General features: G+C 34.2%; 1 protein-coding gene across 1 annotated transcript; it reads left to right on the forward strand.

Annotated features, from left to right (window-relative positions):
- The first annotated feature begins 21,465 nt into the window (after positions 1-21,465).
- SLC5A7 (solute carrier family 5 member 7) lies at positions 21,466-54,660 on the forward strand. Its single transcript, XM_044667062.1, has 8 exons — positions 21,466-21,643; positions 26,327-26,440; positions 27,795-27,950; positions 36,025-36,173; positions 44,456-44,599; positions 49,091-49,244; positions 51,714-51,931; positions 54,031-54,660. The coding sequence occupies exons 1-8, from the start codon at positions 21,466-21,468 to the stop codon at positions 54,658-54,660; spliced, it is 1,743 nt and encodes a 580-aa protein (XP_044522997.1).
- The last annotated feature ends 17,429 nt before the right edge of the window (positions 54,661-72,089 follow it).

The raw sequence follows: 72,089 nt of genomic DNA on the forward strand, positions 1-72,089 counted from the left end.
CATATTTATATAGGTTAAAGAACACTAGTCCTTTTGTTGTTGGTTTTGAAAGAAACACAGAACAAAGGAACTAAAGTGGAGGGCTCAGCAACTCAAGCAGGCTTTTTCTGTTTATTTGTTGTTGTTTTTTTTTTCCAATTTAATTTGTATATCAAATAAAACTGGGTTGAAATATAGCCCTCAGCCACATAGCTTTTAGGATTACAATGATCCCTCACCTGTTGTGGAAGTTACTTTCCAGAGACCCCCACACTAGGTGAAAATCTGTGAAGTAGCAGCACTATATTTATTTTATTACACACACACACACACACACACACACACATATATATATATATATATATATATATATATATATATATATATATATATAAAGTCTTTATAAACCCTTCTCACTCTCCAATAAACCTTTCCCAAACTCTTATAAACACTGAGTCAATTAGTGCCCTGAATAAAAAACACAGAGCTGTGACTGGTCGCTTTTCATTCTGTCAGCCAATACAGAATATTCACTTTGCACTCAGCCACATACATTCTCACGTTGGCAAACTTGCACAAGCAGTAGTGGCATACTGCATTTCCATTGTGTACTGTACAATATTCATCCCCCAAATCCCACAATATAGCAAAAATGACATGATACAGAATTAGATTTTTTTTTCTTTTTAAACCCCCAATACAGTGAAGCCAAACTGTGATACAGAAGGACAACTATACTTTGAAGGAACACATACTAACAAATAGGGGCTGAACAGAATTTTCTAAACCAGAATCATAAAAGAGACTGAGATAACTGATCCTAAGAGCAACAAAAGAAAAAGCCTTTAAAATGACAAATTTAATCTTACCCTGACTGCTTCTGTTGACTTTTGCTTTGTTGTTCAGTCATTATGTTCATGAATGACTCTTTAGAACTTTCTTGACAATGATATTAGAGGGGTTAGCCATTTTCTTCTCCAGTTCATTTTACATATGAGGAAACTGATGTATGCAGGATTAAGTGACTTGCCTAAGATCACACAGCTAGTAAGTGCTTGTGGCTGGATGTAAGTCCTCCTGACCTCAGCCTCAGCATTATTGTACCACCAAGCAGCAGTAGAATTTTTGCTAGGTACAACACAATACTGAGATATGATTGAAAGGTATACTCAAAGGATCTGAAGAGATGTCATAACTGAAGACAAATATCATCAAACATCTGATCAAAGATATCCAGTACCATGGATAATTGATTAATGAGCAAAGACGTCAATCCACAGAGATGTTTAACAGGGATCATCATGGCAGAGATAATTGTACAACAAAGGACTGAATGAATCCCAACAAAAACTTAAATAAATCCCTCAATAAAGTATAGCAAAATAGCCTAATTGCATGATTACAATGAATGATTTAGAATTTATAATATCATAGGTCTAGAATTAGAAGAGAAATGAAGGTCCAGGAAAGATGATGACTCCACCAAGGTCCCACAAATTAAGTGTTAGAGACAGAATTACAAATCCAAATCCTCTGACCCCAAAGCAAAAGCTCTTTCCACTGTACCATACTAATAGTTTCCTTTTTGCAGCTTAACAATTGTTAGCAGACAAGAAAAATGTGTGTTTTGATAACATTATACCTACAATGTCATTGTTTTGTTTTTATTGTATTGTCACTGAATAGATTACATGTATACATCTATATATATGTATATATATATATATTCATGCCTATATACTTTGTTATTTTGTTCTTTCATGGTTGTGTATTCTTCATACAAGTCCTGTTTGTCTGAATTCTTCATTCATCTTTCAGTGTAGTCATACCTCATTAAACAGTTTGTTCATGCATTTCCCCCAATTTCTAGATGCATATAATTCCACCTTTTTTTAAACCCACAAATAATGTTGAAATAAATCATCATCATTTTGTGGCAACAAAGATCTAAATAAGTTTTAAACCTATTTTAATAGGTTTTGAACAAAAAATAAAATAGGTTTTCCCTTTATGAAGACTAAACAAATCAAAGTAATTATTTCATATACAAATCACATAAACACTAATACAAATCAATACAAATCAATAAAAAGAAATATTTGCTATATTATAAAAATAATATATACAAAGAATTTAGAGAAGCATGGGAAGACCTATATGAGCTGATACAGCATGAAACAGAACCTGGAAAATAATGCACATAATAAAGACAACAATATAAATGGAAGAAATGATAGCAACAACAACAAAAGTGAAGCAATATTATGTAATATTGTATACTGACTGATCATGATCTTGGAGGAGAGTTGAGAAAATGCATTTGTTTATTGCAGATGTGGAAGGTCTACATGCAGGATACTGCATGTACAGTCAAATATGCTAGAGGTCTTGGTTAGTTCTGTTGCAATCTTTTTAGTTGTTTTTTTCTCTCATTTCAACATATACAGCAATGGAAGTGTTATAAAAATAAAAGTCATTAATAAAAACATGCTAAAATAAAATGAAAATGTGTAAAAGTGCCTTTGTGAATGTTTTTGTAAGTATGACTCTTGTTGTATCAATTCATTGGGATAAAGCATATTAAAATTTTTTTATCTTCTCTGATGTCTTCTTTCTCCAACTGGGCAAGATTTCTTCCTCTGTGTATAGTTGCAAAAGGCATTTAATTTGTTTATGATGTGAGACTTTAAAACTATGTCATTATGCATTTTAGCTTATAAAATCCACATGTAAGACAATTATTCTAACAGTAATTTCTGCCAGACAGCTTTCCCAGTTTCCCTAGAAGTTTCTCTTTAAAAATTAGTCTTTCTAGTGGTATGCTAATGTCTACTTGAAGCAGCACACGAGAACCAATCATCAAATTTTTAGAGTGGGTATTTTCACCTTGAAAATCAGCAAAATTTATATATCTGGGCTTTGTTTATTGTCTTATTAATTGTCTAGGCTTAAGAAAGTGATGGAGAAAATGTTAAACTGCAGCTGAAATTTAAAAGTATTTTTTGCAAACTTTCTTTTCAGAGTCAGGAGTTAAGCATTTCCCATCAGAACCAGGGTCTTTACCCCAATTACTGAAGTCTTTCAATTTATCAAACATTATGCTATTACTCTCTTTCCTTTCTTTTATTAGATCTTCAAAAAAAGGAAAGATCAGCATTATATACCTATTACTATTTTTGTTTAAAACAAAGCGATATCCATCTGCTTTTGCCCTAAAAGACTCATTTTCCCTTCATCTCTCAACCTCCTACTGACTCAGTAGGTCTTGACAATATCATTGTTATTATTACAGTCTCATTCTTTTATTTTTGATAAAATAGAAAAACAGCTATGTAACAACTCACTATCCCGTTATTATTCTGTTATAAGAACTGTTTTTTCCACAGGTTGATAAAGTTACTATTTTTAATAGTTGAACAAAAGTAATAGGATATAAGCTTTCCTTCTATAAAGCTGATTGAAAACATGGAAGTTTAAAACAACTCTCATATCAGACATGGGGGCAGGGATAGTGTATTATATTTGCATATGGTTTTAATTTCTTCTGGAGTATCTTTCTTGAAAATTTTCCATTCTATTCAGCTTAGCTAGTATGAGTATTTGGCACAGTAGTATCTATTTAAAATACGCTTAAAATTTTTATGTATTATTAATAACAGTAGCTAGCATTATATAACACCTACTATGTGCCAAGCCCTATGCTAGGTATTATATATATATATATATATATATAATTTTATTTTAACCATAATATTTAATAATTTTATTTTAACCAATAATTTTATTTAACTATCACATTCCTTGGAGGGAGGTGCTATTATTATCTCTATTTTACAGTTAAAGAAACTGAGGCAAAGATTAAATGATTAAATCACCTGTCCAGGTTCCCCAAATAATAAGGGTCAGAAGCTGAATTTGAACTCAGGTTTAATTGACTCCAGAACCAGTGCAACAATTTGGGTGACAATCATATCTGTGATAATAATCTGGTTCCAATACAATTTAATTGTTGCCTTTTCAAGGACAGTTTGGGGTCTTTTTCTGAAGCATGGTGATTTCTTATTTGTTATTTTTTAGTAAATGTGTCTCTGAGTATTTGGTAGGACCTACATTTTGCAGTGATATGTTGCACAATTCATTATGATATATTTCTAGTGCATAATAAACATATCTATATTTTCTGTCCATTTCATAAACACTCATGGTTTGTCCTTTTTAATGGTCAACTTCATTTAAGTCAAAATATTTTCAATAGATGAGCAGGAGAGGACCACAGAAGACCCTTAGTTGAGTGGAAAAAAAATAGCTTAACCAATGGTAATATCATTAAACTTCAAATATTCTGTAGCACCAAAGGTGTGAGTTTCTCCAGCCATGAGGCATGTGATCTGGCCATTTATTTTTCTACATGTGTACCCTGTCACATGCATTCCCTGTGTGTCTTCTACCTACTGTTTATATTCCATATGAAATTATATATCTAGCTTTATGGGAGGAAGGTTTCTTGTCATTTATCTGTCTATTATGTTTATTTGATTGAATTTTTTTGTTCTGAATTCATGTCAAACCACTCAAGTTACCAATAATTAATTAAGCAATTATTCTGTACCAGACATCATGCCAAGTTCTGGTTGTGTGAAGTAAACATCTTGGGGGAGAGGAGTCATAGAATCACATGCCTGGCAATGACAGAATCTGGGTACCCAGAAGCCAGATGGCAAGCCCAATGGCCACTGGAAAGATTGGGTGAAGGAGGTTAGGTTTGAAAAGCCAGCTAGGGTATCAGAGTCATCATTCTCTTTGCTCTTGTTCTTCTCCCTCATCTGACAACCTCTTGGCTTCCATTACCCAACCCTGGGCTGATTCTTTCTCTGAGCTTGTATTTTATCTTGCCATATCTAACAAGAAGTTGTGTGAAGACAATTTGGGACTGGATTTTTACCTTAAGTTAGAAAGGCTGGAAATCTTATTTCTTACTTGCTTTCTCTTTACTAATAAATGCTTATAAATTTAGTACATTATTCATTTTTATTCATGACATGGTCATCTAAAAAAGGAGAATATTTTTTAAAAACCAATCACTGTTCTCAATGAGCTCAAGCCTAATGGAAGAAACATCATTTAAATACCAATATACCAATAGGATAAATAAATAAGATACATTGGAGATTATCAATAGAGGGAAGATAAAATGGAGGTAAGTAAGAAATTATTGACAGAGGAAGGGTAAAATTAGCATCAAGGGAGAATGGTAATGGCTTCTTGTAGTAGGTAGAATTTTAACTGAGACTTAACTGAGACCAAGGGAGCCAGGGGTGTTTTTGGGGTGGCTAACCCTACTGATGAGAACGCATGAGTTATTGTATGAAATGGATGATGATCCCCACCCATACTGGATCTGAAGCACAGATAGTATTCAGGATGGCTCCCAAAAGTCCAGATCATCAAGGCAGTATATAAAGGGACCATCAGTTCTTATATATTTGGAAGCTATGCTATGCCTCGTTATTAATGCAATATAAAACTGGATTAGATTTATTGGTTACTATATCATACTGCTGATTGACACTGAACTTGCAATCCACTAAAACTAAAGATCTTTTTTCAAATAAACTGCATCCTTCACCATGTCTAAACTGGAACGTAGAATGGCAAAATGGTGAGGGGAAATAGTACTGCATTCCAGATCAGAAGAACTGGGTTTGTCTCCTGCTTGTAATGTTTTCAACCTGTATAGTGAAATGCAGATTACTTGATATCTCTAGGCAATGAGAAAGTTGAAACATGAAATAAAAGTAGTCTGGTAAGACCTATTCTTGATGAAGTCAGGACCTTAGAAAAATCTTTAAGTATGATTTTTGTATTTTCGAAGCTGTTTTTTTTTATCTTAAGTATTTGACAATATTTATCACTAATCTTCTCTCTTACCAAGATCTTTTAAAGCTCAGTAACTGTCATTCAGGGTAGTGGCTATCCCTCCAAGGATCACGTAATCTGAGAATCCAATAAACATGTCATGCATGTCCTTTTCCAAGTCCTTGACATAACATGGAACCAAACATAGATCTCTAAAGGCCTTCACTGGAGACCTCTTTCTAGGTTCATATCAAGTCACTAGTAATTACTCTAAATCTATCCATTGAACTATTTCTGAATTTTTTCATTGTATTGTAGTCTAACACATCACTCTGGTTTTTCAATAAAGAATATAATGAGTGATTTACCAAATGCTGCCTACAATGGAAATGGTGTCAGGACCATATAGACAAAGATACAGTTTTTTCAGTAACAATATTAGTATGGGAGTCATAGAACTGACGCTTTTGAATTGTGGTGCTGAAAAAGACTTTTGAGAGTCCATTGAAAACTAAAGCAATCAAATCAATCAATAGTCAAAATAAATTAATTCAGACTATTCACTTAAAGGTCAAATACTGAAGCTTAATTACTTTGGTCACATAATAAAACAACAGGATTCCATAGGAAAAGACTGATATTGGGAAAGATTGAAGGCAAAAGGAAATGGGGAAGGTAGAGGATGAGGATAGATAGTATCATGGAAATAATAAAAATGAATTTGGACAAACTTTGGGAGGTAGTGGAGGATAGAAAGGCATGGTTTTCTACAGGCCACACAGTTATATGTGACAACAGCCAAACAACAAGCCTACAGTTTGATGATAGAGATTGCACAGTGGATAGAGCACTAGGCTTGGAGTCAGGAAGATGAATTCAAATGTAGTTTCATTTGTCTTACTAGCTGTGGGACCCTGGGAAAGCCACTTAATCTTGTTTGCCTCAGTTTCCTCATATGTAAATAAAATAAGCTAGAGAAAGAAATGGCAAACCATTCCAGTATCTCTGCCAAGGAAACCCTAAAAAGGTTCACAAAGAGTTAGCCACAACTGAAAACAACTAAGAACAATAACAAATAGCATGATGCCTGGAACATAATAGGCACTTAATAAATGTTTATTTCCTTCAACAATCTGTAAATTTTACCTGCAATAGCGTCATGATGTGTCAGTTTAATTATTCTTTCGAAAATGGAAATGAGATCAATCCAGCACGACCTTTTCTCTCTGAAACCAGGCTAGCTCCTTTTGGCCATGCATTCTTTTTCTAAATGTTTGCTAGCCTTGTCTTTCATCTCATGTTCTAAAATCTTGCCAGTAATTAAAGTTAAGTGTATTAGTCAATACCATGTAGAATCCATTCACTTTGCTTTTTTAAAAAAATACAATTATATTTCCCCATCCCCAAACCTGTAATACCTCTCTTTCTACACAGTATTATAATGAAAATTAATAGCAATCACATCCATCAATTCTTTCAAAATCCAGTGATGTCATTTATGTGGGTTCAATGATTATGTGACTTTGAACAAGTCACTTAAATTCATTAAGTCTCAGTTTTCTCATCTGGAAAATGAAATGATGGACAAAATGCTCTTTAAATATCCTTTCTCAACTCCCTATCACTCTTGTATATCTCAATCATGTAAAGACTTCCCCTAGTAGAATGGGCAAATGAGAATAATTTGTTCCAAGGACCACAGAAGCAGCTGAAGCAAATGCTATGGAGTATTTAGAGCTTGGTCGGATATCAAAGATACCAAGGTCATTTACTGCATCTCAGGTCATTGTCAATTATCCTGACTTCTGTCTTGACACAAGACTTTGATTATTCTGGAAAATAGAATGAGGCTAATGACTTTATAAAACTCTGCCTCACTTAAATCCAATTCATGTATAAGTTAATACTTCACCCTGTGATGCCATTGGTCCCCTTAGAAAATGAAGAACTAACAACAATAACTATTATCACCTTATGGCCTATTGGTAGCCTTTTAAACCAGGAGTATTAGGATGTTAAAATGAGACAATGGATCTAAAACATTTTTCAAATCTTAAAGCACTATATAAATGCCAGTTATTATCAACAAAACAATAAATTAGACAAATATGTGTAGTGATTTTCTGATATCTGAAAAACAAATGCTCATCCTGAACATTTAACAATTAACTATCACAAGTAAGTTAGATATGGTCCAGAACACCCTACATCAAATTCTATAATTCTATAGAAATTCCTTCTTCCCTACTGTTTTCCTTCCTTTCCTCCCATTACCCCCTCTTTTTTCCTTCTTTTCTTCCTTCTTACCTTCCTCCTTGTAGAAAAATATAGAAGAGATATGAATGTAGTAGCTTGGGGAAAGTAAAAATGAAAAGAAATAGCAATGTCTACAATATAACATAGTTCCTGACACATAGTAGAGCTTAATAAATGTTTCCTTTCTTCCTTCGTTCCTTCTCTACAATTCATTGAGGAATGTCTTTTATGTTTATATTCTTGAAGAAGATCACATAAGACAAGCACAGTGCAATAACAGAAAGCTTAGTTATGAAGCAATAGAAGTTTTCTATTCATTTAGAATGAAAAATAATAAATACCTGTCATTGAAGCAAATACAGCAAGTAATTCTGTATTGTTTTTAATAATCAGATCTAGTAGAAAGAACCTGTTATTAGATAGAAATAGATAATAGTATTCAAATTACTATTTGGAGAACAGTTGCCCAACATTACTCTGTCAATAAGTATCTCATTTAGACACAAGGAATTTGGGTCACATAATGTTCTTAAAAGAAGTTCTAGAATTTACTTCATGTTGTAGGTTTTACATTAAGTTACAACATAAGAACAGAATCGTCTGTCATAGGAATGGGAAAACAGATGGGAGTTACAATAAGTGCAGCTAAATCAAATAATTGTATCTTAGAATTTCAAAGACTTCTAGGTTGAGATAAAGATATTGCAACTTCTAAGATTTTAACAATAGAAAAGTTTTGAGAATAAGCAAATATTAGCTTATTGTGTGTATAAAATGTTAATATCTTAACATCTTATAATGCATGCTAGAATTCACATATAAGGTATTTTGTTTTAATTACTAATTTATTGCTGTTTTTGCTCAGTTGTTTTAGTCATATCCAATTCTTCTTGATCTCATTTGGGGTTTTCTTGGCACAGAAAAGAATGAGGAAACTAAGGCAAACAGGGCTAAATGACTTGCAAAGGATCACATAGCTAATAAAGTCTAAGGCTGTATTTGAACTCATGAATATGGTTTTACTGATTCTAAGTCCAGTGTTCTACCTACTGCACCATTTAGTTGTCCTAATTACCATCAAGTAGCTTAAAGTGAAACATATGTATATATATATATATATATTTAAGGTCTCAAATTTATTAATAAAATGAAATTAAATGATATATGTCTTAGGTAAAGTTACTAGACCTCTGCAATTTTAAACTACTAGTTGGTAATCATAATTGCCAACAATTGCAATTAATTATAATTTGATACTCTAATATTTTTTCATTCATATTGAATGACACTGAACTTTGATTTGCCCTTGGTTAATCCACTCTCAAAAATGAGTGCTTAAGATCATATGTCAAGTTTAATTTTGGAATCTCTCCCAAATATTTTAAGAGCAGATCTTTAGATACTATGAACCCAATTTATATTTTACCAGGTTAGTCTCATCCTTGATTTCTGCCTATAATTCTAATTTGGTACTGTCTCAATTTTGTAATTCTAGATTAGAGATCAGTGAACCTTGATGTGAATATTGGAAGGTGGCATGCCAAGCCTCATGCCCTGGCCTCACCTCTAGCATCAGTACAATGAGAGCCAGCCTTTGACTAATAACTACGTCTTTTAGTCTAATGTCTTGTCTTCCAAGGCCAAAAAAATATAAGCAATAACTTACTGAGCAATAGCTATGGATCATCTGACCTGATGATCATCTTTGACAACGTCACCCAGTGACATTTCTGGGAGGTTAAAAAATATCCCAATAGGAAATCACCTATATATGTGATCCAGGAGCATAAAGGTCAAGAACACCCTCTTGCACTTCAAAGTCCTAATTACTCTTCAATAATTTCTAATCAATGTCATAAATATACCTTTTGTGAATTTGTCTAAATCCTTCTGAAAAAGAAAAATTCATTTCCCACTTATATGACCTTTTGAGGGTATCTCCTTGAGAATTTACTGTCTTTTGTAGAAAGAAATACCTTATTTCTCCTCAAATCACCTTCTCTCTGTTTCAAGGCAGACAAATGAGACAGCCTGGGATAGTGAGTAGAAAGCTGGTCTCACAATCTGAAAGACTTGGATTAGAATCTTACTTATGAAATATAGATGTTAGATGACAGAGGCAAAACTTGAAGCTATGTCTTCTCTAAAGTCAGTTTCATATCAGGTCATATAAACCTTTGGATCTTTCTCCAAATTCTTCATCTTCATTATTTCTCATAGTCCGTAACATTCATATATTTTGTATTTTATTATATTAAATAAAGAGTTCTACTGCAAGATTAGGGATATTAAGATGTGAATCTTCATTTCATGGAGAAGTCTGGGGTCACTGAAAGTATTTCACAATTTTTCCAAAGCAATATAGACTGCTCCCTTGTCTATAGTCATCTGTGGACCCCACTCATTGTCTGTTTGCTATGTCTCCCTCTTTTTTTTAAACCCTTACCTTCTGTCTTGGAGTCAACACTGTGTATTGACTCCAAGGCAGAAGAGCAGTAAGGGCTAGACAATGGGGGTCAAGTGACTTGTTCAGGGTCACACAGCTGGGAAGTGTCTCAGGCCAGATTTGAACCTAGGACCTCCCATCTCTAGGCCTGGTTCTCAATCTACTGAGCTACCTAGCTGCTCCCTGCTATGTCTCTCTTATATCTATAGGGTGTCCATACAATAGCCCCTCATACTTTGGAGAATATGGATTTTCCCCATTTACTTGTTTGTTTGTTTTCCTGTGTGGGTAGTTATATTAAACTATTTTCCATGACTAGGAATCTCATTTTGGAAGGCTGTCATTACACAAGGGCTGGAGACATCAGCACCATCCACTTGAGACATCCACCATTCATCCACAAGGAGCATTTAAGAGAAGGGGAAGAAGATCATCATCAATCTTCTGTTTGGATTCTATGCTAGGTAATCTCCAAACACTTTTGATAAGTATACATCTTGTAGTTTTTTGTTCATTTAATATGAATATGCTCATCTGATGGTAACAAATAGAGAATTATCCATCAAAATTATCTTTGTTGTATGTCTTTCAAGGAATATTAGGTGTTTTTGATATGTAGAGGTGGCATATACTTTGATGGAAAAGAGGTTTTAATGTAGCATCTTCCATTACTGAATCAAATATTTTTGATAGTGAACAAACAGTAAGCCAAGTGGGATCTTTTATCCGCTGTGCCTAGTGAATTGTGTGAATGTAAAGATATGTTCTGCTAGCTGATATTTGTGAAAGCTTGTCTGTTCTCTTATATCTGCTTTGAGGATGCTCTCCATATGCATAGGTTATTTTAATAAAAATTTTATAGAGGTGAAAAGGTAGTTATTGATAATCTCTAAATCATTTTTTCTAGCAACAATGACTAAAATTTTTCTATGCAATTGCTGTTTACTTCTCTTCCAAATATCTTTAGAACTGATTCCTCAATGTCCTCAAAAATATGTCATATCAAGAATAGACAGATCTCTTCTGAGGATATGTTGTCAAATTTAGCTGATCTGCCCATATTTTTTCCCCTTCAGAATAATTTCTACCTCTTTACACAGTACATGAGAACTCTCATGTGATTATCTAGTGTTGGAAATGCAGTTTAGAAAAGAGTTTGTAATAGATTTTTTTTTACTTTTCTTTTGTGACAAGTAAAAATTCTGATTTTTTAGCCATCTTTCATCCTAATGGAGGAAATCGAGGATACAGTCATGCCATCCTTGGACATGTACGGCCAAAACCAATTATGTTTACAGGAAAGGATGGAACTTACATTCTAAATCTTAATTATCCCAATGATCCCAATTTAAAAGATGTTCTGGGACAAGGAATATAAAGTCATTCCTTGGATTATCAGGACAAAGGATTGAGGAAAAGGCTTGAACATGAATGCAGTGTTACAGAGAAATATCAGAAATCAAATGATAGAGTAATTAAGAATAAATCTTCTCTCTATGTTTTAGCTATTTGTTGCTCACCTTTTGGTTTCATCTTTAAATGCTCTCAGGATGATTTGGATGGCCAAATTTATTTCCATCTACTCCTGCTTCTCATTGTTTTATGCAGTAATTATGTTTATATTCTTTCACTATCTTCCTCCATGTGAGAAATATACAAATGAATATATATTCTAATCCATTGTTGTTTTAGCTATTATTTTTCTCATTACTTTGCCAGCTAATGAGGGATTTTTTTAACTCTCTTGGTCTTCTTCTTGAGATAATTATTTCAAATCAATTAATCTTCATTAGAATTTAGTGAGCGTTTGTGCACATATTTGTTGATTTATCCATTTCTCCTTTTCTTTTTTTTTTACATAAAACTTGTTCTGCAATGTCAGGTTGGAACTGTTTTGTCTATTCATTTTGTCTTCTCATTTTGATTCTTTAAAATTTTATATTGATTTTGGTGATTGCTTTAATAAGTTAATGCTTCAGCAGACGAATTAGAACTCCCGCATTAATAATCATTCATTTTGTTCATTAAAGATATAACCGGCTTCATTTTTGTGATTTTATTTGATGCCTACTATTTCTAGTGCTTCTTGACATTTCTAGAAGTATTCAGAATATGTAGTCCAAGATTCCCACAATTATGTACCAACAAAAGTTACTCTATATTTAATAAATGAATGAGAAGAAATTGATTAAGCATTTTTATGTGCAAAGCACTATGCTAAGGAATGTTTTGGATCAGCATCTACTTAAAACAACAGCTGATCAGCCCCCATTGATGTTCCTTTTATCTAACAACCAGAGGAAGAGTCCAAAGCAAAAGGCATTTACTTGAAATAAAAGTCAAGGTCAACTACAAAGTGTTAAATTAAGCAGAAGCATTCCAGCCTTCTATTCTCAAAGCAGCTGTTCCATCCTATACTGGGAGCCTTGTGAATTTGTGTGTGTGTGTATGTGTGTGTGTGTGTGTGTGTGTGTGTGTGTGTGTGTGTGTATCTGGGGTGCAGGCTGGGGCAGAAGAGAGAGGAACAGTCTTCTAAGCCACATCTTCCATCTTGAAGCAAGAGAAGCATGCACCAAGTTACCTAAACAAGGTGTTAGGAAAGTGTTCATAGCAGTAGCATTTGGGTGCCTGGGGCATCAGTTCCAGATTAGTCATTCTGTATAATTCCTGCTTCTTCTACACACATACATCAGGTCAGAAGCAGAGGCAATTAACTTGTGACCAAATGCTATAGCTTAGAAACTTTGCTGTTCTTGTCTAGCCTCTGATCTGTGTTTGTCCAGCCTCCTTTTTGCCCTTGGCCCTCAGGGGCTTTACCTGAGGAGACAAAGAGCATTGATCTATTGGGGCTATGTACCCCCAAATTCACTGTTTTCTCTTCTAACAAAACTCCTTCACCATTCCTAATTTAGAGTATATCCTTTTTAGAATTAAATTCTGCTCTTCCCCTTATACTGTGTTAACCTAGTACAGGATTTCTCTGAACATTATTTCATGGTAGAGGACAATGGATATCTCTTCCTGTCTCTGGACTATCACACTAGTCCATTATATTTTAATTATCATGTTTCTCATTCCTCTATCTTCCCCACTGAGACTCTACTGAGAGCAAGAAGAAGCATTATTATACTGCAAATTACCACTCAGAAAACTGAAAAAAATAATTTCTAAATAGGATACCTTAACAATATTGTTATTATATGAATTGTTCTGGTTCTGCTCACTTTGCTTTATACAGCTCTTATATAAGTCTTCCCATTATTCTCTGAAACCATCTCCTAATTCATAGTCCATTACATTCATATATAGCAATTTGTTCAGCCATTCCCCAAATGATGGATACTTTATATATTTTCTAGTTCTTTACCACTACAAAAAAAGAAATAGTATAAATATTTACATAAATCAAAACCACAAATATTTGGTGTAAATATAGGTCCTTTCCCTCTTACTTTTATCACTTTGGAGTATAGACTTTATAGTATTACTACCAGATCAAAGGGCATGCACAGTTTATTCAGTTTCAAATTACTTTTGCATGCCACCCATCTCCTAGTAGAGAGGTCATAGATTCAAATGAGAATGACATATACACTAATTTTTGGACATGGACAATATGGGAATTTGTTTTGTTTAACTATACATATGTTATGGATTTGTTGGTTTTCCAATGGGGTGGAAAAGAGAAGAAATAAATGGTTGTTCATTTTTAAAAAATCAACAACTAGATCAATAAATGAACAAAAAAATTGATAGATCAACATAGCTAGATAAATAGCAAAGATGATAAAACATGTCTATCACCCTTACGTTATGATAAGATTTCTTTTATTCTCCAAACCCTTGGCTTCTCTCTTTTCCCGATAGTGATCCATATATATCAACATTATTCACAGTTTTCCATTATTATCGGTTCCCAAATACCAAAGTATATATTGATCAAATTTAATGGGCTTTCTTTACAGATGATTTATAACTTCTCTATGCATTTATTCCAATTAACTTTCATTGTAATCTTTTTAGAAATGCCAAAGAAGGGATATTGGTAGTGGTAAAAAGTATTGTTGTTCAAGTCAAAAATACCAGAGTTAAAATTTTGACTCAGCTATGTTGTTTTTTTTTCCCCAGTTTCCTCAAAACTCATTGCTAGAACTCCACTGATTATATCAATGAAAGATCAGTGACTAGTTTGAGATCCTGAATGGAAGAGGAAAATGTCATTCTTCTTAGAAACATTCTTTCACTAACTCTTCAGCTATTTTGGATTTAAAGACCCACTTAATCATTTCTGCTTTTTCCTTCTCATATTAAAAATTATTCTTCTTGACAGATAAGTGTGAAACAAATTTGTAACTGAGAATTTCTTGGCCTAAATATTGTGTTTTAAGCCCCTTTTACTATCCTTAACATATTTTGGATGAATCTTTTATCAATCTGATATTCTATGACCTGGTAAAGATGCAGGGGCCTGTTCAGATTTCTCCCCTGATGCTTTTCTCCCTCTTATTGAGATCATTTGTAATTGGATAAATAGAATTTTATTTTTGGAAGCCTCTCATTCCTCTTTATTTTTCTTTCTTTTTAGAATCTTAGGCCCATGGGATCATAACAATATAAGGTTTTTCTTTTCTACTTCCTAAAACACACACACACATATACGTATGCATGTATTTATCACTTGTTTAATAAGAATAGTTATTTATCTCAAGCACTTACAAAAATCTTGGCTATTTTCTTGGTAATTACACTTAAATGGAAATGATCTGTATTCATGGTATGAAAAATGCTATTAATCTAGAATTATTGGTAATATCAAAATCTGATACTTATACAAAAGTGATAGGGTCAAACTAACGGAATCTTTACTAAAAATGTAAGGAGAGCCAGGTCTAGACATAGGAGGTCCTGGGTTCAAATGTGACTTCAGACACCTCTTGGCTGTGTGACACTTGGCAAGTCACTTAACCTCAGTTGTGTAACTTTTACTGCTTTTCTGCCTTGGAACTGATAATTCAATTAAGGCAGAAAGTAAGGTTTTGTTTTTTTTTTTAAAGATAATATATCTAAAGCACTTCATAAGCCAGAAAGCACTGTAAAATACTAGTTTAACTGGTCTCAGTTTTGCTATATGAGAAATGAAGAGATTGAACGAGATCTCTTATGGCTCTAGACTCTATAAAATTCAATTTATGTCTCCTAACCCACTCACCATTGTTCTGGCCAACAACTATACAGGCTGGATTTAATCTGAAATTTCAAAATGAGTAAATTATAAAACAATATCAACCAATTGAGGAAAGGTAGGTAGGGTTCCAGTGGATAGAGCACCAAACTTGATATCAGGAATATCTGAGTTCAATTCTAACCCCAGACACTTATTAATTGTGTGACTCTGAGCAAGTTACTTAAGCCCCATTTGCCTCAGTTTCCTGATCTGTAAAATGAATTGGGGAAGAAAATTGGAAACCACTCCAGTATTTTTGCCAAGAAAACCTCAAATAGGGTTATGAAGAATTGGACATGACTGAACCATAATAGCACCTGAGAAAATGGAAGTATTGGCCCAAGTAGATGCTTAGTCAGCCTTTTCTAGTTCACAGAAAGAAAAATCTGGAAATTGACTACCACAGGGTTTCTAGTTCAATCACTTGTTTTTTAGGAGAATAACTTAAACCTTTCATCTAAATTACTATTTTTTAAAAAAGCAAATAAATAAAATGTTTAAATAGAGCCAAAAGAAATTAAGTTTCTGGGTAATTGAAAAATAAAACAGAGAATCCATCCTGATGCCATCCCTGTATCAGAGAGAGATATTTAGGGGAATTTTTAAATAAAGAAATGTCTCTCTAGATTCCGGCTCAATGTATCTGGAATTGTCCACCCCAGCTAATATTCTCCCCACCTCTAAGCATGGGACAACATTGTATTTTCTCTCACTTTAATAACCAGGCTTCCCTTTAAAATTCAAGGTCATCATTTTCCAACAAGTTTTGTACTTCCCAAGGAAACTGGCAAGCCAACCATCTAAAAGTGTATTAGATGTACTCCTGGAGAACACTGAGTGCCAACCTGGTTCTTCTCCTTTCTGCTTGTAACAGAGGCTTTATATTGAAAACAAAAGTGTTAGCAAAGCTGACATTCATCTATTTGTTTTCCTGTTTGGATTTTGTTCAAGCTTTCTAATCTCTGTGTTGTGCATTATTTCAGACTCCAACATTGTTGCATCATGAAACTTTCTGTTATCATTGTCTTAGGGATAGGGAGCAGATCTACTCAGTTAATTTCATTGATATAATGATCTCCCAAATAAATAAGCTCCCTCTGCCTCTCTAAGTCAGCTACTTCTCTAGAATATATAGTATTAGGAATTGACCCCATGTACTGAAAGGTTTAAATGGGGTCATACAGCCACTCTGTTAAATGTAGGATTTGAATCTAGATCTTCTCGGCTCCAAGGGAATCTTTCTATCGATTATGCCAGTGTCATTAAAGTCAAATAGGAAGAGGAGCCACTATACTATACATAAGGTTCTCTAAAGCCATATAGTGACTTAGAAAACCACATGTTAACATTATCTTTGTTTTACTGTATTTTTACTTGTTTTGTTAAATATTTCCAATTATATTTTAATTTGATGCAGGGGAGCATTTTCTGATATCTGACCCAAGTGGACATGTAACTAAATATCTGATACCTCTGCACTACACCACCATGTTTCTCTGACCTTGACTTAGAGATATTTTTATAACAGATTTAAACTGATCCAGATCCAAATTTTACTATCTGAAGTAGCATTATCAAAGAAAAAGAATGGATAAAAGAATGTTTGATTTAAAACATCCAAGTTAATGATTATGCCAAAATCCTTATCTATTTTCTTTCTCTCCTCAGCTCACTTTGTTCCTTACTAATACAGGGTACAGTTAGCAACTATTTTTAAAATTTTATTTATTTGTTTGTTACATTAAAAAACCCAGTAAACTCCCTCCTTCCTCTCCCCCATTAGAAAAGGCATAATTATACAAGAAGATATATCTATATATCTATATATAAGTGATATATATAAAAACTATTTTATTTATTTCTATTCATGTTTCTCAGAATAAGAAAAGGATTTTTGGACATAGCCAATGTGAGAATTTGTTTCTCTTGAATAAGTATATTTATCATAATTTATTACATATAACAAATCATTTGTACTCTATTATTATGTAACATATTATATTATGTACTATAAAAATAAATGGTAACAAAAATTAAAAAGCTATTAGGGTAAATCAGATAAGCAAGATCATCTGCTCTGCTGGATCTGGGTCTTTGTCTTTTTTTCATTTTGAACATCATAGGGTTTCTCACTTAAAGGTCTTTACCTCATGGTGGTTATTTTTTTTATAAAGAACAAAGAAAATATGAAGCAAGATGTGTGTGAAGGTTAGCTTCTAAACCTGGGTTATGGTAATGTGGGAGGTAAGGCCGGTTAAGTGACTAAGAAATCCACTTGCATAATTTTATTGTATCTAAGGGCTGGTATTATTTTGTTTTTCAGAAGAGTACTAATATATGACAATCAGCATGGGTCTTGGATAGAGAATAGGGCTGAAATCTAGGAAGACCTAGAAACATGCTGGCTGAATGATCCTGGGCAAGTCACATCCTCTCCATCCTCTTGGCAGATGCAGACCTCCATTGAAAAAAAGGAACTCCTTATACCAGTGAAGTTACAGTTCAACTCTCTTCCTACCACTACCTAATAACATTTTAGAGAAATTATGGGGATATTTAATGCTATCCAGAAGGATATGTACCCAAATAGTCTGTTTCCCATTATAATTTTTACTAATGTTTTAAGCAAACAAGTGTTTTCCCTGTTATAACCCCCCCACTGAAAAAATAGATCAAAAAGCTTCGTAACATCTATATTATTTTAATTTGTCTTTCCAAGGAGAATAGTTTTATTTTTGTGATCATTAAAAAAGATGGCAGGACTAATTCTCTCCTCTCCTCTCCTCTCCTCTCCTCTCCTCTCCTCTCCTCTCCTCTCCTCTCCTCTCCTCTCCTCTCCTCTCCTCTTCTCTCTCTCTCTCTCTCTCTCTCTCTCTCTCTCTCTCTCTCTCTCTCTCTCTCTCTCCCCTCCTATCTCTCCCCCCCTCAAATTGTTTTGTTTTATTTTCAATCTGATGTGGGAGAATTTTTATTCAATGGGTGAGCTGGAGCAAGTCCTTTGCCCTTTCTGGTCTCATTTCCTCCTTTTAAATATAAGGGAGTTAGAGTAGAAGATCTCTAAATTCCCTTCCAACTCTAATATTTCCAGGGTCTGAGAAAGTAAAAAGTTTCTTTCCAAAACTTCAAAATATTTATTAGTCTTTCAGGATGCTGCCTTCTCTGGGGGCCTGATGAGATCATGGATCCTAGAATTAGATCTGAAAGGCATTTTGGGGACTGGTGCAATATCTTTCTGGTCCAACCCATTCATTTAAAAGTGAGGAAACTGAGACCCTCAGAATTACATAATTTATCCAAGTTTATCTCAGGCAAATATTTAACAAAACTGAGATTGGAACCTGAAGCTTCTGCCTTCACAGCTGCTAAGAAAGGGTAAAGTCAAGGAAATACACTGATCTATGTTGTAGGTTAGGGGGTTTTAGGAGGCTGCATCTATTCTCTATGTTGCCCCCTTGGAAATCAGAGATTTCTCTGAACAGTCCCTTCCCTGAGGGGAACTTGTCCATCTCTCCAAATACTCTTCTTCCTTTTCCTCATCTATTATTTCTCTCCTCACAATCCCCCTCCTCTTTCTCCACCAGTGGTTTTACAACCTCCATCATCCAATGACTCCTCCTCCTCTCCCTCCCCTGGCACTCCGCCCTTCCCATCCACTCCTTCCCTCATCTCGCCTTTGCTTTCAACCTTTTATCCATCCGAGTGCCCCAGACCAGCGCTGACCCCAAGTACTCTCATTCACTTTTCTCTGACGTCCAGCTTCCGAGCTCTGACGAATGCCCCTTTCCCTCCTCCCCTTATAAAGAAACGGTGTTTCTTTTAACCTGACAATCACGTCTAACACCCACTGAATACCCCAGCCCAGCACCTCTCCTACCCCCACTCCCAGCTACACCCCAGCCCTCCTGATCTCGTCTTTCCCAAGAATACTACATAACCCTGTGCCCCACCCCAAAAGTAGACTGAAACTCGGGGTACTAAGATACTTGTAGACTAGAAGGATACTTCTACAAGAAACCTGCTGCTGCTCCTGCTGCCTCCTGGGTGGCAATCCTCCAATCGCATCCTTGGTCTCCCCGGGAGCCACGGGGAGGCCACATCTTTTGGACTCAGGAGGAGCCAGAGAGTGTGCCACCAGAAGAGATCTGAGTTTCGAGAATCTCCTGCGGAAGACTGACAAGGGAGGGAAAGGCAAGGTAGGACCAAGGGCTCTGGGTTCCGCGTCCAAACTGGACTTGAGAAGCCTTTTTTGGAGTTTGTGCCAAATGCGGGGTACACTCCCTCATCCCACTGTGACGAAGCTGGAACATCTTTAACAGGTGCAGCTGGAATCAGTGAAAGGGTCTCTGAGGGAGATCTTGTTCTCTGTCATCCTCCGCCCGGATAGATCGATCTAAATTAGAGTGGAGATCTAGCAGGTTGGTGCGGGCTCAAGGAGGCGTGGAGACAAAGAAACTGAGAAGGAAGAGATAAAGGAGGAAAAGGCAAGGAGGGCAAGAGGTGATGGGATCAAAGTATCCCAATGGAAGGGTTCGAGAGTTGTGTGCACCAGGATGTCGGGGGTGAGGACCAGCTAAGAGAGAGGGTTATGGTAGAAATATGGGGGATGAGATTAATGAAACTACTTTTCCGGATTAATTTCTAGAGATAAGCTTAGCTCAGCTATTCTTTTGGTCCATTTTTTTCTAGATAAAGAAAGCGCTTTTTGTGCCCACCTACACGTGTGGATTCTCAACAACCTGCTTGGTCGTCCTGATGACAGTGAGAAAGTGTGGTATCTAAAAGAAAAAAAAAAAATCTGAAGGGGACAGAGTTAGAACTGATTCCCTCGACTCTAAAATATTTAGTACTTTCAATGATTTTACAAATTACTTTATTTCTGGGTGTTCTACAACTTAAAAGACAAATATTTTTGTTCATGGAGGGATTTTCTGATAGTTTTCCATTTTAAAGGCTGTGTGAGGGAAGGAGGAAAGAGGTGTGGTGTGTTTTTTTTTCCCCAGAGGTGGGGGTGGGGAGATTCATCACCACCAGGCAGTGAACAGCTGTAGAAATGATTTAGTAAGTATATTTGACATTGACTTTCCTAAGTAGGTTTAGTCTATATTTATTTATTAGATTGTTTTTAAAGCTACTATCAGCTTGTCTGATATTGCATATGAAGTTCTGACATATTCACTAATTGAACAACCTAGACCAGTTCTAATTCACTTAAAATGTCATAATATTCTTAAATTAAAAATTACTGAAGTTATTTGTAATTTAATATGATATATTCTTGGCAAGAACAGTTCTTGTTCCTCTCACAATTTGTGAGTTTAGGTAAGGTTCTTTGTTTCTTTCTCTTTGAAAGGCCACTAAACACCAATGATCATGGTTATTTATAAGAAGTATTTTCAAATTTATTTACTGGGTAAAAATTCTTATTGGTTTTTAAAAAACTAATTTATAGTTATGTTCAATGACATTTACTAATGGTTTTTAATTATTTGCTCTCAATATAATGCTTCTTTAAACTTTATAGGCTATTCCATTCATTGGTATGCATTTAAGTACCTATATGCATATAGCTTCCCCTCAGTAAATAATGTATTATAATTACCATTCAAATAGTTATATTAATGTATTACAATTCTTATTGTATTTTTCTTTAGAATTCTTAATGAAATAGCCAGCCTGGGAGAGAAATCAAGATCTCTAATTGAAGATGGCTTTCCATGTGGAAGGACTGATAGCTATCATTGTGTTCTATCTTCTGATATTGATGGTTGGGATATGGGCTGCTTGGAAAACCAAGAACAGTGGCAGTTCAGAAGAACGCAGTGAAGCCATTATAGTTGGTGGCAGAGATATAGGTTTGCTAGTTGGTGGATTTACCATGACTGGTAGGTGCCAAGTTTTCACCTTTCCTCTCCTTGGCTTCTTCTGAATAAAAGCTGTGCTGATATTTACAAATCCACAGACTTTATTCTTCAGCTCTATGTATTCAGTTATTTGAAGAAAGCCCTCTTTATAGCTAAACTAGTAAAATTGTAATAGACTATATGACTATTTAAAAGTTTTCTAAAAATCAAAATGATTTAAGGCCCAAGTGCCATTAAATTTTATACCAAAATCGATTTCATGGTAAATTTCTTAGTAGAATATCAATGAATACATAAACTGAAATATGGCCCAATCATGGTAGGCTTTAGTAGATGTAATGGAAACAATGTCAAAACAAAAAGGTAGAGTGAAGAAGGTACATTCAGTAAAAAAGAGGAATCTAATCAGGACTTTGTTATACCAACATAATATTGTTTTTACTAAAATCTTAAATGACAAAAGTCAGGGAATATTGCTAATTGCTTTGACATTAAAAAAAAAACTTAAGCAGATAAATTGGACATGAAAGTTTTCTTTGGATTGAATTCTTAATTTATAAGTTATATGTCTGTACTACAGATTAGTTTATTAAAAAAGAAAATAGCATGTTATGAACATAATGCTTTAATGCAAGACCATTGAAAACATATATTACTGAAAAACACTGGGGAGTGCCTTAGCAGAAACTCCACTCTAGACATTTTCTCCACCAATTCATTGTGTTCTAGAGTATTGTCCAGCTTTTCCTCCTTTTCCCCAGAATGTCATTTCAGGAGAGAACTGCTTCACCAGTGAACTACCCATGAAATGAAAGAAATTTGGAGTTAAAAAGCATTTGTAGATGACAGTATTTGACACCCAAACATTAAATAATAACTAAAGAACTGTGTTTTCGTATCTCAAAGTCCGTATTGTATTAATGCCTTTTAAAATGATTGTAATTTCCCTCACATGGACAGTCTTTTCTTCTTTCTCCCAGTGCCAACTGAATAAATAACAGCTTTGAAATCTAATAGTTGAGCCCTGAAATTCCATTAAAATATGAATTTCTATGTAGCACAGTTATTTTGCCAGGACTGAATTGGCAAAAAAATATTTCTGACTTAGATGTCTAGCTTTGCCTACATTAAGCCTATAATATTCTAGAATAATTTGTTGAATAGAATAAGTCATCTTTAAGAAGTTTATATAACCAGCATACTACAAGTCTCTGAGATAAGATTAAAGCACTGGGACCACTCCCTTCATTGATCTATAAACATTACTGGAGATAAAAAAGGATTGGGTGTGGATTAAGCACCTGTTGATTTACTATGTCCAATAAACAGAGTGGTTCTTAATTTGTTCTTATTTGAATGTTTCTCAATGTATAAGCCAAATTACTAAAATATATAGGAAATAATTAATTTCTAATTTTTATTAGAAAAATTGTTATTAAATTGTTATTAAAATTTTTGTTTGAAATATCATGAACTATATTTTAGATGCTCTATTTTGCTCACAACATAAATAACCCATGATTTTTTCATATTTTATTTTAAATGATTAAATTCGATTTTCTAAGTAATTGTGCAACCCTTTAACTGCCCTGAATCTGCTCTATAGGATATTTATACTTTTAAAAAATAGTTTAAAATAATTTCTTGCCCCCTTAAATACTCACATTATTGCTTATAGTCACATAAGGAACTAATAACTACATAACTAATAACTAAAGAATTATGTTTTCAGGGGGATGGGAGTTCTTTATCAATGTAATTATTATTTATTTTTAACATTGTTTTCCTTTTAAAATTTGAATCCTAAATTCTCTTTCTCCCTCCTACCCTCTCCCTGACCCATTGAGAAGGCAAATAATATGATATCAATTACATATGCAAAGTCATGCAAAACATTTCCATAATAGCTATATTTCAAAAAAAAGCAAGAAAAATAGAGAAAGAGAAAATACAATTTGGGCTCAGTTAATCAGTTTTCTCTGTAGAGGTAATAGTATTTTTTTCATCATGAATATAAGGAACTTTCAATGGAAAATATACTTTTATAGCTTGATTGAAATGTCTAAAATTAGGTTTTTTTAATAATCAAAATACTAACCAAATTTTAAATGTGCCATTATTATGTTATACTTAGTGAAATTTTCACTTTAGCCTGAAAAAAGACAGAAGAGCTTACATGATGAAAAAATCTGTTTGTGTGACTAAACATTGCTGAGGTAGTTGTCAGCTTCAATATATAACAACCTTGCCAAGAAGAAACAGCTACAGGTTTTGTATCTGTAAGAATCTACTACTCCATATTTTGAAATTAAACCCTGGTAGAAGGCCCTTTTCAAACGAAAGCCTTTATACACTGCTTAAGACTTACTAGATAACTAGACCCTATAACAGGGCCTGAAGTGAAGAAGAAAATATATTAGTTAAATATATTAACTAATAAAAAATTTAAATATAAGGTAAAAAGGTTCACAGTCAAGATGAAACACAGGAAAGATGGGCAACATAAAATTCTAAATCAAATAATTCATTTCAAATGTCCTCATTTCATACAAAGAACCTTTGGTATTAAATAGCACTTAGAAATATATTGATTTTGCATTTTTATTAACACAGCCCAGACATGTTTAATCTCATGTAATTATGTTTCTTTATTTGCAGCAGGACACAATAATATTTGGTAAAAATTACAGCTGGCATATAGACACAAATATTACACACACACACACACACACACACACAAAACAAACTTTGTAAACCTTAAAGCACTACCTAAATACATATATGTGAGGGCATATGTACGTGTATACATATATATCATTCATTATTATTTAGCAAGGGGACATAGGTGACAATAGCAATCAAGTTTAATTGGTCAGTGCTGAAAAAAAATGGAAATCATGCTGCCATGTCTGTTAATTAAAATATATAGTAAATGTGGTCAAATCCAGTCTCAATCTGTTAGTACCAAATGAAGCCTTTAAGAAAATGAGGCCTTTTAAAAAATGAACTGCATAGGCTTGTGTAGACATTTTGAGGCTTTATCATGTGCTCTAGAGATTTTACGACAGTAGAAAATGGAAAGAAAAAATATAAGGCTCCTCCATTACTCAGATTGACTGAAAGACCTATGACATCTTTTCAAATGCACTAAATTCGGTCATCATATGCTTATATTTTTCAAATAATCATGAGCAGTAAGCAAAAATAGAAGAAAAATAGGAACCAAAATATGAAGAATTTTGTGGTAAGAGATAATGTACCTAGAAGCAATCTTTGCAAACCTTAAACCTAAAATAACTTTAAATATATAAATATTATAGCTTAGCACAGTTTTAGCACATGGTAGGTAAGAAATCAACATTTATTGAACAAATGAATATTTATTTACTTTCATTTATTTGTCTATGTAACCCATTTTGTATGTCTGATGCTAATTTAATTTATTGTTTCAATCTTAGGATGTAATTTAATTTAGTCTTTTCTGAAATAACTATTTCATTTCCAGATCTTTCCTGGCACTGTCCTCTTAATGTAACCTTTAACCAGACATGCTTCAGGTGGCTCCAGCATGCCTTTGCTAGCCAGCTAATTCAGTACTGTTATACCACCAACATTTAGTTTAAGAATAGGCACAATAATTACTATTGTATTGAGTACTATTGAATTTGGGGTCATATGGTTTGGGTTCATATCACGTCTTTGGTATTTACTGACTTGTAGTTTCAATAAATATCCTTGGCATTTCTGTGCCTCAGTTTCCTCATCTGTTAAATGAAGGAGTTGAACTAGATGCCTAGAAGTTTTTTCTAGTTTTAAATCTATGATCCAGTGAGGTAGAACTTTTATAGTTGGGGGAATTAGAGGTAGCCTCAATAAGGGAGATGGAACTGTTTGTTAGGATACTGAGGAGATAAGCCTTATAAGCATAGCATGAGTAAAATTTGGAGTCAAGTTTAAATCAATTCAGTTAAACAGATAGACATTAAGTGCCTTCTAGGGACTAGAGATATAAACACAAAATCAAGAAATCCTTGCCTCAAGGAACTTCTACAATTATTCTCTCCTAGCACAATGGCAACTGATCTGTTGGATAATAATAAGGATAATAATCAGTAAATATTCTATGCATGATTGTGTTCTGTATACAATATATACAGGGTTCCAACTCAGCAGAAATTTGCATTCTAAAACAGATAACATGGTTACTGTAAGCACCTTGAGAGGAGGATTTCTTCATTCTTTTAACTTTTAGCCCCAACTCTTAACAAAGTATCTTGCACAGAGGGGGTGTTTGACACATACTTATTGATACACTGCTTGTTTGGCAAAATCCTGTGGATATGACATACATACAGCCATACTGTAACCATCCCCACATCTGAAGAAACATGAAAAAACAAGGAGAGAACAAACATGTAAATTGGAAGTTTATAAGGAAATGGAGTCATAGTATCATAGATTTAGAGCTGGAGGAAACTCCAAATATCAACTAATTTAATCTCCTTTTACAAATGACACACTAACCCTAAAATGGATACAACCAGATATAAAAGTTTTCATTTTTAAAAGATGAATGGATGATTTCTCATTTTATTGTAGATCACATTTTTCATGTGTCATAAAGTGAAGAAAAATAGCAATGGCCACTTAAAGGCTAATTGTATAGTAAATAACTGGATTTCCTGTTGCTTCATTCTGTTTCAGCCACCTGGGTTGGCGGAGGTTATATCAATGGGACAGCTGAGGCAGTGTATGTTCCAGGTTATGGTTTGGCTTGGGCACAAGCACCAATTGGATATTCACTTAGCCTGATTTTAGGTAAGAAAAAAAGCAAGAACTCAGTGACTAATTAACCAGACGCAGAAGGATACAAAATGTACATTGGTATTAGTTAGTATGGGCATGTTCTCCACTAATAAATTTCATTGCTTCTACACCTTATCTTGTATAATTCTCATACATGTCTTTCATACATTCTCCATAAAGAAGTACTGGATGAGCTAGACTCCTTGCTCTGGTTCTTTTTAAATCTTAAAAGTTACAATCTAGCATCTTATTTTCTCCATCAATTTTCTGTCCTCACTATGTGATTGGCCTACCTTGTGCCTTGGATCATGTCTTGTATACTGTCTCTCACACAAGTTGTCATCAGTATCATGCTTCAGCCTGCTTATTACCTCCATGAACCCTTCCATTAGCATTTAAATCAATAACCAAGAATTTTGCATCACAATTCATCAGGATGTAGTGACACAATAGATTATTGATATTCAAGAAAGGATTTTCTAATACTTCTTCAATTGCTGCACTATTTCCTCAATGTGCCCAAACTCAAATCTCCTCCTAGTAAATGGGGACCATGGGGGGATCATTATTCTGCTAATATACCTGTCCAATATTTTATTCTATCTATATGTATATGTAGATATAGATATATTTCTTTTAAGATAAAGACTACTGATTCAATAAGTTTTATATCTTATTTTACTTCTTCCAATTTTTACAAAGAGAATTATCAAATCATCTTCAAATGCACATGAATTTTGCATACAATTAGTTTTTAATTTGCAGGAGGTACAACATAAATGGGAAACAAGAATGAAAGAAGATAGTGAGAGATAAAAGGACTGCAACAATTCTGAATTTATAGTCTTAGAGATTTGCCTAAGGCACTAAAAAGTTAAACCTATTAGTCACACTGGGATGTTAGAGGTGAGATCTGCATTCAGATTCTTTTGAAATGGACTCAAAATAGAGATTCTTCTGGGACTCTGTACTCAGATAAAATTCCTATACAATATCCTGAAAATGTAAGTACTCTCGGTTGAGTCATTTAGACTCCCTTAAGATTATGCCCCAGAAGAGACCTCTGTGTGACTTTAGTAGGTAGAGGTCCATTGCTAAATTCTTCAGGATCAACTTCATGCTAAAACTGTTTTAGACTTTGATTTCTGCTCTACCATCTTTCTGTGCACTTTTAGATTTTGTATGAGGGGGGGGGGGAAAGGCCTTTCTTTTTTCTGATATTTCTCTATCCCTCAATTTTAAGATTTTCCTAGAAAATATTGGAGTCTCTTTGAAAATCACTACATTTTGCAGTTGTAAAAAAATTATAACACTTTTTCACAGACTACCACATGATAATTTTTTAATTATATGTTTCTTGTTTTAGGTGGTCTATTTTTTGCAAAACCCATGCGTTCCAAAGGGTATGTGACAATGTTGGATCCATTTCAGCAACTCTATGGGAAGCGCATGGGTGGACTTATCTTTATTCCTGCTCTAATGGGGGAAATGTTCTGGGCTGCAGCTATTTTCTCTGCCTTGGGTAAGAAACATAAAGAATAATGTCCACTATTTACTATGTTGGTGACTTTGGACATAGATCATTTAACCTTCTTAAGTCCTTTTTTTTTCTTCTGAATATTATAAACATTTCCCTCCCCATATTTTCCACTGAATGCTATTATGAAGATTAATGTGATCATTTGAATGCAAGTGTCTGAGGTCCTCAACCAGGAGTCCAACCAGAATCATTGTTGAGGCATGTCAACCAGAAATTTTACTCCAGTGTTAGGCCCTCTCACTCTTTCATTAGTATAAAAATAATTATGCTTAACACCTACTTAGGAAGAAAAATTGATTAAATGGGAAACTACAATAGGTTGTTCCCTTTATCTGCCTCATCTTAAGTGATCTCTTGCTCATTTCAACAGCCCCACTATACCCTTTTCTGTGTTCTTTGTCTCCCTCACTGCTTCCTCCTCCATGTTCCAAAATGAATTTGTCTTAGTAAGATAACTTGATGACTTGTTTTTAGTTGCCTGCCATAGGCACAAAAAAGTGATAGTTATAGCACTGGGCAATACACCAGAAAAAATATTGTCATTTCTGGAGCTCTTGACTTTTAAATTATATTTTCTCTCATTCAAAAAGCGGGCCTTGTTACTCATAGCATCTGTAAACTCCACTACAAGATAAGCTAGGAAATATTTGTTTTTAATATTTATTGAATTGAATTATAGTGAATAGAAAAATGTAAGCAACTATAATGGGAAACTAACCAATCTCATAAATCTTTTGAGGAATAAAGGGATTTCAATATCTATCTAATGAATTATAAGTACAAACCATTTTAAAAATGCAATATAATATATGCATGCCAACAATTCATGTCACTAATTATTTGCACATACAGCAACAGTAGGTTTTTTTTTTTGTGAAATTCTATCAGTCATAGAAACATTATAAAGGAATTTCTACTCTCCAGAATGAGTTTTCCTGATTTCTCTCAAATATTAACTGGTAGGTGGGATCTTATTGGTCAGCTTTCTTGGTCTTTGGGGAATTAATGATTTTTATTATTGATTTAATCACTTTAGGCCCAGAAGGTTCTAGTAGATAGATAAGGTACGCAGTTGCAATGGTAGGCTGTTACCATCTCACTTCTCTCAATTACCTCTTAACCACTCTCTTTGATAACTAAATTGCTGCCAGTAAATTACAAGAGATCCTCAGGAGAATATGCTTTACTGGTCCAATGATCCTTATGTTGTGTTTATGAATCATTATACTACAGAGATGGGACCTTGAAATACCATCTGGTCTTTTAGGCAAGGAAAAATCTTATTCTCAATTTTTTTTCATATCCTAGACCCCTTTGTTTTTGTTTTTTTGTTGTTATTCAGACATTTTTCAGTCATGTCTGACTCATCTTGACCCCATTTGAAGTTTTCTTGGCAAAGATACTGGAGTGGTTTGCCATTTTCTTTTCCAGCTTATTTTACAGATGAGGAACTAAGGCAGATAAGATTAAATGACTTGCCCAGGGGGACTCAGCTAGGAAGTGTCTTAGGCCAGATTTGAACTCAGAAAGATGAGTCTTTCTGACTTCAGGCCCAGCACTCTATCCACTGTACTGAATAAGTACCCAAACCCGTTGGTAGTATGGTGAAATCTATGGACTCTTTCTCATAATGATATTAAAACATTTGTTAGGCAGATAGATAGATATAAAAATAAATCAATTATATTAAGATAATTATTTAAAATGTTTTAGTTAATATACTTCAGATTAAAAACACGTAGGATATTGTATATTCTAAAATAAAAAAATCATACAAATGTTTGTAAGTCAATTTAAGATTTTCAAAACATTTTCTCCATAACCTTTCTGTGAGATAACTAGCATGAGTATTATATTTATATTTCCATATATACTTGAAGACACTGAGGCTTGAGAGTCTAAGTGACTTTGTCATGTTTCATAATTAGTATCAGAACTAAGATATGAACCCAGATTTTTTTTAATTTCTAGGATCATAGATCTAAAGGTAGAAGTTACATAGTCCAGCCCCCTCATTTTATATGTGAGAAATAAGACACAATAAGATTAAATGATTTAATAAAGGTTTTAGTCTTAGAAAGGTCAACTGCTGATTAATTTATAGAATTATTAATTGCTATATTGTGACCTAGATAAAAAGAAAAAATCTCCTGAAGGGGACCTTGAGTTTTAGTGACCCACTCAATTTCTCCCCATGAATTCATTGTACTCAAGCTCATTCAGGGGTAGGTGTCTATGAACAACATAAAGCTTCCATCTTGCTGCTCCCTGTTTATAACTAAAAAGAATGGGATTGCTAGGGGGTCTTTTGGAAAGAGGAGGGACAAACCCTCCTGGGTTTTTGATACTCAAATGGAGAGACCATGAGAGTAGCAAGCTGGGAGTAATGCTTCAATCACACTTTAATAAGGCACAGAGAGTATAGAGGAAATGAGTGGTAGAGGAAGATAGATAGCATGGGGAGAAAAATTGAGAGAGGGAAGGGCACAGAGAATACTTACATGACTATGGATGGGAGTTGGGAAGACTCATTTTATAGGGCTCAGGGAGTGGGATAGACACCTTAGCATTCATTTATTAACATATCTACATCATCTAAAATTATCAGCATATGTAAGAATTAATTCATTAGCTTACAGTTTGAACTGGTGTTCTGTTGATTTTACTGTGTATTTCTAGAGCTTATCAGAGGTTTAAAGACTATGGGAAATAAGCAGAACCAAGGGACTCTTACATCAAGACACAATTTTGCACATAGTCTCAGGATGAGGTGTTAATCTAAAAAAAGTTTTCAGTGACATATATTCCCCTAACTTATGAGGCAGTTTGTAAGTAACTATTTTCCCTTAATTTATACGATAGTCCATAAATGACTTCCAGGTTCTGCTTTGCAATCTTGCTTCTTAATATTATTACCATATACTACACTTAAAAACTCAGTATACTAACTGGAAGGAGTAATGACATCAGAGAAAGATACAATTTTTAACACAAAATGGAATTCAAACTGGATCAGTCAGTCAATCAACTAATATGTATTAAGTTCTTACTATGTGTCAGGCACTGTGCTAAATGATGGTGATACAAAGAGTCTCTGTTCCTAATGATAGTCTACTAGTAGAACTAATATTTTAACAACCATGTGCAAAAAAGAGAAATATGTTAAAGATAGTGTCGAAAAGAAGACACAAAGATTAAGGAGTGATGGGACTTGAAAAAGGTGGGACTTTAGCTGAGAATTGAAATAATACAGTAAAGTCAGGAGGCAGAGATGAGAAGGAGGGAGAACATTCTAGGCATGAAGAACAGCCAATGAAAATGCTCAAAGATGGTGGGCACTTTATGGAGACCAGCAAGGAGCCTAGAGTCACTGGATGGCAGAGTACACGTGCCAGTGAATAAGATATTAAAAACCTGGAATGATAGAAAGTTATGAAGGATTTAAAAGCTAAATTGTAGTTTATGTTTGATCCTGAGGTACTATGGAGTAATGGAGTAAACTGTGTTTATTGATTACATGGAGGGGGTTGACATGTCAGGCTTGTACTTTAGGAAGATCCTTTTGACACAAGTGTAGGATGGAATGGGGAGAAACAAGTCAAGTAAGGAGATCAACTAACAGGTTATTGAAACTGAGAGAGACACACAGAGAGAAAAGCAAAAAGATAGAGACAGAGGCAGACAGAGAAAGAAAGAAACTTAAACATAGGAAAGAAAAGAGCTTCAGAGGTTGTAAGGGCTGGTGCTGCTGCCTACCTTTGCTGGGTAATGATGCTCAGCAAACACTGCTGCTCCTACTTAGTGATGAAATTGTATGTAAAAGTGCAACTCCTTTCTTGCCCTGCCCTCATTAGCTCAAGAGCAACAGGGAGCCTATTCACCATGATTTAATCATGAGACCCTTTAGGTTTCCAGAACAAACTACCTGCTGAGGTGACAGGGAAGGAAGGAGTGGGCTGGAAAGCTTGGAGAAAATGCACAGTGTTCATTCTTACTGAATGAAGATCAATTTATTTGGCAAGACCCTGGAAAGGAAAGAACAGGATTAATTAGCTAATGCTTTAAAAAGTACATTTGGAAAATATAAAGCACTATATCCGTTGACTGGGAATTATTGCAACCTGTCAGAAATTTGACCTCTCAAATGAAGAACTGAAGGAGAGAGGCATGAGGAATAGTAGAAAGAAGGCTAACCTCAGAGTCAGGAAGCCCTGAATTCAAGTCCTTCCTCTGACACATACAGGATGACTGACCCTGGACAAATCATTTAATCTATACATTTTCTAGGTAACTCCTTAGGGGTATATAGGTAGATAGAAGATAGAGATATCAGTATATAAGCAGAGAAGGTTCCAACCTGTACATCCTCACTTAGGAGTTCCTAGTACCTATGAAGTCACGGATCCAGCCACAGCTCTTATAACTGAAAGAGCCATCAATGCATCAACTTGATTGACAGCTATCACTATAAACAACATTGCTATAGCTTAGTAGTTTGTAGTAATTTTGTTGGTGGTATTCTTCAGTTGTCTCATTTGTGTTTGATTTTTGTTGACCCCATTTGAAGTTTTTTTGGCAAGGATAGTAGAGTGGTTTGCCATTTTCTTTTCCAGTTCATGTTAGGCATGAGGAAATTGAGGTAAACAGAGTTAAGCGACTTGGCCTGGGATCACACTGCTAGTAAGTGTCTGAGGACAGATTTGAACTTAGTTTATTCTTAGTCTATTCCTAGCACTCTATTTACTGTACTACCTAACAGCCTCTAGATAGGCACCCAGCTGCCTTCTTTGGAATTTCTGCATTTTTCTAGATTCATAGACAAAAGCATACCTATGTGGGAAATTCCAATTGAGACTTTATAGTGCATTCACCTCATTGATTGAGACATTCAGGATAAGTTGTAGATGATAAAAATCATCATATATTTATGTTTTAAGAGTAAGCTTTCCTAGAAAATAGGGGAAACAAAATAGAATGCTACAAAGTCAAGGTTATATCTGAACTGGTTGTTCGATAGAATTAAACTTGGAAAAAATAATTGAAAAACTGATAGGGAAGTGGAGAATCGAGCAAAGAAAAAAATAATGGATAAAATGGCCAGAAAACCCATTAAAGATTGAAGTAAGTTATCAGACTGAAGATATAGGAAAAATCAATTAACTAATTTCTTATCCAGTTTTCTGAGGCTAATATGTTTTTCCTTGTCATTTTACCTCCTTTTGGGTTTTCCAACCCCCAATCAATCAAGGTATTCTTTTTAACTCTGATGAACCCATTATTCAACTAGTATGAGATATCCTTTCTCTGATGGAATCAGATTTCAGATCCTTCTTTACTTCTTTGCTGTACAGTTAGTCTGTTTTACCATAAATCCTCAATAAAAGTATGTTTACATTTACTAGTCAACCATAAGACAGTTCAAAACAAATATATTTAGTGAAATATCACAGTAAAAAATAACAATAGGACCCAAACACGGATCTCATTTTTCTATGAATACATAGATCATCATGGCAAGAATGAACATATATAGGGAACACTCATGGGAAATAACAAGGAAAGAATGTGGCCAAAACATATGCCTAAAAGGGATCACACACTTCTACTCTTATAGGGTATTTATATCTTTTGGTAATGTTACCATATTGCTCTCTCTGAACCTTCAATGAGAGCTATTTCCTTCTGGGCTTATACACTAGTATGGCATATGTTTCTGATATTTCCAATTGAATGTTATGTTTCTGAGATTCTCTTCTCTTTTCTCTTCTCTCTGTTTCTCTGTCTCTGTCTCTGTCTCTGCATCCCTCTGTCTATCTCTGTCCCTGTCTCTGTCTCTCTGTCTGTCTCTGTCTCTCTGTTTCTCTGTTTCTGTCTCTCTGTCTCTCTGTCTCTCTGCCTTTCTGACTCTCTGTCTCTCTCTGTCTCTCTGTCTCTGTCTGTGTCTCTGTGTCTGTCTGTGTCTCTGAGTCTCTGTCTGTCTCTGTCTCTGTCTCTGTCTCTGTCTCTCTCTCTCTCTCTCTGTTTCTCTCTCTCTCCTCATACTAATCCCTCTAAATAGTCCCTTTTGGTATCATTAAATCTTAATGTTGCTTCCTGCTTTATTATCTCTTCATAGCAACCTACTGATCATCTCTGTTCTAGTCGAGGGTTTGTCTGACTAGAAAGACTCTTCCTAATAAGTAGATACAGGTTTACATCTCATTTGTCCTAGCCTGAAGCTACATCCACTATACCCAGGTAATGAAAGGCAGATAGAATATGCCAAGCTGATTTCCTTCCTTTTGAAAATTTGTTTGTTATATTAAAATTCCCAGGAATCTCCCTCTCTCCCTCTCTTCCCTCCCAACACTAAAGAAGGCATAATTTGGCCAAATAAAATATCTCTATAGAAAACTATGTCTTCCTTGTTCCTATTTTAACAATTCTTTCTCTGTAGGTAAACATACAGAAATTCTTCTTCAAACACTACTTCCACTGCTTTATATAATGCTCTCTTGATTCTGCTTGTTTCGTTCTTCATAATTTCATGTAGATCTTCCTGTGTTTTTTTTTTAATTTACCTATTCATCATTTCTTACTAGGCAGTAGTATTCCATCACAATCATATGCCACAACATGTTTAGCCAATATTCAGTTGATGGATATCCTCTCAATTTCCAGTTCTTTGCCACCACAAAGAGAGCTAGAGACCTAATGGTGGCATATTTCTTTCTTTTTTTTTTAAACCCTTAACTTCTGTGTATTGGCTCTTAGGTGGAAGATTGGTAAGGGTGGGCAATGGGGGTCAAGTGACTTGCCCAGGGTCACACAGCTGGGAAGTGGCTGAGGCCGGGTTTGAACCTAGGACCTCCTGTCTCTAGGCCTGACTCTCACTCCACTGAGCTACCCAGCTGCCCCGATATCTAACATTATTAAACCTCTACCATTGGTGTTATATTTTGGTCAGTAAAAAGCTTTGCTTCTTTCTATATACACAAAATCAGAGGAAAATAAGTTCTTAAAAATAGACATGATATTACTAAGCCAAACATAAGAATTTGAATCATCTATTTATTCCAATTATCTATGTCCTCAATGTGAATACTTAAGAGCTAATTATATAAGAAGAGGTCATTTAAAAAGAGCAAGTGTGTACCACATAAAATTGCAGAATATCTAATTTGTTTATTAGCATTAATAATATTGCTGTTTAGTCATATGAAATACAAATTCTGAGATGTGTAATTTTTGAAATATTTATGACTTTCCAAAAAGTCATAAAGGTAGAAATCAAAAAGTATATTTGATATCTAAAAGAAATCTAGATTCCTAATGTAAAGACTACTTAGAGCAAAAGGTAGCATTTTTTAAATCTGGATTTGAGGTAAGTTGGCCAGAATGAATAACTAGACAAGTTAACTTAAAATAGTTGCGCATACATTAAAATTATGTGGAAGGAAAATATGATAATATTTTAGTGGTTGCAAAAGTACTTGTATTTTAATGTCACTGACAATAACAATAGTGTATTAATGCCAGCAAAGTAATTTATATATGTTAATCATTTTTTCCTCATAACAACTTTGGGAGGTAGGAACTGTTATTATTCCCATTTTTCTGAGAAGAGGAAATTGAGAGAGACGGAGGTTAAATGACTTATCCAGAAGTTAGCAAGTATATACATGTTTATATGAGCATGAATACACACATTATAAATATGGCACCATCCCTTACAGAAAATGTTTTCCTCCAGCATGATGAATGAAAGAAAATACTGAATTTAGAGTCAAAAGCCTGAGTTCTAATTCTGACTATTTACTATTCTGAGACTTTGAACAAATTGCTTCACTTTTTTCATCATTAATTTCCTCACTGTAATATGATATTGGCCTGAATGACTAGATAATATATGTTTCCTTTGCTTTCTAGGTCCTATGAAAATATAACATATAGCAATCTACATAGGAAATAAAATCTAATTGTCCCTTAAATTTATCTTTTTTTTTTGACTACTCATGATCTTGAAAAGAAAGTAAAACTCATAACACTTCAATTATAACATTTTCTTTCCCTTTAGGTGCTACCATCAGTGTGATTATTGATATCAATATAAATATTTCAGTTATCGTTTCTGCCTTGATTGCAATTCTGTATACCCTGGTCGGTGGACTCTATTCAGTTGCCTACACTGATGTTGTCCAACTCTTCTGTATCTTCTTGGGACTGGTGAGTTGGGCCAATTATTTTTCTTATTTTAAAATAGGGATAATATATAACAAGTCAACAAAAAATCAGTAGATATGGATTTTCCATCATGTTGGCACATGGTTACTTAGAGAAAGCTTAATATTTTGGCCTTTTTTTTAAACCATGAAATAGGAAACAAATATCTAGGTATTTTACAAAACAAAACTGAAGCAACTATGTGAATTTAACTTTATGCTTAAGGATTTACAGGGATTTTCAGAATTCTAATGCCTTTCAATGGTGTAACATCAAGATGTAGAGATTTTTTTTTCTCTTACCTGGACTCTGACACAGACTTAGGTGTGAAATTTTCTTTGATCTTGAGAGATAGTTACTATTCTCGGAATTTGAGGGAAACAATTTCTTTCTAATTTGCTCTGTTTTCTTAACCAAGTCACCTAAATTCACCATGCAGTATTTCAGGTGACATCTTAGGATCATTGTGAGAATGAGTGCATCATCTATTATATGTTATTTGCCTAGAAGAAAAAAAATATATACCATATGAACACAGTATTATATTCATTCCTTTACTCATTATCCCTGATTGTAAAGGTAAAGTCAATGTCCCTCAGGAGTATAAAGAAGATTCATTAGTCAATACTTTTACATGTCAATTTGTTATTATTGCTAATACAAGTGGAACAGGTCTATAAACAGGAATATTTATCTGTCATAGAAATCTTGTCTTTGTTTCCTTAAAATTACTCTTGAGCATTAAAATTAAATGTTATGATTAGTGTTTTAATAACAGTTCACATGTAGGTGCCACGAGGGCATCAGAAGTAAATATACAAATACGTAGAATGTAAATCATAGAAGACTATCAGTTCCTAAATCCATTAGCAATTTTTCTTTGTTATCAGTCATTCATTTTGTCCAACACTTCATGACCCCATGGACCATATCTATCCATGGAATTTTCTTGACAAAGATACTGAAGTGGTTTGCCATTTGCTTCTCCTTTGGATCCTTTCTTGTCAGGCAATCATAGGTTAAGTAACTTGCCCAAGGTCGCTCAAATAGGAACTATCTGGGGCTAGACCTGAACTAAGGTTTCCCTGACTGCAGGCCCAGTGCTTTTAATCACTGAGCTACACAGTACTTCGGATATGCATTCTCAAAAATGTGGATTATTCCTCCAGGAGTACAGTTCACAATATATTAATACTCATCTAGTCTTGTGTAATTGTCATCCATGTCTTTCCAAGTAAAGTACTCTGTGAATCTTATTGAGGGTCCTTTCTTCTCATAAAAGCATAGAGCTAGACCTAGAAGGGATCCTAGAAGCCAACTCTTTCCTTTTACAGATGAGGAAACTGAGGTCCAGGGAGATTAAATGAATTGCCCCAAATCACATAGTAGCAAAAGGAGAATTTTAACCTTAGTCCTCTGTCTAATGTTCCATACCTTTTTTCCCTTTTCTTCATCATTTTTTAAAACTTTTCATAGTGTTCTAGTGTTTATATCAAGCATTTAGAAGGGGAAAAAGAAAGGTACAAAAATTCAAATTAATCTGAATCCAGCAGGCATAAAAATAGTCTTGATGGAGAAATGTTGAAATAAGTATAGATTTATTCATTAATTGTTATCCTGCTACATATAGGAAATTCTAAGGTTTATGATGTCCTCTCATCACTATAGAGTTTCTTTACATTTTGAGATTTTTGTTCAACAGGGTTCTAAATTGGACTTAAGGTCCTTTAAGTTGTTCAAATTCTCTCACTTTTCTTTATGTTTCCTTTAATTTTTATTTCATATTTTAACAGACTTCCTGGAAAAATTAAGACTTTCTTCTTCTATTAGTGTGAAATGTCAAAACACAAAAGAAAAATATGGTATTAAAAATGAGTTTGCCTTCCTAAAGGATGGCTGAAATGACCTAGCTTGGCAATACTAGATATATATATATATATCAACATTTGTGCTATAAGAGAGAGAAGCTGGATGACTGGCAATGTATGTAAGAACAATGGAGTTAAGAATATATAGCTTTGTAATTATATGATGGACATAAAAATGGCAGGACCAAGAAAGCTGATATATATGGGAGGAATTCAAATCCAAGAAAATGTTATTCAAGTGACAGAATATTGCAATCAAATTGTATATATGAAAGTAAAATATTATGGAAGATGCTAATTAGCTAATCTGCAAACAACTGACAACCTAACAGAAGTGACTATATAATATATTATACTATACAAATATAGCAACACCATCATCTTCCCCAATTCAATAGTCTCCTATTCCGAAGATTTCTTAATAATCAATTTTATGTTTCCTTCTCCTCAAGTTATAGTCATATTACAACATAAAAATATCCATTCAAGCTGAATAGGGAAATGAAAAAGGTGGAAGGATGGAAGATCATAAACAGAAACAGCAATTTCAGTTGAAAAACTTGGAGACATAACAGTATCAAAGACCTATAGTTTGACCATGTTTATGGGTGACTGATCTGGAATAGATCGAAGTTGTTGGAATTGAAGAAATGGAAAATCATATTATTTGCAAAGTCTTTGAGATGAATATGGAAGTTGATTGCTGGAGAGGGAAGACTCAACCAAGTGATGAGGGCACTGAGGAGAAAAGAAGAGTCATTAGATGAGTGTGACAAAGATGGAGAAAGGATTCAATTATATAATAGTAACATAATTAAAAAAATTCAGAGTTGTAAAGAACTTAAGTGGTTATTTAATAAAACCTATACCTGAAAAGAAATCTCCTGTAAAGCATTGTTAATAAATTAAATTAATCCAACCTATAGTAGAAGACCTCAAGTGATGGAGAAATCAGTCATTTAGCAATCATTTATTAAGTTCATTTCAAGGAACTAGGGATATAGACACAAAAGTGAAATAGCTCCTTTCCTCAAGGAGCTTGTATTCTGAGAGAGGAGACAAATATAGATAACAAAGCAGTTTTCAAAGGGAAGTCACTAGTTTCTTGAGTGATCATTAAAGGTTTCAGTTAGATTGTGGTTCTTGAGCTGCACCTTCAGTTAAATTCAGGATCTTCAGACAGAGAGAGGTGTGGCTTCAGCACAGCAAAGGCTGTGAAAGAGTCACAATACTGCAAAAGGAAACCCAGAAGAATGTGTCACAAAATCCTTAAGAGAGTATCCAAAAAGTAATGGTAGACATCAGTATCAAATACTTGAGAGAAGTAAAAAAAAAATGATCAAGAAGATGTAAGACTTGGAAATTAAGAGATCATTGTTTTAGTTGTGATGTAGTCAGAAACCTGATTGTAGAGAATTAAGAAGAAAGATAAAAAAAATGGAGATGAGTGGAGATAATTCACGCTTCAAGGAATTTGGCTTAAAAAGGCAAGAAAGAAATGGTAACTAGTTGAAATAGTAGGACCTAATAAGACATTTTTTCAAGGATCAGGGTAGTCTTAGAAGGAATCTCTACCTCCTAAAACAACTCATCCAAAATTTGGGCAGTTCTAATTTTTAGGAACTATTTCTTTTGTTGGACTAAAATCTGCCTCTTTGCGACTTTTTGTTCATTGCTCCTAATTTTTCATTCCAATACAATCCAGAATTCTAATGCATCTCCTACATAACAGCATTAAAACACTTGAAGACAACCAGCAGAAATCTCCATTACTTTTTGACATGTTATGTATTTATGTATTTATAATTATTTCTAGCAGTTCTCTTCTTGTGTCCCCTGTGATCATCAAGTTGTTCATCCTGTTCTCCTGGACAGGCTTCAATTTATCAATGTCCTTCCCAAAATGTGGTACTCAACATAATATTGCAGATGGTATCTAACCAGAGTAGACTATAGTGGATCTATTACCTCCAATCACCAAGAAACAGTGTATCTAGTTATATTGTCTATTATTAATATTTTTGCTTCCATTCCACATTTTTGACTCATTGATATTTAATCCATTGAACTCTAATATTTTTATTTCCCCAACAACTCTTATCTAGCTTTGCCTTCCTCATCTGGTACTAAAATAGTTTACCAAGTATCAAGTTTGACTTTTTTCCCAACTTTATATTTGGACCTTTAAAAATTAAAGCATTTTTAATGTACTTATGAATTGGTCCAACCTAATGGAAGGTAATTTTGAACTATGTCCAAAAAGTATCTAAAGTATGCATACTTTGGCCTAGCAAAAGCACTAACCTGTAGAAGATATATGAAATGATGCAGAGTAAAGGAATCAAAACCAGGAGAACCATTTGCACAATAACAACAATGATGTAAAGGAAAGCAAGTTGGAAAGACTTTAAAACTCTCATCAATATAACAACTAAACATGATTCCAGAGTGCCAGTGATAAACATATGTGGCCCACCTACACCCAGAAAGGTAATGAATGCATTTGAGATGAAGAATAAGTCACACATTTTTGGTCATGGACAATGTTGAAAATTGTTTTTTTGTTTTAGTACATATTTTCATAAGAATTTTGTATTTCTTTTTTTCAATCTGGAGTGGGAGGCAGGAGGAAGAGTGTAGAAAAAGCAAAAAGAAAAGTTAAGGAAATGAAAAGGAATCATAGATTAGAGAAGCATTGAAAGTTACATATTGAACTTCTTACCTACTTTCAGAGAAAAGTATGTTCTATTTAAAATGTTTCACAATTTGATGTAAAACCCTCTCCTATTCGACAGTGTATATGAAAATGTTTATTTTATTTGACATTAATAATTGATAAAGAAAGGAAAAGGGAAACATTTGGGCCTTTATACTATATGTTGAAATCTTTTTGAATCTTAATTGGTATCTAGTAGGCTAGCCATGACATCCAGGTTTATATCTTTTAATAATTTGATAAGTATTCTGTTCATTCCTTCATCCAAATCATAGATTAAAATGTTTAGCATCACAAGGCTAAAAAAGTATCAATTAGAAACTTCTTTTACGGTCAATATTTTTCCAATAATAATTTCTCTTTAGGTATCATGATTCAATTGGTTCCAAATGCACCTATGTCCATATTGATCAAATGTCTACATCTTGTATATAAAAATAATGTACAAGACTATCAAATGTTTTGCTGAATTTCAGAGAATTTTCTCTTTACAGTATTCTTTTAACCTATTGATATAGAACCCATGTCAAAAAAAAAGAGAGAAAGAAAGAAAGAAGTAAAGGAAGGAAAGGAAAGGAAAGGAAAGGAAAGGAAAGGAAAGGAAAGGAAAGGAAAGGAAAGGAAAGGAAAGGAAAGGAAAGGAGAAAAAAGAAAAATGGAGCTAGTCTGGCATATCCTGTTCTTCATGAATTTATTCTGACTCTTATTGAATACTACCTCCCTCTCTAAATATCAGGCATCTCATTAATAATTATATTCTGGAATTTTGCTAGGAACAATTCCCCTGCCTATAATTGGAAGGCTTTTCTTACTTTTCCTTTTAGGGAGAATCAAGACATTTTCCATTCTCCAGTTCTATAATAACTTTTCCATTCCCCACAATTTTTCATTAACACTTGACATTAGTTTCATTATCACATTAGCTAGTGATGCATTTTTTCAAGGACTGATTAAAGTAAGTTCCTAAGTAAGTTCCAAAGTTAACGTTAAAGGAAGAGTCCTCATGAATCAATTCATTGAAAATAGCTCGATTTCAATAATTAATTGCTTTCATGACCCTTAGTTTCCTTAACTGAAAAATAACAATTTTGAAGCAGATAGCCTTTCAGATCTCTTCTAGCAATCAAACTATGCTCATATGATCCTATATGGTCTTAACTTATGCTTACAAGGTAAACTTAATCATTTTTGTAATCTCTCAGCTCAATTTTCTGTCAGTATCTTTGGAAGATAAAAAAGGAACATAATAAGAGTTGGGCCTTTTACTCATTATCCACATCAAACTTTCCATATCTTAACAGATAACAAAAGAAGAAAAGATGTTAATGATGGTAGCAGAACAGTGATCAGGAAGCAATAGTGAGAGGCAAGGAGTATGCCAACTTCTCCATCTAATCCATATGTTAGAGTGGAGAGGGGATAAGTAAGGGATAAACTACAATTGGAACAACAAGATAACTAAAAACAAGATCTTCTCACTTAAGGATGACTAAATTTTACTAATAACAGGAGTAGAATTTCCTTAAGAAATTTTTATTATTTTTCTTGGGTATTGAATTGTTTTGAATTGTTAAAAATCTGTTTATCCTTCTCTCTCTTTTTACCCTGTCCCTTCTCAAAAATCTGTTTTACTTCTAACCACTGCCTCCCTTAACACATCCTTCCTTTTATCCTCCCTCCTCTTAATTCCTTCCCCTATAATTTCTGTACTCGGTGAGATATATTTCTGTAGTCAACCAAATTTCTGTGTATGTGTATTTGAAAAAAAAAATTCAATGAGAGAGATTCAAATGTTCCCTTCCACTGTAAAAGTTCTTCCTTATGTTCTTCTTTTAAGATAGTTTTCCTATTTCTTTCTCTCCCTTGCCCCTTCTCTCACTATTATTCTTTCTCAAACCTTCAATTTTTTGAGGTCATTCCAACATAACCAAATAACACAAGTACCCTCTATGTAGTCTTCTGCCCTAATAAAGATAAACTTGTTAGGAGTTACATGCATCATTTTATCCTATAGGAATGCTAACATTTTTTATTTAAACTTCATTAAATTCCTTATATTTTTCCATATTTATCTTTTGATGCTTCTTTTGAGTCTTCTGTTTGAGTATCAAATTTTCTCTTCATCTCTGGTCTTTTCATCAGGAATGTTTGAAAATTTTCTCTTTTTTAAATATCCATTTTCCCCCTGAAGGGTTATACTAAATTTTTCTTGGTAGATTATTCTTTATTATAATCCTAATTCCTTTGCTTTCCAGAATATCATATTTCAAACCTACTGCTCATTTTAACATGGAAGCTGCTACATTTTTTATGATTTTGACTGTGGTTCCATGGTATCAGAATGGTTTCTTTCTCGCAGCTTGCAATATTTTCTTTCTGACCAGTGAATTCTGAAATATGACTATACTATTACTGGAGATTTCTCTAGTATCTCAGGAGATGGCTAGTGAATTCTTTCAATTTCTATTTTATCTTCTGGTTCTTAGATATCTTGGATGTTTTCCTTTATAATTTCTTGAAATATAATGTCTAGTTTCTTTTTTATCTTAGCTTTGAGAGAGTCCCATAATTCCTAAATTTTCTCTCCTTGATCTAATTTCTAGGTCAGTTGTTTTTTCAAGAAATTATTTCATATTTTCTTCTATCTTTCCATTCTTTTTATTTTGCTTTATTACTTTTTGATGGCTCATAGAATTATGAGCTTCCACCTGCCCAATCTAATTTTTAAAATATTATTTTCTTCAGTGAATTTTGTACCTTTTTATTAGGATAATTTTAAGGTATTATTTTTAGTCTCTCTTATGAAACTGTTATGAATAGACATCTCTTTTCATATTGCATCAAGCTCATTTCTTTTCCCAATTTTTTCTCTACTATTCATCTTTTTCTTTAGTTCTTGTAGGAATTCTTGTTTGGGTTTTTAGCCAATTTGCATCTTTTCTTTGAGACTTTCCTTGTAGCTGTGTTCTCATTATTGTCTTCTTCTAAGTTTGTATCTTTATCTTCTCTCTCACCAGGACCGTTAAGGGTCAGGTTCTTTGTTGTTGTTGTTGTTATTTACTCATTTTTCAGTAGTATGGAGTGGGAGTTTTTATGGGTGGGGACACTGTCCCAAGCTTTAGGGTTTTTCATACTACTTTTTTTTTCTGATCTAGTTCTAGGACCTGTAAGTTTTTGGTGCTTCCAAGATTGTGTGATATGGGGATAGATGTAATCACTGGATTATGCTCTCATCTTTACCAGGAAGAGCCCCTGCTTAGTGCTCCTCTCTGCCCTGGAACTGTGACCCAGAATGTATATGAGAAATCAAAAGATTCTATACTCAATGTTAGCTAATCTCTGACCAAATGCTTGACCTCCTTACTATCTCTTGAATAAGAACTCATGAAATTATCGCTGCCACTCTCTCAGCCATCTTCAAGGCCTTCCACTGGTATTGTTGCCACATCTCACCCCAGTGCAACTGTCATGGGCCTCTTCTTCTGACCATTCAAATTATCTTAGGTTGGAAAAAATTATTATTCCAACCTTTTGTTGGCTTTGCTACCCAAAAATTCAATTAAATATGTTATTTTAAAGTTGTATGGAGGAAAATGTTGGAGAAATTTGGTTCATTTGCTGCTTTTCCTCCACTGTCTTGGCTATGCCTCAAACTGTTACAATCTGAATGTAACTGCAAAATGTTAATATTTTTATTACAGTGGATCAGTTTGCCTTTTGCGATGTCACATGATGCTGTTGCAGACATTGGTTTCACCGCTGTACATAAGGTTTTCCAGGAGCCTTGGCTAGGAACTCTAAAATCAAATGAAATCTATACTTGGATTGATAATTTTCTTTTACTGGTAAGTGATATCTTATGAATAAAACATCTCCTTTGTTGTGGAGGAAATCTTCATATTTTTACACAAGCAATGGCTGCCTTAAAGTCCCTACCCAAACCAGGTATCAGGTGGTCCAAGAAAGCCCACATTCTGTCACATTCTGTCAGATGGGCCAAGTAAGCCCAGGGAGTCCTTTCATTTTAAATGAAGCATCAAATGTATGTGGCAGCATGGTGACAATAATGAAAAGAAAATCTTGGCTTGTTGAGGGAGTTGACTGATGCTAAAGTTAGAAAGAAGACAAGGTCACAGACAAGAGTAATAATGTTGGCTCTGACACTAGGCTTTTCTTATGCCTAGGCAAAATAGACAGCTGTCAACAAGTTAAAATTTAAGAGGCACCATATGACACACTGAAAAAAATTATTTCTCACACCAGCCTACTATAGTACCAGAAAATTCACAAAGCCTTAGTTAAAAACACAAGAAGACAATACTAAGGTATAAATGTTAGGTTAAGACTTTAAGAACTTATTTAAAATTAATTTACCAGAGTAGAAAGTGAACCAATTAGTAGTACCTTCAAGGGATGAATCTCAAAACAAGTGATATTTGAGAGACTGAGTGGACTGGTAGAAGTAGAAATTGTTAAGAATACTTGAGCGAATGGTTCCCACAATGAAATTCTGGGTGACCAGGGGAGAGAGTGAGGAAACTAGATACTTTGTAAAAGGAGAGAGAAGAAATGAGGAAAAGGAAAACTAATCTGCCTGCTCCAGTTTCTGCTCATATCAAGAGCAAAGGGACATATTTTTGAAGGAATAGAAAAATGTGTGACTTCATTAAATATTATTTCCTTGTTTGTAAAATAATCTTTATTTTAGAAAACAAAACAAAAACATTAATCTATGTCCCTGGTTGACCAGGTCATCTTAAAAGTATCCCTTGTATAAAGAACTCTATATTTTACATTTTTACCATCATCAGATTTAATAGTCATCGTGACTTAAATTTGCTTTTGAGTTCTTGTCACTACCACAACTTTTTTTAATAAAGTTTAAATTGCCAATCTATTCAAATTTCTAAAAGGAAATTATATAAGAAATATCTGAAATAGGATTATTTAACCTTTTGGAGTTTTAGGAAGATAAATGATTACCCTTTATTATTTTTTGCTTCCAAAAAAGTATTTTATTCCATAAATCAAATTAGAATTTTAAAAACTATCCTTTAACAAAATTTCTCATATGCATGTTAGAGTTATGCAAAATATGCCCTGATGGAAAAAAACAAAGATAACACTTGAATAACATCAAAGTTTGTAAAAATGATGTTACATTCAGAGAAGGAAGCATTTCAGGAATAGGGAACATCCTAATTAAAGGTAAGGAAATGTGAGGGTAAAATGTACTTTAGAAGGGCAAAAAGCTTTATTATTTAGATTTAGCTTAGAGTGTACAGAAGGGCATCATATGAAATAAGAGTAGAAAGAACTTAAATACCAAATAAAGAAATTGAAACTTTACTTAAAAGGCAAAAGAGAGGGTAGTTAGATGACATAGTAGAAAGGTAGTAGAAGATAGTGCATAGGAAGAAATATCATAGAGAGGGGTTATAGACTGAGAAAGAGGAAAGTCTCTTCTTTGACCAAAGAAAAGGATATTGAGGTAAAATTACTACGAAATCTGAATAATATAAAATGGAGACCAAGGAAGGTCAAATGAGATGTCTTCTTGAGGGAATTGGGCCATTTTGTAGACTGGATAAAAGAAGACATGGAGGAGAAACATAATAACTGTCTTCAAATATGTGTAGTAAATTTATTCTGGTTGACCCCAAGAAGACCAAGATAGGACCAGCGGATGAAAGTTTCAAAAAAGCAAATTTTAAGTTAAATGTCAGGAAGAAAGACTTCCTAAAAAATAAAGGAATTTAAAAATTCAATTTAAAAGGTGATGATCTTGGGGCAGCTGGGTAGCTCAGTGGATTGAGAGTCAGGCCTAGAGACAGGAGGTCCTAGGCTCAAACCCGGCCTCAGCCACTTCCCAGCTGTGTGACCCTGGGCAAGTCACTTGACCCCCATTGCCCACCCTTACCAATCTTCCACCTATGAGACAATACACCGAAGTACAAGGGTTTAAAAAAAAATAAAAAAATAAAAAAAGGTGATGATCTTCAAGCAAGGGCCAGCTGATCATTTATCAGATATGTCAGAGTAATGATTTTCTTCATGTATGGGATGGGCAGCTGAGTTGTCTTGTAATGCTAACATGCAGTGATTTAATTCTCAATAAAATGTCAGGTAAGACCAGTTGATGTAAATGTGGATATTATTGATAGATTTAGTTAAAGAGTAAAGAATAAAAGACTTGAAAGAGACCCTCAATGGGAAATGAAATGTGTTATCAATAAGGGTAGAACTTAAATATTTTCAAGCATCAGCAAGATTTCAACTAAAGTTAGATACCATGAATTCATAGCTGACATTCAGCAAAGTTTTAAAATTTTTAGTGATATTTAGCAGCCTTTGAACAGGAAAGAAAAAATAAAATAGCAGAGTTAATAAGAAATAAGAATGCCCAGATGAAGGACTACATGAAGTCAGGGAATCTATAATCAACCATAGAGTCAAAACTGGGTGTAGGGGCAGCTGGGTAGCTCAGTGGATTGAGAGCCAGGCCTACAGACAGGAGGTCCTAGGTTCAAACCCGGCCTCAGCCACTTCCCAGCTGTGTGACCTTGGGCAAGTCATTTGACCCCCATTGCCTACCCTTACCACTCTTCCACCAAGGAACTAATACGCAGCAGTTAAGGGTTTAAAAATATTAAAAAAAAACTGGGTGTAAAGGAAAGCAAAGCCAGATTGGGGAGAAGGATTTGGAGAAATATGATGACTCAGAGAACAAAAAGACACAAAAAGATGAAGACTTGGCTGTATTACATACCTATGAGAGAATGAGAGAAATAGAAGAAAAGAAGGTTTTGTCTTGGAAAGTATAATTTTAGAGTTCTGAATCTTGGAGCTAATGCAAATCCATGAAATGATGTTATAATTTAAGTGAAATGTAGTTAAATTGTGGTAAAAAAATGAGGTAACCAGAGTTAAGGAAATTGAAAAACTGGGAAATCAGTTTGCTAGAGGGGTCATCACCATGAATTTTTAAATTCCTAAAGATGATATCAATAGTTGAATTATGAAGGAAGAACATGAGTCATGTTGTATATTACTCTTTGAAAATGGTGGGAGAATACTGTGGAAATCAATATATCACCACAACAAGGATAGGGAGAAGCTGGTACAATTATTTAATTAATCAACCAGCATTTATAAACCAATTTCTATGTGTCATATACTGGCTTATACACCAGGGCAGGAAAAAAAATGGGAAAAACGTCCCTATTTTCAAGGAATTCATAGTCTAATGGGGAGACAATATACAAACAGCTATATACAAACATGGGTATATATGTGTGTTTGTGAGTGTATATGTATTATGTACATATGTTTTATGCATACATATGCACAACTATGTAAATAAATATATATTTATGGTTGTGTGTGTGTGTGTGTGTGTGTGTGTGTGGAGAACAAGTATCATTATTTGAAAAAAAGGAATTGAACTACCTTAAATGATATGTCTTCAAAAAAGTCAGTCTGGTATCACAGGTAGAAAGCCAGTTTTGGAATGATAGAGACTTAGGTTCAAGTCCTACCTCGGATTTGTACAAGCTTTGCGACCTTAGGTTTATCACTTAGCCAATCAGTATCCCTGGCATTCACCACAAGTGTAAGTTACAAAAATTGCCATTCTGCATTGGTAGTGTTTCCACACCAGGAATTTCCTACATTGATAAAACCACAGATCTAGAAACATGTATACTATCATCATGCTATATTTCATTTTTCTGCGTATCTTCTCTGAAAGGAATAAAGCTGTCCAGGGCTAGAGTATTTTGCCAGCTACCCTGGGGTACACTGTCCTTTTGGCAATGTTGGGTAGTGATAACTTGATTTTCAAGTTCTTCTTTTACAATATTCTTATCCATCATTTAACATTTGTATCAACAAAAATCTCGATGATACATATTGTACAATGTCCATGGTTAAAGCTTCTTTTTTTATTAGTCATTTTCAGTGAGCACCTTCCATTTAATTTGAGCATTCTTGGCCCATTGCTAAGACTGAGGTGCACTCTAATCTAATAAACAGTGAACTCATCAATAATATTTTGGGTGGTGTATGATCTAGAAAGCTTTCCATAGAATTCAGTTGCACTTATGTATGTGAATTCTTGTAATCCCACTTTTTAACAAGAATAAAAATCAGGTCTCCATTTCTGGCATTTCTCCCTATATGAGATATGACTTTCCTATTTAATGATTATATATAGTACAATAGTCATGCTCTTGGAAGGTGAGCCATAATTGAATTATCAGGAAGCATATTGTAGCTGTCATTTCTGGCAATGCTTTTGGGCTCAGAAGTGAGAGATATATTTGATTTATTTGCAGATGATGGGAGGAATCCCATGGCAAGCATATTTTCAAAGAGTTCTGTCATCCTCTTCAGCAACCTATGCTCAAGTTCTATCTTTCCTGGCAGCTTTTGGGTGCCTAGTGATGGCCCTCCCTTCAATACTCATTGGTGCAATTGGAGCATCAACAGGTAAAGTCTTATTTTGTTACTGCCAACACCATGCTCTCTAATACCCCATGTTATGTGAAAGCCCATGTTATTTGGTGGATTAAGATATTGGTTTCTGACATTTAAATTTATTTGGTATAATATGAGCCATAAGTTTTATTACAATAATCTCTAAATAGATATGTGACCTGAGAATGAAATGTAATACCTCTCACAACCGTAGTTAAAGAATTCTTAACCAAATAAGGGATACAGGCACACACAGAGAAGGATAAAATAGATCATTTTAATCACAGGAAATTAAAAAAAAACATTCACACAGAGTAAATCAAAGAAGATAAAACAAGAAGAAAAATGCTAGTTGGGAAAATATTTAGATCAAATATTATGGATAAACACTTGTTATCTAAGATATATGCATATGGGCATGTGCATGGCACACAAGTGCACACATGGACATACACACATATACACATTGAAACAAATCTATAATAGTGAGTTGTTCCCAAAGAGGTGGGTGAAAGGATATGAATGGGTTTCAAAGGAAAACTTTCAAAGTACAAATAAGAATATAAAATCATATTCCAAATTACTAGTATAGAATTTTTAATTAAAACAACTTTATGCTTTCACCTTAAACCTTAGAAATTTCCAAACTTGGAAAACAAAAGGAACTGCTGAAAAAACTATGGGAAAAGGGATATAGTATAATTAAAGGTTTCAGTTAATCCAAGAAAAGTGACTTAAAGGTGCAGCTTTAAATGAAAAGTGTCAGGCCTAGAGATGGGAATTCCTGGTTTCAATTCTGGCCTCAGACACTTGCTAGTTGTGTAACCCTGGGCAAGTCACTTAACTACAATTGCGTATTTTGCCCCTCTTCTGACTTGCAACCAATACTTAGTAATGTTTTTAAGACAGGAGCTAAGCCCTTTTTTTTTTAAAAAAAAAAAAAAAGGAATGGAATGACTAAATTGTTTATACTCATTGAACCTGAGAAACAAATAGTGTGTACTAGTTTTTTCCCCAAAATGGCAAAGTCATAATTTTTTAAAAAGATATAAAATATATCAAAATTTTATAGTAGCACTTCTTTGTGGCCTGGAAACAAAAATGATGCAGATAAATTGAAGAAAAACTAAAAAGAAATGGCAAATGTAAAAAAATCCAGGGGGAAAAATAGGAAGATTTCTTTGAATTGATGCAAAGCAACTATTTGAAGCAAATGGAAGACATGTAGAATGATACAATGTAAGGAAAATAATCACTAAAAGAAAGCCTGACTCAAACCAACTGAAAAACCAATAATGGTCCCAGTGGGTAATATCATCTATTACTTCCCTCTTGGTAGAGAAATGGGTAACTCCTAAAATGCTTTATTTGTTATCAGGCACCACCAATCAAATGTGTTTCCTTAACTATTACAAAGAAGTGTTCAATATGTATCAAGAAAGAGGGGGAGAATGAGGCACATTACATTTCCAGAAGTGACTATGATATAAAAGCGAAAGACATAAGAAAAATCTTTAAAGGCTATGAAAGATATTTGTTTTGTAGCTTTCGTGAGTCAAATAGCCCAAAGTACTTTTCAGAGAATCTGGGTTATATTTGCAATATCCAATGAGTTATAGGAGAATATTCTATAGACAAACACCCACATTCTTAATATATTGGGAATGAAATCTATTCCCTGAGACTAGTTTAACTCAAGAATTCTTTAAAATTTCATAGAATCTGGTATCCCAAGCTCAAAGGTCCAGTTTATTCTCATAGGAAGGTGAAAAAGTAACAATCTAAGGCACAGAGGAAATAACTTTCACAAAGTATCATTAACAGAACTTAATTCTTTTTTTCCCCCAAACCCTTACCTTCTGTGTTAGTATCAATTGTAAGACAAAATAATGACAAGGTCTAGATAATCAAGATTAAGTCAATTGCTAAAGATTACACAGTTAGGAAGTATCTAAAACCAGATTTGAACTCAAATCTTCCTGACTCAAGACCTGGAAGAACTTAATTTTTTTTAGTGCTATTTTTAACAAGTACATATTATATTCTCTCAATATTCACCCAAAAAGCATTAAATAATATTTAACTGCCAATTGACCTGTTATTGGGAAAATATAGTGTCAGAGAATCATCAAAATTAAGTATTGGAAGGCCAATCTAGTCCAAATCATACTTGGAAAAAATGACATTAAGATGAGACCCTTTATCCCTTCTAGTGGCCCTCCCCTGCATATTCCCCAGCTTCTCAATGTCCTTCCTAAAATGTGGGACCAATAACTAAAAGTATATATTTGAATTTTAGCTTTGTCTCTCTTAGTGTCTATGAAACCTTGGGAAAGTCACTTGATCTTCCTTAGGATTAGTTTCCTTATTTATCAAGTGAAAGCATTGTGGGGAGGGGGATGCTCTCTATATTGCTTTTTTTTTTAGTCTCATGGTCTGAATGAGCAGTGTCTCTGACTTTTACAAATTTTAATCCAACAGACTGGAATAAGACGACGTATGGTCTTCCAGAACCCATAGAAAGGCAAGAAGCAGATATGATTTTACCCATTGTCCTTCAATATCTCTGTCCAGTATACATTTCTTTCTTTGGCCTTGGTGCAGTATCAGCTGCTGTAATGTCATCTGCAGATTCATCCATCCTCTCAGCAAGTTCAATGTTTGCTCGGAATATCTACCAACTGTCATTCAGACAAAATGTAAGAACTAATTTTAAAATAATCATGGTGTCTTCTTTTCCTTAGAAGGAAACATGTAATTCCTGTTTCATTTAAGGGAATAAACAAATTGGGACGCAATCCTATTGAAACAGAAATATTACGTAAATACAAACCATAATGTGGATAATTTTTAGCATTTGTGTTGATAGAGACAAATCTGGGTACATAAGTTCTTTTAGCTTGATTTTCACTTTGGATCTAAAAGGATGCTCAGCAATATCTCTTTAGAAGAGATTTTGGTCTGAAGCTACATTCGACAATTCATCTTGATTTAGTAAAATTGTATTAACCAATAAATATTTATTGCAATTTTGTGAGGCATTGTGCTAGGCATTGAGGATACAAAGAGAAAATGAAAAACAATCCTTGTTCTTAAGAATAGATCATTTGAGTAAGGAGAAGTGGCATACAATTTATAGACAAGGGTATCAGGAAGGACCTCACGTAGAAGATGATGCCTTACTAAGCCTTGAAAGAACTAAGTATTCTAAGAGGTAGAAGTAAGGAGGGAGTATATATCAGTCATGAGGCACAGACTGTGCAAAATCTCAAAAAATAAGACTGGAAATGCAACAAAGAAGGAGCTAAATGGCATGGTGGATAGAGCACTAAACCTAAAGTCAGGAAAATCTGAGTTTGAATGTTACCTCAAGCATTTATCATCTATTTTACTCTGGGAAAATTATTGAGCTCCTGTCTTCTTTAGTTTCTTCATTTGTAAAATGGGAGTGATAATAGCACTTACTTCCAAAAGTTGTTTTGAGGATCAAATGAGATAATATTTGTAAAGTATTTTAGAAACTCAAACATTAATGTCCTATATAAATGCTAGCTATTATTATATAACCATAAAAGAGCTGAGTTTTATTAATGTGGTTAGCCAGTTTATCTGGAATGTAGAATGTGTAAAGGGGAGGCATAGAAAATAAATTTGGAAATGTATCAGGCTTCTTCTCAAGAGACTTAACGCTTCTGCTAACAAAATTGACCTGACTGATGATACAAAAACCTGTCAATAACAGCTCACATTTATCTAGTATTTTCCAAAATGCTTCACGTCTATCATTTCACTTGATCTTCAGTGTAGGTTCTACAGATATTATTTTACTCATACCGCAAGTAAGAATACTGAGATGATAGATATGACACTGGGGTTGGAGTCAGAAAAATGGGTCCACATTCCACTTCTTACACTTACTAGCTGAGCATGTCACTTAAATGCTCTATACCTTATTTATATCATCTGTAAAATAAGAGACCTGCACTCAGTAACCCATTAGGTCCCTTTTACATTTAATCTATGATTCTTTAATTTAGTCATAGTCATAAAATCATAAAGCACTGGAGATGGAATTTGAATACAGTACTCTTCTAATTCCAAGCTTAGTATTCTTTAATACTATACCACCTTCCCAAGATTTTTCTTCTATGGCCATTTGGTAGCAGAGTGGAGGGTGAAATTATTCCTACTGAAGGGCATTAAGAGATCAGAAAATGTGTCCTTGTCATACCAAATGCATACTCTCCAACTCCTTCTCTACCATACCCTTAACCATAATTTTTAGGGAGCCCTAAAGGCAGGGTTCATGCACTATACAAAGCGAAATAAATATACAAAGTATACAAAAAAAGGTGTACTAAGTGAAATAAATCTTCCATCATCATATTAGGTATAAGGGGGAATCTTTAGGTCCTTCCTTCATTCCTTCAGATAAGACCATTTGCTGTTTTCCATCCTTTCTAGTAGAAGGGACATGAACATTCTAGCTACATTTTCCCATCTTTTCAATATAGATTATATATAAATTCTTCTATATTATTAATGAATGACATTTACCATTAAATTAATTGATTTATATTAAATAATAACCAAAATAATTATATATTGCATCTTTTTATATATTCAATTTTCTAGGAAATTGTTTAATATATTATACATGGATCCTATGGTTTGTTTTTGCATGCAATTAAAGCTATTGGAATCACAGAAAATTCCTCAAAATTTGAATAACACAACAGGATTTTTTTCATCAAAATGAGTCAACAAACACATTAATGCTGTGAAAATTCTCTTTTAGGCATCTGATCGAGAAATTGTCTGGGTCATGAGAATCACTGTATTTCTTTTTGGAGCAGCAGCTACTGCAATGGCCCTACTAGCCAAATCAGTTTATGGACTCTGGTATCTCAGTTCTGATCTTGTTTATATAATCATCTTCCCTCAACTCTTGTGTGTACTCTTTATCAAGGGAACCAACACATATGGTGCCATGATGGGTTATGTGCTTGGTCTTATATTCAGAATCACTGGAGGAGAACCATATCTTTACCTGCAACCACTGATCTTATATCCTGGTTATTACCGTGATGAAGATGGTATTTATCACCAGAGATTCCCATTCAAAACATTTGCTATGTCTATCTCCTTCTTGACCAATATTTCCATTTCTTATCTTGCCAAATACCTATTTGAAAGTGGAACTCTGCCTCCCAAATTGGACTTCCTTGATGCTGTAGTTGCCAGACACAGTGAAGAAAATATGGACAAGACAATTCTGGTAAAAAATGAAAATATTAAATTAGATGAGCTTGCACCTGTGAAGCCTCGGCAGAGTTTGACTCTCAGCACAACCTTTACGAATAAAGAGGCCCTCCTTGACATCAACTCAAGCCCTGAAGGGTCGAGTACTGAAGATAACTTACAATGACTCCGGTGAAACAAAATACTGTTTTCCCAGAGAGGGTATTGCAACCACATAGCCAACAGAGGATAATATACAGCATTTAAGGAGAAAGATTAAGAATAAGTAAATATATAAGACTTCAGGAAGTTGTGTAACCCAAGTTAAACACCATCACACAAATCCAAGCCGCATCAAGAGGCATGGATGGGCCTCTTGGATTTCCTAGGAAATCAGTGATTATGTTCAACTGCCACATTCATTGTTTGTTTTAATAGATAACCTTTAACATATCCAAGAATGGGCTCATATATTGGAAGAAGATGTCAACAAGGGCTTTTGTATTTTTCAAAATATATGTAATTTATAGGGACCCCAGCGGGGAGTAGCTGAGTGCAATTAGAACAGCAGTTTGGGGAGAATTAAGGATCTAAATTAGTCTTGTGAAGAGATGACCCAACCAGAAAAATCAGTCATTATATTGCACAGACTGTGAACAGCATAATGTCATCCTTCTGAAAGGGGCCCTGTAGTCAGTGAATTGTTCTTAAAAGTAAGATTTCAGAAAATCCTATAATTTCAATCCAAGATTGAAGACTAAAAATTCGTCATTTATATAATATAGTTGTTTTCTGCAATTGGGGATTTTCATAGGAATGGCCACTAACCTGTTGTTCTGAGCCCAAAACCCAGATATAAATTATTGATATCATCAAACAGGTGTTTTCTGATGTGCATAGTTTTAGGCAAACAAAATCTGCTGCTATAGAGGAACTCTTGGTTCCTTGAGTGTGTCCAGCACCCATATCTATTTACAGATTATATCTAGAAGCAGAAAAGAACTATTAGAAAACTTGGAAGCAATAAATTGAGCTAGAAATTCAACAAAAGGAGCTAGAGAGAGCAATACACATTTATGCTTTGCCAGAAATAAATATAATTTTGCCATCATGAAAAAAGAAGAGTTTCTGACTTCACTTTTGAAGTCAATATTGGAAGGAAATAGAGGAGCAGATGAACATAAATGTTGTTACCAGCACAATTGATGCTAAGCTAACTGAGAAGCAAATTATTAAATCATTGTGTAATCTACTAAGTATTTCCTACCAGCAGTTCATCTCCCTAGCAATCATCTTAATAATAGGAAAACTAGTAGGCTAATAACTACCTATCCTTGGATTTGAGCTAATGGTGCATGGCACATTGTTGCATTTACTCACTCACAAGCTCATTCTCCAAATTGAGTGTATAATCACAACAGAAGTGGATCCAGTGTGTAGAAAAGTCCAGTTGAGAGTAGGAAATCAGAAGAGGAAATAAATATTGCTGCCAAAAGGAAGAAGCCATCAATTTCAACATTTGATGTTAACATAACTTTCATGAGGTTGTTCATTATGTTATTTTTGCTCCTTTTCTGGAGTTTTAAAAATATGTATGTATATATTAATACATATGTATAATGGTATACATTCATTTTGGAATCTTAAGATATTTTCTCCACCAACCACATATCAGTAGTAAGATGAGTTGTTTGTCTAAAAGTAATGTTGGGAGCTGAGCAATTAGCAGATACAAAAGCTGAGTCATTCTGGCCTGAACTCTTTATTCTTCCAATAATTGAGTTTTGACCCTGTATAGACAAAACCCAAATTCATTTAGCTTTCAATTTGAACTATAAACATCAATGCACCTGAAATTTGAATCAGTTCTGGATTTCTTTTGTAAATTTTCTCAAAGCGCTCAATAAAACATAGATTCATTTTATTCTAAACAACCTTTACATACAAAATTGAACTTTCAAAGTAAGCAGAATAAGAATGTTCATCTTTTTTATTAATGAAGTTCCAGATTCTTAGGCTGGAATTTGTACTCAATTGAATGTTTGTCGCTATGAAGTGAGATGGTATAACCCACTCTCCATTAGCCACTGGAAATATTCAGTAAATATTTAAACAAATTAAACAAATAAAAAATAACATGTAAAATTCAACATGCATGAAATTCCACTGATCCAAAAGAAGGATTCAAATAAAGGGGAAGGAGGAGCCTAAATCATAAAGTGCTGGAAGTTTCCAAAGGAAAGTGTAGTTGCTGTTAGAGAGGACAATGCAAAGTATATGTAATTATGCAGGTATATTAGAACTGCCAAAATGTCATGGAAATTTCCATCTAAAATCTTTTGCTACACTACAAATTCCATTTGGTGTAGGGAGCAATGCTTCTTCCTTGGGACTATAACTACAAATTTATCATGGAAATTATTAAGGAAATAGTCACTTTACAAAGAAAAAAATTTTTCAGGTGTCTAGAGTCCCTTCCAACTCTAAATCTATGATCATATGATGTGAATAGAAATTTGTTAGAACACATATTTCATACCTTAAGAAAATATCTGAATCTTTACTTAGGCTAGGGTAGGCTTTGAACCTGTAATTCCACTGTTTTGGAAACCCCCAAGGTAAGGAAACTCCCTATTTCAAAGCAGATCTGCATTTGCTCTGCAATTTAGTGTTGAAGAGTTAGGCTTACTACTTGTAGCTAAAGCATTCCTATAATGATTGTATATTTTATTTTCATTTGTTTTTAAATGACTGGGAATGATAAGCTTCCATGTTTTTAGGTATTTCAAGAGTTGCTACATAACATCAAGCCTTTTTGGTTAACTGAGATGCTAAGAACTAGCCCAAGTAAGCTATCCACTGTATTGTCTAAATCCAACAAATTATTTGGTTTATGTATATATAAGACCATATAATGTGACTCTGAATTGAATGTAAATTTGAAAGAAGTGAAGCTAGTTATGATGACTGTTGGATTTTTATTATTTTTATGCAGTGATTGAGTTAATATTTTAAATAAAAATGGTCATTTTCCCTTCCAGTCTTTAAGCTCATTTGCTCTGGTATAATGTGCAATTAGGAACCAATTTATTGTAAGTCTGCTATTAGCCAGGCCTATGCATACAGTGGTTCTAAAATATATATTTTTGTCTGTCAAAAATATTATGTAAATTATGCTTAATATTAAGTAGATTAAATATAAAAGATGTATATGTTTTCAATGCAATAGTACTGTATTAAATTGTGCCAATATAATTCAGGTTATGTCTAGGCTTCTTTGGTTGTTTTTTTGGGGCCTATCCTTGAACCAAATAGAAATGTATTTTATTAGCATGTAGGGTAAATGGTGCTAAATGAAAACTATGCAACAGAAATTAAATAAAACAAACCCATTAAAGGAGCCAGTGCACATGCTCAGTGAAACTGCTGCAACATACATCATTCTTGGGTAAAAACATGATAGTGTATTCAAAAGAAATGTCATAGAAAATAAAACCTGTACTCCAGGCTTCAGTAATCTATGATAGAATTCAAAAAAGTTAGTACAGTGGAAAGAGTGTGATCCTGTTTAAGTCATTTATCCCTGTTTCTCTCTGTTTCTCCACCTAAAATGAGATGGAGAAGGAAATAATAAACCAAATCAGTATCTTTGCCAAGAAAACCCCAAATATGATCATGAGGAGTTGGACACGACTGAAGAATAGCTATCCGGAAAGTCAAAAGTTTACATAGTTTAATCTTCTTCCTTTAAAAAGGAAAAGAGAGACTGTCAGAAAGAGACAGAGACAGAGAGAAGGTTCATTAAACACTAGGCACTTTGATAACCATGGAGGATACAACTACAAGCATACAAGATAATCCCTGCTCTCAAGGAACTGATATTCTAATAGAGGAAGACAACACAAAAAACTAGAGCTAGAAAGAGGGTATGATGGAGAGGTTGGGCAAGATAAGATGAAAATTCACCTATCAGAGTCCAGCATCACAGAGGTAACATGCAAGGTTCCCATAGAAATATTATAAGTATGATGGTATAAGGATAGGCAAGAGGCAGCTAAGTAGTGCAGTAGATTGAGTGATAGTTCTAGTCAAAAAGATTTTCCTAAGTTCACATCTGGTATCAAACACTAGCTCTGTGACCCTGGGCAAGATACTTAACCCTATTTGCCTCACTTTCCTCATCTATAAAATGAATTGGAGAAAGAAATGACAAATCACTCGATTATATGCCCAGAAAACACCAAATGGGTTCATGAAGAATTTGACATGACTGAAAAATGACTGAATGAGTAGAGGCAACATGGAATGTAGACATCCAGGAATTAAACTTAATAAAGAAATACTATAGTACTGAAAGATTAGCATAAATAAATCTTTGAGAGGAGGGAAAAGGAGATAGTCCTCAGCTACTTAGCTTTACAACTAAGACTTTTCTTCTACTCTGGTTGCTGCCATTTTGTCTGTCTCTGATATCTGATAAAAGTAGCCATCCTAGAGGAATCTCAGGAAATAGTGAACACATTTGAACCATTTTTGTCCTTCTCTATCCATCCCTGTTGCCATCACCCCTAACCTACTGCTCACTAGCCCTACCTCTTTCAGTCTGTACAAATTCTAATGTTCTTTTCACCTTCTCCCAGTCTAAGAGTGGAATACATTACCAAGCTATCCAGTTGGCATTCAAAATATTTGGCCTAACAAGATCCCCATCTAGTATTGCTGAACACTATGTCTCAATAGTAGGAATTCTAGAATCTCATAGTTGGAAGGACCTTAGAAGTCCAGAATGTCTACAGGTAGCATTTCAACCTCAAAGCCTTCCAATTATCAGGAGCTTGGATTGTCCCAAAGTTGTTTTTTTCCATTTATCAAGTTGAAATCTGCCTCTTTGCCTCTTCTACCAATTATTAACCATTATTCCATCATTACTGGGGAAAAGCAGAAGAACATAATCACTCTTTTATATTATAGCCTTTGAAATATTTGGACACAGCTTTGATGTTCCCTCCATGTTTTTCATGTTAAACAAAATCAGTTCCTCATATGATAAACTCTTCATTTTCCTTCCGTTTCTGTTCACCTTCACCTAATGTGTTTCAATTTGTCAAGATCCTCTTTAAAATGAAATGCCTAGAGAAGAGCATGGTATTTTGTGTACTACTTAAACAAAGAACAACTACCTTTTTGCATATTTTAGATAGAAGGCAACCAACATTTGCATTAGCTTTTTAGATACCATGGCACTTTGTTGAATCATATTAAATTTGTAGTATATGTATACTCTCAGATATTTTCTATTTAATAAGCATTTATTAAGTATCTCCTGTGTGATAGTCATTGTACTATGCACTGAGGAGACAAAGAAACACAAAAACAGTCCCTGCCCTCAAAAAGCTCACAACACATGAACAGCTATTTACAAATAGGACATTTAATATAACATGGCATAACACAAGATAATAACATAATTATATTGGATGTGAGTATATAATATATTATAAATGATTTAATTATATTATAATGTTATATATAATAAAACAACATACTATGATTAATATAGCATAATGCAATGCTACATGATATAAAACAATTGATAAATTTGAGGCAATGTCAGGAGAGGACTAGCAATAAGGAGGACTTGGAAAGAGTTCTTGCAGAAGATGGAATTTTTATAGGCATGCCTTGAAGTTTGGATTCAGTGTCAGACCACTACAATAAAACAAATATTTCAATAAAGTGAAATTCACATGATTTTTTTGTTTCCCAGTGAATGTAAAAGATATTCATATTACACTCTAATTTATTAAGTATCATGCCTTAAAATATGCTTACCTTAATTTAAAAAAATAAGGTATTGCTTTAAAATGCTATTACCTGAACTTTCAGCAAGTCATAATCTTTTTCCTTACCTTGATATGGATGAGTGCTGGCCAATCAAGTTGATGATAGTTGAAGGTTAAGGTGGCCATGAAAATTTCTTAAAATAAGACAGTAATGAAGTTTGCCATATCAATTTTCTCTTCCTTCATCTTGAACACTTAGAAGTCATTGTATGGATATTAATTAGTGTCCGATTTCAATGTTGTTCCCTCTCCCTTTATAGGGCAGTCCAGGGAGAGGGAGAAAGATGAGCACCTCATTGGTAACCAGTCAGATCACAAACAACATTAAATTCACCATCTTTTGGGGGCCCCCAATTGTAATAGGTAAAATAATAATGAAAAAGTTTGAAATAGTATGGGACACATAGATATGTGAGTAGATGATGTTGGAAAAATGGTACTGATCGACTTGCTTGGTGCAGTGTTGCTAAAAACCTTCAATTTGCAAAAATTACAATTCTTTGAAGTACAATAAAGGACAGCACGAGAAAATAAGGTATGTCTGCAATTGAGCACAGAGTGAGAACAGTATTGCACAAACTAGTCCTCAAGCTGGGATGTTCTCCAACCTCAACATTGTCTCTTAGAATTCCTAGCTTTCCCTTTTTTGTTTTTGTTGCCTTAGTACCTTGAACGTTGCACTTAAAATATTAACTAATAAGTGTTTGTCAAACTAGATCAGAAGTTGCCAGATGATCTACAGGGAGGAATTCCCTAAACTCTGTCATGCCTGTGAGATAAACTTTCTGGTTCTTCACTCCCACTTTCACCTCCTACCCCTTCCCTCAAGTGCAAAAGTTCTGAGATAAGCTTTCTGTCTGGGGTGTTTCATGGCTATAAAATTTAATTTTAACAGAATGATGTAAGGAAACAAGACAAGCACAAAGACCTCAGAACTTCTGATAGACTAGGAGATTTTATTTTGCCTTGCCTTCTTTTCACTAGACCTGTTTAAATTTTCTAGAAATCACACACACACACACACACACACACACACACACACACACACACACACACCACACCCCTCTGGGAAGATGTATTAAGAGGATAAGGTGAGAAAAACTGTAAATCAGTAGATTTTCCAGTGTTTAGGAGCTAAGGTTGATTTAGATTATTTACAACATACATCCCTGTATTTCCCCTTAAAAAATGGCATGTGTTTCAAAATATCCTGAAGAGGATAATAAAAGTGAGTCAAGGTTGAAGGAGTGAGACATGAAACATTTTAAACTAACCAGACTTGACCTTGATAGTTTATTGGGTGGGAAGAAAGATTATTAAAAAAAAAAAGAATTAATCTCCTGGAGAAAAATGTATTGATGGAAGTCCTTTGCAAGTAATTTGAAGATAGAGTTTATGTGTTATCTATATAGAGAGAGCAATATTACAAAAAATAGACTCTTTTTATGGAGAACTTGAAATTGTCCCAGAAAGCCAATTGCCACAAGCACAGATGTAAGCAGTGACAGAAATGCAGAAGAGAATATTTTTAAGTCATCAGAGCTGAAAACGGGAAAAACAACAGTGTTCAAGTACAGATGTACTCAAACTCACTGTTCATTCATGAAAGTTGGAATAGGAACAATGAATGAAGCCCTGCCTCTTTTTTACCTTTATGATTGCTGAAATTAAAGAATGGGGTCAGATTGCAACAAAGCATATCCAGTGTAATACTGATATGATCTTTCAGCTTTCTTTCTATAATTATTTTTTCTGTAAAGCCTTAATAAGACACCACCTTTGTTTAAGTTTAACTGAAATAATTTTTTATATTTCATGCTATTTGGAATCATACATGATGTGCAAATATAGAAACACATATACACACTAACAAATAAGTTCATATCTGAGAGAGTTTTTTCTAAATCCAATTTCCAGATAATGAGCTACATACTATATACTTAAAATGACAGGACCTTAAAACTGGAAATACAATTCAAAGAATCATAAAACTTCACAAATTGAAGGAACTTCAGGTATCATCTAGTTCAAAACATACCTTAGCAAGGATTCTTGTTGTTCAGTCATTATATTCATGTTCAATTCTTCATGATAATATTCGAGGTTTTCTTGGTAAAGATATTGTAGTGGTTTATCATTTCCTTCTCCAGCTCATTTATTTGAAAGTTGAGGAAACTAAGGCAAACCAAATGAAGTGTATTGCTTAGGGTGCCACAGCCAATAAACAAGGATGCCCTCTATGATTGAGAGTTGTCAAACACATGGCACAAGATCTCCATTGCAACTGCCAATACTGCCAAGTTTGGCCAAACCAGATTAAAATGTAATAGGGAAATATTTAATGAAATAAATAAAAATATGATAATGTCAATATGGAGCATATAGAAATCTTTGTCTATGATTTATGTCATTTTCTATTTGAGTTGAACAACATTACTATACACCATTCCCCAAAAAGTGGCTGTCCAACCTTCATTTATTGATTTTCAGTGGAGGAGGCAGACTTACCCCTAAGTTAGCTCTTCCTACTTTTTGAACACTTAAGGTTGCCAGGATGTTCTCTTGTATATCTTAGCAAAGTCATCTTCTCTGTACCTTTTAATCATTGCTTCTAGATATGTCTTCTGGTGCCAAGAAACATAAACTTATTTCTTCCTCAATATCCCTTCTAATTATTTAAAGATAGCTATACCCTCACCTCTTCCCCAGAGTCCAAGTTTCTCCAAGTTAAACATCACCAATTCTCATAACGGATTTCCATATGTAGGGTGTGAAGTTTCTTCACATCTTAGTCATTGTCCTTCTCATTTGTTCAGGTTTGCCTTTTCAAAAATGTGTACCCTGAAATAGAGGAAAATACTCAAGACTTGGTCTGAACAGTATAAAGTACTCACTTTAAACCTTTTGCTCTATTAATGTAACCTTAAATTTCATTTTGTCCCCTTTTAATGCTATTATTGACTAGTATTGAATATAATCAGTTAAATGTCTTCAAGAAACCCCATTCTTATTTGTAGGAACTATTTTATTGGGTACCAACACCACCCCCCTTCCATGCCTGTGCTGCTGATTTTTTTAATCCAGCTGAAGGATGAATTTTATCTCTATTAGATGTCATCTTATTAGACATGGCTGATAATTCAATTATGACATGTTAGGATCATTTTGGATCCTGACTCAATCATCCATCATGTTAGTTATCTCTCCCAGATTCATGACTTCTTTAAACTTGATGAGAGATGGGAACTAAATAGATCAGTGAGTGTTTTGGTATAGGAAACACTCAGAGTAAACAACCTCTCTGATAGATATCAGTATCTTCTTATAATAGTCTTATATAATTTCCCAAGCACTGAAAAGCTAAATTATTTTCCAGAATATATCAGTCAATTATCCAATAAAACTTTATTGAGATTACTATGTTACAGGCACTGCGCTAAGCACTAGGGATACAAGAAAGGCAAAAAACATCTGCCCTTGAGAGATTTATGATCTTAGGGAGAAACAACATGTACGATAATGTGTGCAAACAAGATATACACTGAATAAATAAGACCTAGGGGCCTACTTTGTCAAAACAAACACAGGAACTATATGAAGGCAATAACAAAACACTTTTTACACAAAAAAGTCAGACCTAAGCAACTACTCACGGGTAGGCTAAGCCAATATAAAAAAAATGGCAATCCTTCCTAAATTAATTTTAACTATTCATTTTCATATCAATAAAATACCGAAAAGTTATTTCATAGAGCTAGATATAACAAAATTTATCTGGAAGAACAAAAAGAAAAGAATATCAAAGTAATTAATGAAAAATTATGTAGAAATGTAGCCAAGTTGTACTGGATCTCAAATTGTATTATAAAGCAGTAATCATCAAAACAATCTGGTATTGGCTAAGAAATAAATTAGTGGATCACTGGAGTAGATTAAAGTACATAAAACAAAAAAGTCAATGACCCCAGAAGCCTAGTGTTTGACAAATCCAAAGATCTAAGATTTGGAGAAATGATTTCACTATTTGACAAAAACTAGGTATAGATCAACATTTCACATCATATACCAATATAAAGTTAAAATGTATACATGATTTAGAGATAAAGGATGTTACCATAAGCAAATTAGGGGAGCATGGAATAGTTGAACTATGACATCTGTGGAAAAGGGAGGAATTTATGACTAAACAAGACATAGAGAACATTACAAGCTGTAAAATGGATAATTTTGATTTTGTTAAATTAAAAAGGGTTTGCAAAAACAAAACCATTGCAACTAAAATTAGAAAGGAAACAAAAGACTGGGGAAAATTCTGTAGCAAGTATCTCAGACAGAGGTCTCATTTCTCAAATATATAGAGAACTTAGTGAGATTTATAAAAATCCAAGTCATTCCTCAATTAATGTTCAAAAATGCAAGCAGGAAACTCTCAGAATGAAAAAATTAAAACTGTTACTATAGTCATAAGAAAAAAATACTCCAAATTGCTCTTGACTAGAGAAATACAAATTAAAATAACTCTGAAGTGTCACCTCACAGAAAATTAGTAAATTTTGGAGGGGATGTGGGAAAATTGGGACACTAATATACTGTTGGTGGATTTATAAACTAATGCAACCATTCTGGAGAGCCTTCAAGGGGAATGAATATAAGAACTATCTTACTGAAAGTTCATATATTTAAAGGGGGATTAAACCCATTATCCTTAGACAAAGAGAATAGAATTATTAGCAAGTGACAAATGTTTAAGAGGTAAAAGAGATTTCAGTTCCATTTAAGGAATAACTTCCTAATAATTATAGCTGCCCCCAAGGGAAATAGGATATCTTAGGAAGTAATGAATCCCCTCCATAGAATTGGGAAACTTGATTGTTAAAACACTGTTGATAATTTTTAAACATTTATTAATATTCATTTTTAACATGGTTACATGATTCATGCTCCTACTTTCCCCTTCACCCCCCGCAATTCCCTCACCCATGGCTGATGCACATTTCTACTGGTTTTAACATGTATCATTGATCAATACCTATTTCCAAATTGTTGATATTTGCATTGGTGTGGTAGTTTCGAGTCTACATCCCCAATCATGTCCACCCCAACCCATGCGTTCAAGCAGTTGTTTTTCTTATATGTTTCCTCTCCTGCAGTCCTTCCTCTGAATGTGGGTAGCGTTTTTTACCATAAGTTCTTCAGAATTGTCCTGTGTCATTGCATTGCTTCTGGTACAGAGGTCCATTACATTCGATTTTACCATAGTATATCAGTCTCTGTGTACAATGTTCTTCTGGCTCTGCTCCTTTCGCTCTGCATCAGTTCCTGGAGGTCTTTCCAGTTCACATGGAATCCCTTTAGTTTATTATTCCTTTTAGCACAATAGTATTCCATCACCCGCATATACCACAGTTTGTTCAGCCATTCCCCAATTGAAGGACATACCCTCCTTTTCCAGTTTTTTTGCCTGCACAAAAAGCACCTCTATAAATATTTTCGTACAAGTCTGTTTATATATGATCTCTTTCTAAGCTAATTCAGCTTCCCCCAAGTTCGGTGCTGGTATTCTAAGATGGGTGCCTATTTGACAAGCTAGTCTGTGTACCATTTCCCCCATGGTGCAATAGATCTTTTGTGTTGGTCTTCTAAGTTGTTTTTTCAGGCTGAAACAATTGTTTCACACCATATTTTTGTGACATCTACCACTCCAGATTTCATTTTGCTCCTTTATATCAGTCATTTAGATGGCAATTTGTTAGAGAACAGACAGGTCTAGGTATCTTCTCCACTATCTTGGCCCCACCACCCCATTGATGTTTGAAATATAATTACCACTGTTAGTTACTAGTAAGGGTAAGTGTAATGACACACTATAGACTACCTTACCAAAAGGTTTTGTAACTGTATGGATTGAATTTGTCAAAGGGAACCAAAATAAAGAACATAGCTGGAAATGGAATGGATCCTGAAACAGCCCAGGAGAATGTTGGACTTTCAGAATGTGGAGGAGGGGTCACAGAGGAGGGGGAGTTTCTCAACTGTCACTGCACCCCTGACCTGATGGGGAACCAGGGAGGAAGGGAGGTTGGGTTTTGGGCAGATCCTGAGTGAATCTTGCTCCTCTGTACCCCTATGTTGGAAATTATCTGGAAATCGCCACTACCTACATCAATTTCTACAAACTTCAATTGACCATCCAAGAAGACTTTTGACACAACAGTCTCCAGTTTGACCCAAGAGCTCTGACTCCCAGGGGGATTGGGATTGGGGGATTTTTCCCAGATCCTGCTAATTCATTTATCCCAGTTACTTCCCTTTTATATTAGTTTAGAGATTAATGATAGGAGATTATAGGGGGAAGAGAGTCAGCTACTGAGACCAAGCCTCAGAAGTAGTCCAGTGCTGTTCTCTTGAGGAAAAGACTATAGTTGTTAGTGAAGCTTATCCCATTCCCCTCTAATCTTGATCCCCTAAATACCCTTTCCCTTGAACCCTGAATTCATTTACTTTTTAATAAATCCTTGTTAGTTTGTTAGTCATAGTTTGGAGCAGTTACCTTGAGAGTGGGAGGTGACGTTTGAGGGGCTGAGGGGAAGACAAGTACAAACTCCATCTTAAAGGGGAAAAGCCAAAAGCCATTTGAACAGGACACTGGGGGTGAGGGGGGAACTTGTCCTAGTATCAGTGGCACTGAAGATTGGACCCAGTATATTAGGGTCTCATCTTCCTTCTAACATCTTCCTTCAACAACCCCACTACAGTCTTTCCTTTCTGGGGAGCCTCTTTGAGGATTACACCCTTTGAGGTCTTCCCAATTGGGGGTGGGGAATTAGCTACTTTGGCCTATTGGTATCTATCAGGTGGGGTGTTCAAATACACATCCTATACATCATCAATACCCACCTCCTACTTTTGAAATATCATTTAATCTTCATGATAAATATGTGAAATAAAGAGCACAAACATTATTCTCAATTTAGAGATGGAAAAGTTGAAGCTTACAAGATTTGGTTCAAGTTACATCATTAGCAAATTATGGAATTTAGGATAAAAACTCATGTCCTTTAAGTCTAAGTCCAGTATACCACCCACATAAAGATAAGAAAGCACCCACCTAAATACATTTTGGATGAATTCTGAATGACAGAGATCTTTAATATTGTATACACCCTGCCTCTCATGCCTCTGCAGTTCACTAATGTTCTATCAGGTTCACATTTGCAAAGTTCCATCTCTTACCTGTTCATCATGTTCACCACTTGATTCAAGTGTCCAAATTTTCTATTTAGAATTAAATGAAAACCCTCATAGAATGACCTCAAATAGAATAGTCTCCTAATTCAGTTTCTCCTATCATTTATCTTGGATAACTTTTCACAAACACCTCCTGAGAAATTTTTAAAAAAGAAAAATTCCTTCTCTGTGTTTTGTGGCATTTCTCCACTGTCTTCAAAACCTGTTCTCCTAATGGATGACACAACATAGGCAATTCAAGTGAATAGATAAGACTCAAATTTCATTTTAGCCACAATTGCTCACAAGTACCCAAACTGACTGATCCATGTTAAGCTTTCTGGCTATACCCACATAGTATATGATGAATGTCCTAACAAACAAAAACGTCAAAAGCATGGAGAAGGAAACATTATACATCAGGATAAATGACTGTCTGAATAATGATGCCCAAGATAATCAAGAATAGGTTATATTTCCCAAGGGACGCTGATCAATATTTGGATGTGAAGCTGCCTAAAGGCCAAGAAAACTTCAAAATTTGCTACTTACTAAGAGCATTAGAATAGCTCAAACATAGATCTCTCCCCCTCCAATAGTCTCTAATATCATTCAGCAGTCATATTTTGAAAATGGTCTGCTAAAATTATTGATTTTAATAATATATAGGTATATTTCCTATCCCTCCTATTTTATCTATTGTAAATATACATTCTTTAAGAATAAAATGTAATAAGAATGTCAGGACAAATATTGCCTAAAAACTAAAGTGAGTTCCAGATACTTGGGCAGAAAGTATAGATGGGGATCTGGCCATCACTTAATGGTGCGAGTCCTTTATATTTCTCACCTTAGTAGTACAGATGAATGGATCACTCTTTCTCTAGCTGATAATTGTCAATCAACTATGATGATCTTTGAACAGGAGAGATTTTTTTTACTAAGACATCATTTGCAATTTAAGTTCTATGATAGAAAGTAATTTTGGTAATTATATAAGGTCAAATCAAATAATTTTAGCAATTTTGGTCCAAAATATGATTAACTTTAACCATCTTTGAATGAATGAATCCCTTAGATATTATATTGTTGTACTAATAGTGAGGCAATTAAAACTTTTTTAAAAAAGCCTTTGATAATTTTATTGAAGAAACTCCTTTTTTTAATTCTCTAGAAGCTTTTGAATGATGTTGTATTAATTGACATTATTAGTGTAATGATTATTTTTAAAATCTGATGTTTTACTACTGCTCAGATAAATTAAAGTAATTCAAAATAAGAGAGGCAGAATGGTTTGATGTATAGAAATGTTATGCTTGGAGTCAGAAATATCTTAATCCAGATGTATTTTCTAACTCTAGCTTAGTAGTCCCCAGTAAGTCACAGCCTGAATGAACATTAGGCAACTCTTTAAGACTATTAATTATAAATGAATTATAATTGGCACTGAGTGCAAGGATTTAACACAGTGGCAATTCCCTATATTAAGAAAATAATTCCCAAAATACTTATGAGGCATGAATGTCCCACAAATATTGATGAACAACATTTTTTCAGAAGCAAAACGTACTAAAGTATGAATCATAGAAACTCAGAGCTTGAGAAATTCTGATAGGTTATATATAGTTGAATCCTCTGACCAATGAATGATGCATATTCCATCAAATCATTTATTTTTCTTGGCATGAAGATTTTATCCAGGTAAGCAGAAAGTAAAAGAGAGCCATCCCTCTTTCTATCAGCTAACCCCTCTGGCTACAAACACACACACACACACACACACACACCACACACACACACCACACACACACCTCTCATATGAACATAGCTCAAGTAAAGAATCAATATTTCTATAATGTTTCTCTTTGAGAGCAAGTATGAAATAGTAGAAAGAGAAATATATTAAATTTGAAGTCAGAGGATCAAGTTTTAAATCCTACCTGTGCTTTTTACCAGTTGTGTGATAATCTTGGGCAAATAACTTAAAGTCCATTGGAATGTGTACAGTGGAGGATAAGGCAGATTAAATGATCTCTAAGTTCCTTTCCAACTCTAAATACTAAAATGACAATAGGAAAAAGAATATACAAAAGAAATCATATACCATCCATCTGAATCAACAGGAGTTTCATCTATACAATGAGAGAAGAAAAAAGACTGATATGGCATCACCTTTAAAATTCTCAGACATTAGTCCCTTGTTTGGAATCTATAGTTATGATAGCCCTGTTTGGAAGATCTCACTTTGCTTCTAGAACAAAGATAAGGCATTTGTGTAACTAAAGTGAGGCATCAGACTCACATGTATATGTCTCCCAGAGAAAGGATGGATATAATTTTACCTTTTGAAAGAATTTGTAAGAAGCGAACAACTTAATAGAAAATAAATAGTCACATTTCACAGAAAATGCAAAGGAAGAGAATTACAAATATGTTCCCGTTTAAAGAGGGAGTGTGGCATGTGGTTAGAGTATAATTTTGGAGTCAAGAGAACCTGAGTTGAAGTCCTGCCTCAGATAAGTCCTGGCTTTGTATGAATGGGCAAGTCAATGTCTCATACAGTTCTCTGAGACCATAATGGATGAGTTGCTGATCTACAGTGCAAGACCAAATTTTCACATTGAGAGTTGCCAATACCAATGAAATCCCAAACCTTCATCTCCGTTGTCATCAAAAGTGCATTTATTTAAAAGCCAACATTTTCAAGTGTTGGAAGTGGTACTCCTTTGTGTTGTATGTCCTGGGCAGTTGCCTACCTTGTCATTCGTACCTTGTATACTTTCTGCTTCCTTCTACTTTCTAAAGGATTGTCTCAATGTAGCAGCATATTGCTTTGGTTGGAGGAAAAAGAAAACAGTGCTTTAAGTGTTGAATGTCACTAATATAAAATATATTTTTTACCATAGTGATGGCTGCTGTCAATAATATATATTGAAAAATGGTGATGAGACAAAATAGTCTTTGCATTTATTTCATCTTCCCCGAGTGACTGAATACTCTCTGAGTAACAGAGTTCATCCATAACTCTCGTGTACATGGGCTATTAATCTTTCCTAAGTGGAAACCACACACCACAAGTCGAAATTCTTACCCAATTGTTAGGACACTAAACAATCACCTCAGTTCAATCAGACTTCAAGTTATTGGAGTCTTCTTGCCTGTAGAAAATGTTTATTTGTTTTAGTCGCGCCTACCTTCCCTCCCTAAATTACTTCTCTTCCTGACTTCACTATTTCTTTCACATTTCAAATTTGTTGCTATTTTCAGCTCTGTCCTTTCCCTTCGTTTTCCATATCCAATCAATTATAAAAGACATAAAATAATATGAAAGCCCTGTTTATTCAACCTCTGGGATATCTTTTTCCAGCTTATTTTATTTTAAATTAATTTTTAATTGAAAAATGTTATTTGATTAATTTAGAATATTTTTCTATAGTTAAATGATTCATGTTCTTTCCCTCCCCCCCAAAACCCCTTCCCCACATAAACCACCACCCCTGGAGCTGACGCACAATTTCACTGAATTTTACATGTCATTGGTCAAGACCTGTTTCCATATTATTGATAATTGCACCAGGGTGATTGTTTAGAGTCAATATTCTGGAATATCTTTTATATTTTCTCTTCTATTTTTCCATACTACCATCTTAGTACAAACCCATATTATCAACCATGGTCTTCAATAGCTTCTAATAATATTCAAATAAGTCTCAAATAATACTCCTCCCCCACATAAACAATTGTCTATGTGGCTGACAAATATATTCCCTTCAAATCTTCTGTGATTCCAAACTGCCCACCAAATTGAACAATTAACAATTCTTCCTACTTGTCCCACAGTTACCTCCATCCACACTTTTGCTCATGCTAAAACTCACGCCAAGGGTGCTCTTTCCCCCCAACTATTGAATGAGATTTTACATATTGTTAAAGGTCAACTCAAATACATTTTCTCCCAGTTCAAATGCTATTTTTTTCTGAGGCTTTCTTTAAGCATTTTCAATCAAAAATAATTCTTTCACTTCTCAGACTTCACATAATATTTTGTCTGTATCTCTGTAATGAGCTTTTATGTCATAGCAATTTATGTATGTGTCATATTAACTAGTATTGTCTTACTAAATTACAACTTACTAAGACAGAAATCAATACCTTTTATTTCCCTCAGAGCCTAGCCCAAGGATCTGGACATAGTAGACATGTAATTAATATTAGTTGAATTGAATTGTTGAACTGCTAGTTCAGGTGAATAGGCAACTATCATAACTTATTTTCATTTTACTTTTGCCAGAAATGGAAAATAATAACAAGAAATGGAAACAGAGGTTTCTTCTAATACTGACTTTTAAAAATGCCTGAACTGATACATCTCAGTGGCTACAGAGATATGTCAGATAAATATTATAGCACAAAATTAGTTTTTTTAAAAGATGAGGGGGAAATCTATACATCAAGATAGAAAATGGACTTCTGGTTAAGATGGCGGCAGAGTAAGGAGCAGCTGCTCCATCTCTCCTGACCAAAGCATACAGAACCCCTCAAGGGG

The sequence above is a fragment of the Gracilinanus agilis genome, chromosome 3 (genome assembly GCF_016433145.1).
Source record: "Gracilinanus agilis isolate LMUSP501 chromosome 3, AgileGrace, whole genome shotgun sequence".
Classification (NCBI taxonomy): domain Eukaryota; kingdom Metazoa; phylum Chordata; class Mammalia; order Didelphimorphia; family Didelphidae; genus Gracilinanus; species Gracilinanus agilis.

What these genes read in the sequence shown, in the direction of transcription:
- SLC5A7 (XM_044667062.1), top strand. Translation starts at nt 21,466, where the DNA reads ATGGCTTTCCATGTGGAAGGACTGATAGCTATCATTGTGTTCTATCTT. An exon ending in AGCTATTTTCTCTGCCTTGG is followed by an intron (nt 27,951 to 36,024) that starts GTAAGAAACATA and finishes CTTTCCCTTTAG; the next exon opens with GTGCTACCATCAGTGTGATT. An exon ending in TCTGTATCTTCTTGGGACTG is followed by an intron (nt 36,174 to 44,455) that starts GTGAGTTGGGCC and finishes TTTTTATTACAG; the next exon opens with TGGATCAGTTTGCCTTTTGC.